Raw genomic sequence first — 72,089 nt, forward strand, 5'->3', positions numbered from 1 at the left:
CCGAACAATTCAGGGACGCTCCTGGATGATTTTGAGTACGTGCCAGTAAAATGAAAGAGCTATCGATATCACCTGGGGACTGCGAGTGGGCCTCGGGCATTAAGAAGATGTGCTATTCCAGCTCAGCTTGGCAAGAGCTCTTGCCAGGACACGGGCTTCTCTGCAGGATGTCCCAGCTTTAGAGAGCTGTAAGTCAGCCACCTAGATCCAGCATATCCCCTTCTCAGCCTGGTCTGTCATCTGCTGCCCATCAGGGAAGTACAGTCCTAGTGTCTGCATCGATAGACACTAAGTGACTGAAAATCACTGTTCCCAAGTGACAGTTGGTGTGAGCTCCACTTCCACTCACTTGGAAAGCAAACAGTACCTTGCCTTTACAGTCACTGAGGAGTGTGTTTACATGCTATACCTCTCCCATCCTTTCTTGTTTCTGTAAAATCCCCTTGTGTCATCGTTTGCCTTTTCCATCAGAAGACAAGAGCAGTTGCATCGATTGCCATCCTGCGCCTGCTGCTCTGGGGTCCCAGAAGGCAAGCAAGGCACGGGTCGGGGCAGCGCCATCAGAGACATCAGGCTCACGCCCATGGGGTCTGTGCGTATCAGAACGGAAAGCCCACTTTCAGGAACCACAAGTACCATAGGGTGAACAGCCTACCAAGAGGTGTGATATTTTGAATAAATGAAACAGTCCAGATTTGCCTTTCGCACTGGTTTTAGAACTGCTGGTAAGTTGATTTTTGTGGAGTTGCTCCTGATTTACAGTAACGGTCAGAATCATCTGGCCCAAGGTATTCTGCTGAATTTGGAAATGGATCCTAGGAGGATCACTAGCAATTTTAGTAGTGCTGAAATACTTGAGAGAAAAGAACAATATAGTGTCATGTTGTCATTTAAATCAACCAGCAATTCATAACTTGCCCTGTAAAGATCCAGTTTTGCAAAAGAGAATTTTGTTAAAGCTTCGAGCAACAAGGCAAGAAAAAATATTAACGAAAAACCAGATGTCTTGATATTCAATGACGTTTTTTTCCTTTTTAGCCCATACCGATAGCCTGAGGGAGAGCAGTTAACAAAGCAAAGGTATCAGTCTGGTGCTTTTTGTTCTTTTTCTGTATTCCCAGAAACAGTGACCCCTTCAACATAACATCCCAGCTTCATCAGAGAGTAGAAGTCATTTTAGTAGTTTCTGTGTGTTCTTCTGGAGCATTCCAGAAAGGCAGTGGTGCTCTCCCCACTGCTATAAGCAGACGGACACAGCTCCTTAGGTTGTTCTTTAGAGTGTTTAGATGAAAACAATTTTTATGAAAGTCTTGCCATAAGAACTAAGAAACCACATGTAACTTGACTGATGGAAAAAGAAAGCCTTAAAAACAGAAAAAGGAATCCTTTATGAATATTTGAATAATAAAAATTTGAGTAATTTGCAAGTTTTACCTTAAGCGATGCAAAGAGTTTCCAAGAATGTGTTTTGCAGTCTTTTGCATTCACTCTGTCTTGGTATTAATGCCAAAAAGAAGCCAAAATGAGTTTGATTCTCTTTTTGAGGATAGCATTTGAAGCAACAGGCACTTTTCACTGAAGCAAGCTATGCACTTTGTAATCTCTGTGATACCACACCTCTGTTGTGCTTACCTTCAAGTAAGAAAATGTTACATTTGTCAGTGTAAGCTTAGTCTTCCWAAAACTTGGCTTTCTTAGTTCAGCTCATGAATCAGATAATTACAATGCAGCATGTTCTGATGGTACGGTGCAAGGTTTGGACTCAAAGTTGTCAAGTCACAATTCCCCCCCCCCCTTTTTTTTTTTGATTACAAAACATTCTTTTGGCTCTGAATTGAAATGAGGGAGGACCTGCCCCTTTGGCTAGTATGGAGTGTCTCAGGACCTACGCATTTCTGATCGTGTAGAAGATGGTGCGCTACATCAGCCATTGACACTGCGTGTACTAATCCCATGAACAAAATTCTCTCATCTGTGATGAAATGCTAAAGTTTAAGGGGGACAATGTAATAAAACTGAGCAGAAATAGTAACTGCAATATTTGCAACTTGTATAATTTTATCAGTGGAGAGGTAATCAGCTAGAAATGACCGAGGAGACAAAGGGTCTGGGTTTTATTACTCGAGTATTGGACAGTTATGAAATGCCAGTATGGATGCCCCAGTCTTGCACACACTGGATATGTGTAGTTGATATAGCTGAAGGTCAGGAATTTGTTATTTCACAGCTATGCGAATTATGAATCCCAGGGACTGCCTGATCTTAGGATGTTACTCCTAGGCTGCATCATATTTAAGTAGGTGATACTGGATTCTTCAGCCTGACAAAATGGGTGCTAAAAGGGGTAGGACTGGTGTCTATAAATGCATCGGAGGAACAAAGATCAGGGAAAGAAAAGGAACATTTAAACTGAAAACCAGTTTTGGCCCAGGAGCAAATGAGTGCAAATTGTCTGTGAATATACTGAGGATGGATGTTTGAGAAAGTTCCTAACTATTAAAGTAATTGACTTTTTGAACAGTATTCCCATAGACAGAATGAAAGCAAAAAGCTGACCTGCCTCTAAGATGGAGTCTGTAGTGTATTATATGAAGTGGTGTCTGCAGTAGCAGAAAACTAAATTTAATGACTAAGATGCTCCCAGAAATCAAATGTTTCAAGGTGGATAAAGACCCCTGCCGTATATGGATTTTTTTTCCTGATCACAACTAAAATGGGTGTTGCATTATCACTACTACAAAGAAAAGTGTGCAGATCGCAGGTATTGTTTCTTACCCAAGATGAATTTAACATATGTTCACTAGCTTTTATAGTCTGTAATTCTATGCTTAGCAGAATATTACAATGTTTTTTCAGCTTGACTGTATAGCTGTACTCTATGGAAATATACTATATACTGAATAAAATTATCATCTGTATCCAAGGCAGGCTATATAATTTGCTCTTATATCATATATAAATGGCAGATCATCATGTCCTCCAAATTGTTGCTGAAAGAATTTCAAGAAGCAAGGTTCTAGAAACAGGAAATTTGAAAATATAAGTGAGGGGGGCCTGATTGTTACTAGGAACAATGGTAGGAATGTCCTAGATGATGAAAACAGGGAGAAGATACTCAGTTTACTGAAATTTGCTGGAATGCTTGCAGCAAAGTGTTCTCTTTAATTATTAGAACAGCTTGCTTCCTGTCAATGAGTAGGAGGACTAGATTATGGATATAGGTATTTAAACCATAACCTCAAGCAGTGAATTGTTTTCCAAAAATTCTTCGACACTGTGGATTACATTTTCTATGGCTAACGTCTATGCCTTGGTTTTTGGTTTTCTAAAACCTTTACTTTTACCAGTATCTAACGCCGCTGCATTTTATCTCTTGCAGTTCCTTCCATAGTTTAATCCTAATGGGAATGTAACTATTTAGGGACGAGGTCTGCTCCATAGGCCAGATGTTCTTCTGGTGCATAGTGTTAATTGGCTAAAATTATTGAAGTCTGCTGAAAGTCTGGTCAGTCCTCTGAATTTTTGTGCTCTATTCAGTGCAATAAATGTTGACTTTTGAAAGTCACAAATAGCTGTTGTAGGTTGGCTGGGGAATGGATTTAGCAAGCAAGGTTTAGTATGATTTTGCTAGGAGATCCTTATCAGGGGATACAAAAAGAAAGAAGAAATATGTGTTAYATTTTAGCAACACGAAGGCTCCTCAAGGTCTCCACTATTCAGAACCCAGCAGGAATTTTCCAGCTGAGAAGGAAAAGAGCAATGTTTACTAGAAGACAGATTGTGAACATCAAAGCTGCTTGTTCTTTAATTGATCTCTCACCCTGAGAACATTCGGGAGATCTATACACATGATTAGGTTGTTATATGGAGAGCCAATACAATACATTCTACTGAGAACTGCTTTATATCAAGCCTATGAGCAAGGCATCTTTTAAAACACAACAATTCTCTTGAATGTTCATTTCAAGGCAGATGCTGCTTTGTACTCTTAAAGTGATGATTTGTCTTTCAGACCTACTGTTTTTTTGTTTTTGTTTTTGTTTTTTTTCCTTCTGCTTGATTAAGAAGCATAAGACAGAACACAGAGGAGAAAAATGCAGATTAGGTAGGTTTTTTATTAAATGCAACATTCTAGCTCCTTCCTGAACAAGACAGGCAAAAAACAGGGAGAGACCCTGTACAAAAACCTAATCCAAACATCAGATTGTCCTTATCTTTTGCAGGATCCTGATCTTTTCCTGATCTTCCTTGCATGAGATGCATGCTACAAGGCTCCACTAACATCCGCGTTTCATTACTAGCCTGCAATTAGAGTCATGACCTAGCTTTCTAAAATAGGCCAGATCCAACACCTCTAAACTTGGAAGTTTGAAAGCTAAGTGCAAACCTTCATAAGCAGGAAAATTTTCAAATTTTGTCCATGGGACTGGACTTAGTCCAGTGAAACACAATGGGAAAGTCTAGAAATGGTGAAATAATGATTAAATGCAATAGCTGTTTATTGAACAATCATAATGCCATTTTTAGAGGAGGCACTTTTATACTCAATCATACTGACTTTTAGTTTCTTATCACTGTAGATTAGTCTCCTCTTTTGAGCTCTTTTCCAGGCCTCTTCAGTCAATATCTTCTCGATGAGATGATGACTAGTAATTACAAGATTAAGTTCTGCTAGGAAAAGTTTGATTCTTTATGAGTTACCTTTAGAATTGTTGCTGCTAGGAGATACAGTCACCAAAAACAGATTTAATGTTTACTGGTATGGTGCCTATCTTGATAACATGAAACTGCATCCAGATCTCCTGTGTTCCCATCCAGTATTTGTCCACAAACCTGCCTTCCTCTATGGCACTACGCAGCCTAGTGCTTTTCCCCTGTCCTTTTGGGTTGCTAGAAAAGCAGAGATGATGATGAACTCTGTGGTGCCTCATTCCTTTCTCCAGCATCTCTACTAACATGCTGCATACAGCCCGTTCCATAACTTTTGTAATTCTTGAATGCTCTGCAATAAAGCACCTCTCACAATCATTTCCCAACAGAGGTGTGATAGCTATAACCTATCTCAGTCTCTCTCATATTAAATTCCCTGGCACAAATGGATTATGGCCTTCAGTGTCTGCAATATTATTAAGAACAATACTGCTACACTGGAAACTCACTCAGCCCTCACCTTTTACATTAATTGTTAGGGTTTTTCCCTTGGCAGCCCAAAGAGAAACAAATATCCTGGATCCCTGAAAACATCTAAGCCATGTAAGACACCGAGTACTGATTGACAGTCCTTGCTTTCCCTTCACCCTCAAAGGGAAGCAGATAATCACAGAAGAAGATAAACAGAGACACTGGTGGAGAAGAAGGGGGTGTATGGTACCATGGGTCCTTCAGAAGGAACTTTGTCTGCTTGCATCTCTATACTGTCCTAGCAGCTCAGCTATTTCCAAAAGTGGAATGGGTGCTTTCATAGCAGGTTTGGATGCACCTCTTGGGGGACCTCAGGTTAAGGATAGCCCTGCTGTGTGTAGTGCTTCTGCTTCCCAGCACATTTTTGCTTGTTCTCACGCATGCATTGCAAACTCTGGTCCCCTCTTCTCCCTTTGAGCACAGCTGGCTGAAGGCAAGAGCCCCAGGGAACTCTAAAACTAATTCTAGCTCCTGTTTTGTGGTGAGAGCTAACTTTGAATATTAAAAAACAAAAAAAGAAATTCTAATTTAACTCAAAATGGAACTGACTTTTTTGTAGTAAAATTTCTCAGTTGAATAGTTAGAACTTCTACAGCTTCATGTATGCATCTATAAAGCAGTATTACCCTAAATGGTTAATGATGTAGATCTTTCTCAGTTCTGCTGAATGTAGGAAGAAATCAATTTTAAATTAATATCCCATCAAACAGCTTGAAAAGCTGCTGTTGCTACTACTATTGCTTATTTGCAGCTGGAGAGGTCTGCCGGATTTCAGGCTTCATCCTGAAAAATGCCAAGAACTCGGTCCCTTGTCCAGCAAACCTCGCTAGCCTGGGGGTTAACTTCAAAACCTGCAAATGGTGCCTGGCGAAAGCTGCGGCGTAGCTCACCATGAACAGCTTCAGCCTCACACAGGTGCCCTCCAGGACCCGGTGGGCAGTGTTGGATGCCCCAAAGATGCATGCGTCCCGTCGGCCCCGGCTGCCCACGGCGTCCAGCGACGAGTGCCCGAGCTTGGCCGCGTTGAAAGGTGCGCTCCAGCCCCTTCCCTGCGTCTTTTCCCAAGTTATTCTGTTTGCAGCTCAGTGTGCCGAGACTGGAGAAAGAAAGTGGCCACTGAGTTTGAGAGGAAAGGAGCTCCAGGCGCGTCCGTCACACGTGGCTCAGTGTTTGTACTGCGACTGGAGCAGCAGCAAACCCGCGTGGTGGGGAGCRCGGTCCCTGGGGTTGGGCTGGGGAAGGTGCCCCCGAGCGGACCGGCCTGCGATTCGCTGTTAATTATCAGGCATTAATTACATGTTGGAAGTCGGCCGGTGAAATAATTCCTGTGTCCTGGACAGCGATTCGGCCCTGGCATCTTGCTGCTCTCACTGAGGCGTTTTCTACCTGATGCAGCCATCTGTGTTCAAATAAGATCGCTCTTGACTTACATCAGGAGCAAAATTTGAGCCTTTTAAATAGAAATGCTTCAATCCTTAATTGTTATAGGATTTTAGTAACTTTGCCTTTTTCCTGTCTTGCCCATGCAATGCTTTCTTTTATTTATATGCCTGTTTGGGAAGAAAGCTGAGTACGTCATGGCCTGTAGGCATCAATGCCTCTGCAGAAAGGGAGAGTCTGAAGGCAGGTGCACAGGAGATAAATGAACAGTATGTCATTGTGTTGACAGGAACTGTTACTGGGGTGGAAAAAGTATTCTGCTTCATTCTGTGTCACTGTAAAACATAAAGCCAATAACTTTTTGGATAGTGACGCACATATAAAACACACTCATCCAATCTTTAGTAACATAAAAAAGACTCTGACTCAGATAGGTTGAAGGGAGGTCAAGCCTGAACCATCTTCCTTTGCAGCAAATGAAGCTGTAAGTGACAGTGCATGGGTAGGTGGATAGCGTAGTTCAGTCTAGCGAACACAGCAGTGTACACAGACTGTCATCTGGCTGTAAGTACRTAAAGTACAATAAGAGACTCGAGTTTGGAGCCCAGCTTGCGCAGCTGAAAGCTGTAAGGTTCAGGAACTCCGAACGTGGCTCRCCAGGAATATGCTGTAATAGTCTAAAATACATTTTTTTTAGTGACAGTCTGCTGCCACTTTTAACAGCCTTCCAGAGATGCACTTTCAGGTAAAACTGAGTACCATTTAGCAAGTGTGCAATATGAAGCAAGTGCTCTCTGACGGAGCAGGCTGCTTCTGCAGTTTCAGCTTCTGCATCAGTCTTGGTTTAAACAAATGGGAAGGAAATAGCTAATGATTAAGCGTAATGGGTAATGCTGTTCACAGCCACTGAACACATTAAAATTGGTTTTCTGGGTGCAACCTTTTTACGCCCCCAAGAATTCTGCTTGTGTACAGAAACAACAGTCATTTTGCTCTCAGCTACAGGTAGTAACACGCGAGTCATGTATTTGTCCAAACTCTTGCTTTGAAATCTTACTTCTGCTCTTTCTAGGCATTGCTTGTTCCAAGCCAAAGTCATTCACACTGAAAAGATGTAGTTATCATCTTGTGTGTATGGAAAGCATAAAAACCACAGGTCAAATTCTGTCAGTTTTACTTGTAAATTAAAAAAATGTTAGGGGAAAATTGGCAGTAAAAGTTAATTTTCTGCATGAATATACATGCCCAGACAGTGCYATGCTGCTTTTGCCATTTGCCCTTGGGTGGCCACTTCAGCCCCTGACATCAGAAATACCACCTTAGGTTCAAATATTTTTAACATGGGGTTTTTAGTTATGCATGCTGTGAAGTACTTGTGAACTGTCAGATCAAGAGAAAAAGTGCAGAACATGCCTTCATATGAATAGTCTCAGAGAGAATGTTTTGAGACATACAGAGCAGAAGGCTTGTTCTTTTAAGGTGTTTGATACCCTCTTGTGAGATGCTGAGCATCCTTGCACTCGTTATCATTAGCAGGAGGAACTCGATGGGACATAGGATGGGGCATAGGGCTGTGTGTGTAGTTTGCAGTTTACTTCCCCTCCTGTCTTTTAACGTGAATAAGAAAAGTGAATCCCCTAACTCACCTTTATTCTGAAAATAACTGTGGTGTCCATCTGAATCATTATTACGGATACGGAGGCTGATTGTTTGCTTTCCTGACCCCTGCCTTGACAGTTTCTTTCCAAATCTATGGAAAACATTATTACTGCAATTTGATCAGGCAAAAAATTGCTCCCAATAGAGAAGAATAAGGAAATCTTTTGGTTAAATTCTATTGGTCTTTGCCTTTATATGGCAATCTCAGTTCCTGAATTTTAATCTGTAATGACATGCAAACTAAAGAGTCACAGTTAAGGAATCATGCCCCAAATACATCTCTAAACTGAGGTTTTAACAAATACAAATTACTGTGTTTTAATCAGTGCATTATATATTTTTATTACTATCATTTATGAATGAGCTCTAGAGCCATTATTAATGCAGAATCAAGTGAGATTTTATGTGGGGAACCTTAAAGGGCTTCCTGTCAGTCAATTAACTAAAAGCAACTCCACCAAAATCAGTGAAATTATATAACTAAGCAGGATCAGAACTTTCTCCTTCATTGTTAGCTAGCTCATTTGACTTCCTGGACAGCACTTAGACAATCTAGCAGTAAAAACGAGACCGTAAAGGCCTGTTGAGTGTCTGCCTGTTGCACTCAGTCCTAAAATACAGTCAGATTTTTATGCTTCATAGAAAGACAAAGACTTTTCAGTACCTGAGAACACAACACGGAAGGGAAGCAATATCCCCTCCCGTCAGGTTAGTATAACAAGGAAATGTTAAAGCTCCCTTGCCAAAAGCTCTATTCTGTCAGACTGTTTTAATTAATAGAGCCATTGACTTTTAAGGCCAGAAGGGACAGTTAGATCATCTAGTCAAAGTTTGTAACACCAACCTTAGAATTTTATCCCATTGTTTTTCTGGGGAGCTCAAGAAATTGTGTCTAACTAAAGTATGTCTTTTGGAAAGACATCTAGTCTTGATTTAAATACTGCAATGCAATGATTAATCATGGTCATAGTTTTAAAATGTGCATCTGGTTTTTAATTTGGATTTGTCTGGCTTTAGTTTCCAGACATTAGTTCTTGTTTAATGGTCATTATTTGTTCCTTGAGAAACTGTTTATAATCCAGTCACTTCTTGTTTTCCTCTTTCAATGCGACAGTAGTCCTCAGCCAACCTGAGCCATGTGAGCTAAATCTCACACTACGGTGGTCTCATATTTGCAGAGTGGAGCTCTTCCCAAGTTTAGTCTTGATCTATGTATAAGAAAAAAAGAGAGGAAAAAGGATGCATAGGCATATGTGTCAGAAGGAAGAAATTCATAGTGCTGGCTGATGTCCCGTGCTTAATGCTTACCATGCTATATATATGGTAGGGCTAAGAGACAGACCTGACTTTGCACCTTGAACTTAGGCAGAGATTTCAAAATGACACAGAGAGGCGTCCAGGGCTTACAGAGAAGGTGCCTAGTGTGGAACAGCTTTAGAAAAACCTTATGGGGACACTGTTTTCATGTCCAAAATAATTTCTATGGTTTTTCCCCTCCTCCTCTTCAAGAAAGGAAGTGAAAGATGAATACCAGTATTACAGTATCCATTTCGCCAATGATTTACACACTGCTTAAAAACCAGTGGCATGTACAAAAATGTATTCTGACTGTGTCAAATACTTGAAATAAAAAATGGGAGATATAAGTCACACTGAAACCACAGAAAAGGCCCATTTTATAAATACGAAGAAAGTGGAGAAAGAAAGAAAGAGAGAAAGTGATTTTGTACCTTGCTGTCCAATATATAAATTGCTAYATGTAAGGTACTCAAACTTCAAGAAGTAATAAAAGACTCGCTGAAAAATGAGAGAGAAAGCCAGCAGACAACCTAAGGAAACAGACTGACAAAGTGGTCTCAAACTACATGGTGACCTGCAACAACTCAGAAATGAAAAGGAAAATTGGTGTTAAAGAAACAGCATCTGTGGGAACATAGGCTGACATCAGCATTATTTCTTCATGTTTTCAATGAAATTCATTGTGCTAATCTTTTGGGTTTGTCTAGAGAGAGGTGAGCATCAGAGTATTTTGCCAATTCCGAACATGGGGATAGGGGGAAAGGAGAGCTGTTCAAAGGAAAAGCCTCTGAAATTTTCAAATGGAAATAAAGTTTTTTCCCCCCATTCTCTCATTCATGGAAATGCTTGAAGCAATGGAAAAAGGAGTGTCTTAGGACAGTTTTTGCAGGTTCCCATGGGTGGTTTTCTGCTCAGTGCGGTGGACTTTGTGACTGCCACCTTAGATCCAGCTCTTTCCCCACAATGCAAAACCGAGATGCTGTTGTGTTCAGGGCGGCAGCTCCAACAGAGACAGCTCTGGGGAGTCCGGCTCCAAACCAGTGCTTGGAAGTCAGCTCAGCACAGCTGCTCCCTTGGCACAGGGCCGAGGAGGCAGGGCTTACTGCTTTTGCCTTGATTTTGAATCAAGGTGGCTACGTTGCCTCTGGGCCTGAGCCTGTACCACTTTGTGTTGCTGCACTGCGCAGAGTAGATGCAGCAGGTGGGGCTGGGGCTTGGTGGGGCACCTCTGCGATACGATCCACCGTGGAGGGAGGCATGCCACTTGTCCTCCACCCTGAGGAGCTACTCCTGCCTCGTTGCTGGAAGATGGTGAAGATGGACTTGGCATGCTTCCCTGCAGAGTCAGGGAAACGTCTCAAGCAGTGGGACAGACCAGAAGGTCTCTGATAGCGCCTTATCAATCCTGCAGCTGGAGCAAAACTCATTCTAGTCAAAACTCAGTCTACACAAGACTGTGTTTCCTTGTGGTTCTTTCTTTTCTGTCTGTGACTGATCTGATTTTCCATGCAACTGTATAGGTTTTGCCCATTGTCTTTTTCTGAGCTGGCATGAAATACTGAATTGGAGCATATGGGCAAAAGTAGTTTAAACATCAGTTATACTATTAAGCTAGCCAGAAATCAGCCAGCAAGCAGCAAAGTAGGGCAGGGAAAAAGGAGAGAGAAGGGTTCAAAAACTTTTTTTCAAGATTAAAAAATAATTTGAAAATTGAACTTGGAATCAGTTTATTTCAGCTCCACCTCCTTTCTCCTCTCCTCCCCTTCTTCCTTCTGTCCTGTCTTCCCTGCAGGAAAAAAAAAAAGCCAAGCATCTCAAGGGGCCTGTCCTGCAGAAGGAGTTAGGAATTAATCTTCTTGCTGAAATGAAGAATGGAAAAGTTCTTCAAAAATTTGTCATTTATTTATAAAATAAAAGACTTATGATTGATTTGTTTCCCCTTTCTTATTAATCTCTGCCATCTTCAGACATTCAAGAAATGTAAGTCAACCCCTCCCCTTTTCCCCCTCCCCCAATTCATTATAGGAATAAAAAGGTTTCTTTCCCTTACCTGCTTTTTCTGAGCATTGTGCAGTCACATTTTAGTAATGTTTCTCTGCAACACAGAAAAATTGAGATGTAGTTAAAAAAACAAGACAGGGCCTTAGAGGAATATAAGCTCTCACTAAATTTGTGATAAAAATGTATGATTTAGCTTCGAGGTATACATTAAATAAAGATACTTGTGTCTCCTTTTCTCCTTACGCTATGTCCCTCAAGGGTAGGGAGCCACTGGTAATACTTGCTTTGGACAAGCTCAAGGAAGTTGTCTTCTTGGCCTGCCAGCAAACTCTTGTGTAATGGACAGAGCAGGACACACGGTCTCATAGCATTGCAGTGACACCCATATATCCCCAGGCCTCTCTGGGGTTTCTTCAAGTACTCTTTACTCTTCGCTCCAAAGTTACTGACTGCGGGCCTCTCCCAACCTCTCTTGGTGAACAGGCAGACAGACAAAAAGAAAGACGGAAAGACTACATAGTAGGGAAAAGCAGGCTGGTTGCCATTAGGTTATGGTGAAAACTTAATCATACGATTTACTGCAGCACAATTTAAGATGAAAAATCTTATTTCTGCTCAAGAAGCCTATAGCTAAGACATCAGGAGCTAGGATTAAAATGCACTGAAAGAGTCCGGTGCCTAACGGGGAATTGCAAGTCAGCAGGGGTCCTGTCTGGGGGAAGCTTCGCAGGCTCCCAGCAGCATACTGGCATTGTGGAGCGCTAGGTACAAATTTTTTCCTTCCCTTGAGCATCAACTGAAAAAACAATTTCTATGGCTGTACTAAATGGCTAGCACAATGGGGCCTAACAGTGAAAGATGGTGCTATATATTTATATATTACAAATAATATTAATGTAGATGTGTCACAATAAATTTCTAGTACATTCTCCTTTCATTCTCTAGCATTCTTTCCCCTCAATTCCACTTTAGCATATTTTTGAGGCAGGGATTAGAATTTCAGGCATTTTTAACTATTGGGCAGCGCTGATGAATCAAAAAGTTTAGAGAGGAAAAAGGCTCATTTGGTCACTCAGGTCAATCTTGCATCAGGGCACCTTACCATTAACTGGTGCTTCTTGGCAAGTTTTCTCTCAGGAGGACTGAGAACTGAAGTTCTCTAATTTTGGGGAACCCTCCCAGGGACACTTCATCAAGTGACTGATCTTCATGAAAGCTCTCTCTTCAACTGGTCAATAGAAATGCAAGCTTATTCCAAATTCCCTTTCTCAGTTATTCCAGTAGCTTTYGCAGAGAAAACAGTCAATTCTCTGAGAAAACCTGAATTTTTTTAAAACTTCTCCAAGCACCACTCTTCACTCCTGGCTCCTATATTCTCCAGGTGTTCAGTTTTGCTAAACATCTTAATGCCCTGCACTGGCTGCAGAAGAATACTGAGAATTAATTTGATTTTTTTTCAGTGTGATTAGGCTGTGTGGCTCTGTCTTGGCCAGCATTTCTGGAGACGGCATGGTCTGCTACAGGAGGTGAAGCTTCCAGCAGAAGTGTTTCATAGAGACAGGCAAGTGGCTGATTGGCAGTGGTAGGAGGCTACAGGGGCTATTTGGGGCAGGAAGAAGGTAAGGAAATGAAGAAGAGGTGTTACCTGCAAAATTAGAATGGGAATGAGGGAGAAAAGATACTGCTTTAAAAAATCAGATGACTGTTAAAGGACATTATTTTGCTGTCAAGCGAATTATAGAGGAGAAAGGGAGATTATTCATTGAATGCATCATAGRGACAGGACATAAAGGATTAGAAACGCTGTTTGCACCATAAAGCTTTCACTAAGCAGTGAAAGAGTAATGGTCTTGTTTTTATYGTGCTGTCTTCAGGCTGACAAAGTTCTGATTTTGTTTCCAAAAATAATGTTATGATCCAAATATAACGGGCTCTTAAATCATGTGTTTGTTTCTACCGTGGTGTTGACTGCATAACACAGTTTGATGTCTGTCTGTTGGTGATTTAGAGAAACCTCACGCTTTATGGAAGCCCAAACTATCCTCAAAATGAATGCAGGTAGAATTTCTTGCTCGACTTTAGTCTCCTAGGTGTTTTAATTTGCTGCCACAGCATTCTGCCTTTGCGAAGTATGAATACATAGTGACCCACAGAAACGGCAATCTTGCCATAGTGTTTCGTGGGAGGAGGACTAGGTTTATCAGTCAGGAGGGGGTCAGCCACCACGTGCTGGATGTCCTATCAAGTTTTGCTCTGCTCTCTTCAGTTTGTGTCCGAACTGAGCGCGGTTCCGCTCCGTAAAAAGAGTGGAGTCTCATCATAAAACGGCACACATCTGGTGGGCGTCCACTTCTCACCCCCACTCTTCTGAGTCATGCATTTACAAAATTATTCTGCTCCTTTTAGTGCGTCTATCAGCTGCACTTTGTGGGAATGTGCTGCCTATCACCTCTTGCGGCTGCTACTGGTCCAGCATCACTGAAGGCATCCAGCTGGAAGAATTCAGCTTATCTTTCAAAGAAACTGTTAAACCAAGGGAAAACAGATGAAATACCTGTATCAAGCTGCCAAACTGTAAGATCTGCCATAGGAATCCTATGCACTTCAATTCTATTTCTTCATATTTATTGTGACTTTGACAGCCCACTTGATTGTGGAGGCAGCTTTAAAAATAAATTCTYGTGTATTTTAGTTATTAGAACACCAAGTACTGCTGTTTTACAACATTCAGAATGAGGTGGCTGGTGAGAAATGTAATAAATAGACTCAAATCACTTCTATAAGCAAAAATCAGAACTCAGAGGAGCACTTTACCTTCAAAGCTCACAGCAACCAAAACCATTTTACATTCAGATCCCATAGGAAGGCAACATTACAATGCTCTGCCCTGCCACACTTTTGAGCCAGACTCTTGAATTATGTGATTCACATACACTGAGTGAYAGTGGAAACCTGGTCTTCTAGCTGTGCTCTTTTCTTTTCTTCTTTCCCTTTTCCCCATTTTTCTTAATTGTCTCCCTTCAGATGTTTAACAGTATATTTATCTCAATTTTAAGTTCACAAAGGGAAGAATGTGTTAAATAATGGTATAAAGGTTGTGTCACGTGAGTAAAGCAGCAAAAAGATAATGAATGTTATTCTGACATATAAGCCTTGGGGAATCACATTTTCATTCATTCTAAGCAATTTGAAGGCAGGAAATGTACTTTAAAAAAACCCACTTCACATGAGTAGCTTATGTTTGCTCATTGATCTTTTAATAATGTCCATATCTTTCTCTTTTTCATGGCTTCCAGTGGATGATAACCTCACTTAAAGCAGAAATCTTGTTAGCAGTTCCTAAGTGTATAACCTTCCTCTTTGGTCTATGCTGTACRCTTAAGCTAACCTCTTTGACCATATTTCTCAAAAGTATCCATTTCTTCCTGTAGCATATTCTGATTCTTGTCGAGCACTGAAGCAAATGCTGCTTCAACAGCATAATTTCTATTTTTTTTGAGCCACAGTCATTCATGAATATGAAATATGAAATGAATATTCCCAAGCTTGAGATGTAAGGAACTTCAGCAGATCCTTTCTCTAGCCTGAAAGTTCATTTTAAGCACAACCTGTTAACATTTACTCTTTAGGTAATTCCTTTCTCTAACACATATTCTCATGCTAAACTTCCTCTTGTCTAGCTTAACTAGTATATTTTCATGAATCTTTTCATCAAAAACTTAAAGATGCATTCTTATGCATTGTGCTTAAAAAAAAAAAAAAAACAATCTCTTCTCTAGGAAAGAAACCGGGTTTGTCTTTAGTAAGTTTATTCTGTATTTTATCCCCCTTTCCATTGCGTCTAGGTTTGTAACTTTTCTGGTATTCCAGCTTTGTTCTACTTCTTTCCATATTGTTGAAGTTCAATTAGTTAATTGTTTTTCTCAGTCACCTCTTTTCCCTATCCTAAATTTGCATAATATAGGAAAAGGTCATTAACTGTGTAGAGGGCTTCAACTATTATTTTGAACCAGCATGAAGCCAGCTCTAAAACAAAGCCCAGATCAAATCAAACCAGATCAGACCTGAAACTGCTAAGCTGAAAAGCAGGCTTATTTTGCTGTACTTACTAACAGAACTACAAAACTGCTTAATTTAGCCCCCAAAACAAAACTGAAAGCATTATTGGCAAGAACTTGGAGAAAGAAGACTTGATAATAATGATCATACTTGGCACTTTTCTTCTCCAGAAAACGCTTTACAAACATTAACTAATTAACCAAAATACAGTGTATTTCACACCCTGTGGATCCCCTCTAGTACAGTTTTTAAGCTTTGCTGTTTCTGTGATAGCCAGCCAAAGAATCATCATCATTAATGCTCTGTGTTTAGAAGTATAGTAGCGCTTGCTTTGGTGGCAAAATGGGCCTGGTTTAGGCTAAATTTACTCTGCGACAAACAGTGGCAGCGTGCTACTGTACGGCGCTTAGTCAAACAGTAGTCAACACTTCTTAATATAGATGCATTTATTCCTGTTTAATTGCGCATGACACAGGGAGAAAACATCGGATTCTAAAGTTTTATTCTTRTTTTTCCACATGAGGCAAATACAACCATTAAAAACTACTGAGTAGGCCATGAACAGTGTTGCCCTTCTCTGCTTGAGGCAAAGGACACATACAGGAATCATAATAAAAAAGAAAAGAAGCAAGGACGACTTGGGACATCCTGACTGGTAATACTGCTTATACTAAGTGGAGCTGAGTAGCTGTACGGCTAAGGATGCGCTTTTGCAAAATGAAAGGCCTCATCCACTGTTGCAAATCATAATACAAGACCTGCAAGGGATGTCACTGTCTCTGTAGTCTCCACTCTGTCTTTAAGTGAGTCTCTGCAGTGGTGACCTTGTGACTGGCCTACAGAAAAGTTATATTTAACCCTGTTTATTAATAATAAATATTAATAATGACATGACCATTACCTATGCCTACTGCATGTATATCTAAAAGCAGAGTAAATCTGTTTTAGTTTCCACTTCCATCTCTCATACTCACTGCGTAGCACAGAAATACAGCAACCGTTAATATGAGAAATGGTGGCCAGTCCTTTGTTGTGATGGAGAAAACATGTAGCCTCACGGTATTCAAAATACCTTGTGGCACATGGGATCTCCTTATCATGCTGTCATGCATCATGGACTGCTACATTTTCTCATTTTGATTACTTCAGTCTATCTTTTCATCTCCAGCTTTTCCCTCTTTGTCATTCCCAGAGATGTAAAATGAACAGAAAGACATATTTATAAGTGACAATATCCATTTCCTTTGCACTGGTAAGTAAAATCAAGTTTTCTTTTTAGCAAGAAGAAAATTACTCTGCCATTTGTCTGCTATTGGCCTGTCTCTTACAAAATATTATGCCATTCAAAGCTCAAGCAGTCTGCTACAAATACAGTTATGCTGCAGTACATTTTACAAATAGCACATCATAACAGAAATAAACTCAGCCCTAGCATTAGAGAAGAAAATAATTTGGCACTGATTTGCCATTTACATCTGTGCAAACTGCCTACAAAGTGCTGTGGAGCAGGTAGCGAGCTAGCCCTCCTGACCCTACGTGCTGCATATCAACATCTCCATATGCAGCTTAGAGCAGCAAGGTGCAAGCTGCTTGCAAGGAGCTGAGGGGAGGACGGTCTCCAAAACCTGAAGGGAGGCGTCTTAACTGGTGCCAGCCTTCTGTAGGGTTATTACAGCTAATTGCTGCCTGGCATGTGGCACTCGGACAGGAGCTGAAGGAAAGTTGCAGATTATGCTTGGGTAGAGCAGTCTGCCTACCGGTTACAGTCCCTGTGAGTGCATTTGTTTTCCAGACTCTAATAAACATCGGCAGTGAGCAGTGAGCGAAAGGGAAGTCACTGCACGACTCCCAGCTGTCCTGACGCTCAATTGACAGTGATTTGGTGTATCACAAACCTAACTATGATTTTTCGCAGAGCGGGAACCTAAAGGAACTGCAGATCAGATCTCCTTTCTCTGCTCATGTGAAGGCAGTGTGAGAATCCAAGCAGAGAATAGACGAAGTCCCTGAATGCCTAGGTTGTCACAATCCATTGATTTTCAGGCACTTTTCTCTGGAGTGTAGTTTATTAGAAGCAGAAATTCGTTAGTTCTACAAGTTGTTAGTCAGTTTTAAATGTTCTTTTGAAGAGAAAGTCTGCTTCCTTTTGCACGATTTTCCACGTTCCACTATGTCTTAAAATACTGGCAACAGTATAATAATAAAGCTGGAAAAGGTACAGAGAAGGGCAGCAGAGTGATCAAAGCTCTGGAATGCCTTTCAAGCCAGGAGAGATTAAACAGACTAGGACTATTCAGCATCAGGAGGAGATAACTGGCACAGAATGAGATACAGGTCAGAAAAATAGGGAAAGTTTCTTCATTAGTCCTCATACAGCAATGTTATGGGGTACCCTGTGAAATTACTGGGTAGCAGGTTTAAAATGAAAATAACAAGGTATTTCTTCATATGATTCATAACTCAATTGCAGAACTCATTGCCATGAGCACCAGAGACCCATCATTTAAATGGCTTCAAGAAGAAATTAGCTCATTCAGGGAAGAAAGGTCTGCCAGGACCTATTAACACACAGAGGTATTTAAACACAAAAATGTCCGTGAGCCACAGGGCTGCTGTTTTGGGGAAAATATTGCTGTATGTGTGTCTGGTTCTTATGCTCTCCCCTAAATCACTTGCCATCAACCACTGCCAGAGACTGTACCTAACTACAGGGATCTTTGGTCTGGCCCAGTACAGCTATTGTTGTGTAAAAAGTCCTCAGCTGAAGTCAGAGAGGTAACATTAAGCATTCTACATGTCCCTGTAGAAATAACCAGTCTATATTAAGTGCACAGAACAGGGGCATGTGTTCCAAGAGTATGGAAACTGAGGTAAAGCGGTTAATGAACTTGCCAAAAGCTACATATCAGCAAAAGTGAGAATTAGACCTAAGGATTTCCCTCTTCTCTCTTTTGTGATTCAAATGATGTCAATGACTCTTTAAATAGCAAAGAAGGATATAGCTTTTTATCAAAGATGGAAGCTAAAGCTATGTGCTATTTTCAAATTGAGATTTAGATGCCTTAGAAAACCTAAGGGCCAATGCAGTCTGTCCCTCTGAAGTTCTGATTGTATTCCTTAGATAGGATATATCACAAAATGTGATGAATGACCAGTTGCTTTCAGATGAGAAGAGATGATTTCCCATGTGGCCTCATTGCTTTAGACATGACATGGGACACTTTGGTAACAAACAACAATTTTTGTAGACTTAAGACCTACCACAAACACRTGTTGAAAGTAAATGTGAAGAACAAAGTCGTTAGAGAGGTTGCAGAACCTCTGTGACCCCATTGCAGTGTCCAGTGCAAGACCCTCACGTCAGAAAAGCAGGCTGGCTCCGTGGGAGTTTCCTGAGTAAAGCCTATCGATCACATATTTCCTGTGTGGATGAGGCAGTCACATCATTATGACACTATTGACATCATTATGACACATCATTATTAAAGACAGGGCTGTGGATTTTCTTCCAAGGAATATCTATGTGGAGAGTGAGATAACAGTTTGGGACCCTGATTTTGCTATTCTTACGCATTGCGTAGTGTTGTCACTCACAGTTAGAGTTAGTGCAAAGTACCTATGAGATGGTAGAACAGGAAAAGTAATTTTATAAAAATCACAAGTCGCAGAGAAAAATGTAGCTACTTAATTGCAAGTTGTGCCTTTTAATGAAGAAAAATAGAAATATATCCAGTATTTCTAGTGATTCTCTTAATCTGAACAGGATATGAGTTGTAAATTTTGGAAGGGAGGAAGTGCTCAGACACACTTCCAAAGCAGCTGTAGACAATGCTGTTTTGTCAATGATTATCCATTTGTAATTCAGAGCACTGAATTCTGCCTTCCCTTCTAGTTTTGCACAGTCCATTTGTTTCTAAATTACCTGGGGTTTCCAACAGTATATCAAGTGGTGGAAACTATGCCAAAATGTAATCTCTCTGTAATTCTATCTAGGTGTGTTTTGGGCTCCATCTCTATTTGGTAGCATCAGTGTCTACCCCCAGGTAACAGAGTAATGGTTAGAGCTCTTGCCCAAGAACAGTGAAAGCAGGGTTCAGCTTGCTCCTCAGCTTGCTGGTGAGGGACAATTCACTTTGGTTGCTCATGTCTTTCTTGTGTGCAGGAAAAGCAATCCTCATTTACTATGCTGTAGGAGTGTCTGTGTCGCCCCGTGGTTTTGAGGATTATGTTTGGGTGGCCCTGAGAGTACTGTAGTCTTTGGGTTTAAAAAAAAACAAATGGTGGCCCCACTGCATTTTTGTGAGGAGGCAAAGCTCAGGGTTGTGTGCTAGACCTGCCTAGAGAACATGTCAATCAAGCCTCGTGGGGCACCTGGGCCAAGAGGCGTGCGGTCGCTGGAGCCTGACGRGGCTTAAGCGTCAGCGGGGCACGGCGCTGCTCAGCCCGAGTGGCGCTGCCAGGCAGGACACGAGGTGCAATTCCAAGTGCAGGGGGAACTTCCAGGTGAAAAGGTGCGAGAATCACAGGAGTATCTTAAAACAGCTGAGCAGGGCTTCTCGGGGTTGTGATATGGCCTTGCGGGGCTTAGAGTGCATCTAAATCTAAGAATCTGAGGAACTAGTCACGATCCCCCTGGAGCCAAAGGCAGAAATTTCTGGTGTTTCAAATCAGTCAGAAGGTGAAGGAGATGGGAAATGAGATCAAAAACAGTGAGAGATTAGAGCAATGTTGGTATTGAAGCATCTGACTCCTGTTGGCTTCAGTATATCCGGACCTAGAGTAGTACTAAAATACTTAGTTATTTACAACCTTAATTATGTACTAAAATAGGGGATAGTGTTTGAAATGTGGCTGCAGTCAGCAGGGTAACATGGCTATGCTCTGGCTTTTAGTTTGGTATTTCCTGGGTTCTAACTTTTGCATTATCAACTTCACAACAGCTGGGTTGGATCCTGGTTAGGGAGACAGATCCCAGATACAGAGTGAGCTACTGTAGCTCTTCTCCATGTCCTGGTGTAGCTGGAGATTAGACCAATGCCAGACATAGGACAACCTGCAGCTGCTTCTTACTTCACCTGTGCAGAAAAAAAAGCTTTCTAGAGACACCTAGATACTGCTGACTCAGCACCTGATTTTTACACAGTTTTTCAGGCAAATACATAATAGTGTTTTTCTAACTAGTTGGCCTCATCCTCCATCATAGCCTTGAAAATCTATGAATCTGAAACACAGAAGCTAGAGGAGGAGTTCTGCTTGTGTCAGGAAGAAATACGTTTATTTTGCAATATTAATATTCATAATTTAGATGTGCCACATTGCAAGCTAGGGGGTTTAAAAAGCATGTGGAACTGCAGTTAACGAACCCTCCTTCCATGTAGTTGGGCACAGTTGAAATTCAGGGTTAACAAACAGCTATTTATAGCAATGTATTTGTAGATAGAGGAAGAACCATAAATATTCCTTACTTCAGTAGGAACAAATTCAAGCGATATGAAAAAGAGCCAGGAGATGAACTGAGAATCTGCACAGGATTTGCATTGCACTGGTTATGCTGCTTCTGTTAAGATCTATCTATTTTAACCTTTTGAGACCAGTGCAGTCTCATCCTGATTTAAAGATAGCAGYGCCCCACAAAAGTCGTTATTTAAGCTTTATATCCTTAACAAAAGGGTGTTGAATAAATGTTCTGTGAAAACAGCTAAATTTCATGTCTTTATGCTCCTGAGAGACCCTGCAAAGTAGATGGAAGAGGTCAGCACCTAAAAATCACTGACACGAAAATTTGTAATGTTATTATTAGCCCTCTGGGAGACATCATGATCAGCTGAGTTACCACACCTTTAACGATCCATCTGTAATGACAAGACAGGCTGTAATTGTTCAGTGCGTTCATTTAAAGAATCTTTCAACATGTAATTGATGAAATTACATTGCAGTAATATGTAATTTTAAAGTATTAAACACAATTATCAGAATCCAGCAGAATAACTGCTTTTTATGKTTTTTTAGCTTAACATATCTAAGGAGGCACTTCGTATATGGCTTATTGACAGTGGTTATTATGGCTCCAAAGGGAATGTTAAAATCTATCTTGCTCTTCCCTGTTTAGAGTTTTAAAATCCATTTATTTATATAGTGCATATATTCTTGGTGTTTCTATTACATATAGCTTTGACGGAAATAAATATTTTTCACTCCAGCCAACTGAAATCCAACCAGCATTTTAAATTAGAACGCTGCTAATTTTTAAATAGTTACTCATCCTTTTTATTAGGGTTGCTGCTTTCCTAAAAACTCTCATGTTAATATAAGTTCAGTAAGATGAAATCAAAGAGCTGTATGATTCAAACTGCCAGAACTGGGGCTGATAAGGGAAGGGAGAAGTCGGGTAGCTGCGGCTCCTTGACCCGAAACGTCGACACTTATCCCCGACACAACTCTTAGGTCATGCGTGCTCCACGGACCAGGAGGCGTCTAGGGGAGCTTCAGAGACATACGCAGTCTTTGAATGCAGCTGTGGCTTTTCTCATTGCCTGTAAATATTTCTTCTTTCAACACTACTGAGTTCTTGACTGCAGCAATATCTTGTGCCAGTATGTTTTATGGGTAAACATGAGAAATTTGAATGCACCCTTAAATAAAAGTGGCCTGGTTGTCAGAGGTTTACTAAAACAACCGTTCCCTGAAACAACTAGGAGGTGCAAGAGCCCAGCCTCTCAGAGAAGTGTGTTATATTTGGGCAGAAGAGTAGACTTGGGTCTGTAAGTACAAACAATCYGGTGTTAGAAATGTTGGCTCTTTCCTTTGTGCTGTGTCTTCTAGCTTTAGAGTAAGTATGGTGGTATTTAGACTACAAAATCACATTTAAAAAGTTTGAAGGATTATTTATTTGTATCAGTTTGAAAGAAGATTCTCCTCTGGTATACATTGGCTGTATTGCTCTTTGTGGATTTTCACCTTGATCTATATTGACTGCAAAGTGCTTTGAGATCCCAAGTAGAGTCCACATATATAAACCGTTTGATTTTCCAAAGCCATGTAATCAAGCCCTTTTATACCTGTGCAAAATTAACTCTTTAGTAACTCTTAGCTAATCAGCAGCAGGTCAGAATGGGAAGCCTCTGCAAGTCTAAAWAAGATCCAAGGCAGCTGAATGAAACTTTTTATTCCATATAATTATAATAATTATTATATTAAAAACACTGTTGTGAAATATCAGTTATGAACTAAATGAACTCTCCTCTGCCATGAACTGCTCCTCTTCAAATCTCCTGAAATTGCAAGGGAACAAACACATCTTACCAAGTCTGAGAGCTTTCTGCTGTTAATCTGTATATATTTGGTTTTCTCACTGAATCTGCCAACTTCCATTAGAGTCACCATTAACAGGTAATGGTGGGATTTGAACTAATTGTTACAATTTTGCAAGCACAAAAACTTTTAGGGGCAGAGGAATGGGGAATGCATACTCAAGGGAAAAAGGAGCTTTCCTAGCAGCCTTGCTGGCAGTGAAGGAGGGAGATGATTTGAAAGAGGAGTATCGGTCAAACTGAAGGCCTGATTAGTAAGAAAGGAACATTTTGGACTGCAATAAATGAAGCAGCAGCCTGAGGTGTTTTGTACCTTCTCAATAAGCAGGAGAGGCAGAGGAAGACAGAAGGGAAGACAGTCAGTCCAGACCTCAGCACAAAACCTAGAATTGCTTTAATTAATAAGAGGTCAAGGGAACTGGAAATACAGTTCCCTGGTGCAAATTCAAAGCATGTCAAATTTACGCTTCTCTTGGTTTCCCTCTCCAATGATGTATTACGCTGACTTAGGCTTTGAACATTCCCACTGGTGACTGAGAGCTCACATATTTGCGTGACCKCTTGATTTTGACTCTGGGCTATGCCTGCAGGACTGAAAAAAACCCAGAAAACATATCAAGAAAACTAGTGACCGGAAGAAGAAATATCCTCAACTAAAGTAAATTGTGTGCAGATTTTAATTAGTTAATTTTTTAATTAGTTAATTAATTTTTAATAAAATTTGAAGCACTCTGCAGTCATTACAGAATACTTTCATGCTTTTACTACCAAAATAGTGTGTGGGCAGAGACCAAGGAAATTTCTCCGCTGCTGTGGGGTAAATGGGCGAGAGGACAAGCCGTGCAGTGGAGCATAGCACATGGCACAGCGCGATGGTGGATGGAAAGACTGTGAAGTTATTCAAGATGTGTAATGTTAAAAAAATGGTTTGAAATGGACATTAAAGACTTTGAAGGGACACGGTCCCATGATTCTTGAACAAAGCTGAGTCTGTTGATTGAGGAGGGTTAATTCTCTTCGTTGGGAAGAATTAGCAGAGAGGCAACACCAWCCCAGAACTTCTGTTCTAGTCCTTTGAATTTTAATAGCTGTATTCAAATTCCAGCCTAGGATTCAAAAATACACCAGTTGTCCAGCTCTYTTTCCATTTTGAATCACAATCCAGGATCTAATTGTGGCCAGGTCTGACTTCAGCTTTTTCATCTCATTTCTAGGTATGTGAAGCACAAGCAAATATATCCATGAGGTTTGGGTTGAGCCAGATTGATCTCATATTGGAAGCAAATCGGAATGTCACTGGGTACCTGTTTTGGGAACCTGCTGAAAATAGAAGAAGTTGCAAAATAATGCGTGCAGCTTACGTGACCTATTTTGCAATCTTGTCTTGCTTAGAAGATTTGGACAGAAAACCTCAAAAGCTGAGTTGAAGTAAAATGAAGTGTAGAGAATATAAAAACATTGAGAATAAGTGGATTGCCAGGTTATATATTACTGAACAGCACATGCTCTGAAGAAGTGAAGTGCTTAGTTGTCTTGGAAGCATTGAGCTGGTACAATGGCTACAAGAGAAATATTTGTGCCAGAATTAGAAAATTTCAAGGAGCTTTTTATCATTTGCTCTTTACCCTGGAGCAAAACTAGATCTTTCAAGGAATTATAGCTCAAGGGGTTACCTATGAGTCACAGATTTTCCTAGAGTTGTTCTTAGTGCAGTTCAGTATGTACTGGAAAGAAAAAATCTCCATCTAGCACATAATGGGCTCAGCTAACAAAATGCTTAAATACCAGTGCTAATCACATGAGCCAGTTTTGCAGTTAGATATACTTTTTAACTTGACGGCATAATAGCTCCATTTCTGTTTACCAGATACCACTGTACAGCATAGAGCAGCATGATGGCATTTTCAGTGTTCAAGCCTTTACTCAAGAGAGTTTGAAAGCTTTTGACGTCTTTCAAGACAGGATCTGGACATGTATGAGTGGCTGTACAGAAGAGAGTCACACAGGCAGTGCTGAGTCCAGAGGGCCAAGGTCTCACTGTCCGTCACTGTGCACTTAAAACTGGGTTTGAATTGCARTATGATGTCGAGGGTGGCCTCATTTTAAGAAGGAAACATCACCTAGCCTGTTCTAGCAATGCCAAGATCTTGTCAGCTTTTATTCTGCTTCTCCTAAAGATGCTATAAAATGCATGGCTGTGCACTGAAAGCAAGAATGCACTGCAGACGGTCTTTTAAAAGACCTTTGGAATGCATTGCTCCTTCTATACAGATCAGCCAAAAGACTGACAATAAACRAATGCCATTTGAGTCCTACAGTAAGCTGGGACAAAAACATACAGCTGCACAAGGGATCTGCATTACAGTTCAGGTTCCAGCCAGTAAACRGTGCTGTCAATGCCAAGGGGACAGGAAAAGGAAGGACTTTTTTGAATCCTTAGCCCATGTCTCTACTGGCAGAGATGGCTTTGAGGTGACCCTCAGGCCTTTGCATCCTGGCAGTCTATCCTGGAAACCTCTCAGCCTGCCCTTGGAGAGGTCTGCAGGGGTCTCTGATCATTTGAAAACCATCTATCTCTCTCTCTGGCTTCCTAGTTTCAACCTGACAACTCCCTGGTCCTGACTGATGGCCCTTCTGCATCCCACCGTGTTGCCAGCAGATAATGACGGACTCAGAGGAGAGAGGAGACTGATACCCTGAATAGGCTGCACTTGATTAGAAAATGCCCGTGTGGAGGGTCTCTGGCACCATGTCCAGGGCAGGGATGGAGTGCCTTGGAGAGAGCCAGCTGCTTTCTACAGCTTTTGCACCATGTGCACTGCATGCTGTTCTGAAACCTGTGACRCATCTGGGGCTGTGCAAATGTCCCAGGTGCCTGGCACAGGGAAAAGGCAGCTTATGTTAACTGCGTCAAATGAGTGTCAGGCTCAAATACCACTTTGGGTGATAAAATGCAGGTGACAACCTAAGGAGGCAGTGTCCGGAGAGCTGGCTGTGGAGGGAAGAGCAGGCAGCCTTGAGCTGACAGCAGAAGACAGAGAAGTAGGCAAGCAGGTTGACAAGAGTCATTAATAACGAGTGATTTGTCTAACAAAGGCAGGGYGAAGTTTTTATGCCTACTGCTTAGGATGAAAGTGGAGGGAGAAGAAGAGAGAGATAATGTGAAATTTCTCCTACTTTTAAAATAATTCAGAGAAGGGCCTCAAAGCCTTCCCCACATATCACATGCAAGAGGGAGACACAGACCCAATGTCACTAAGAGTGGGCTTTCATGGGAGCAAGCCTGGGCCTTGTGTTTGTGCATTGCTCTTTCTGTGGGAACAGAAGGAGAAAATTAGCAATCCAAGCGTTATTCACCTGATATAGTTTCTTATTTGAAGTTGCCCAGCCTTGATATTAGCTCAGAAGGCATGTCTGTCTGAAATGGAGGAACTCCAGAGTGAAAGTGAAAAAGTGAGAGAGAAAAGGAGGTAGGAAGATTATTAATTTCACACTCTGTTTGAAAAGGGAGAGAGTGTGAGAACAGTGTTTTATATCAGCATTAGGACTAGTTCATGTAGAGAGTGAACGAAGTGCACAAGAGCTGCTGAAGAGCACGCTTGCTCCTGAAGTCATTTTGCAACGCATGTGCTGAAATCGGTGGCAGTGGAAAGCTTTCCGCCTGGCTGAGGGCTGAAAATCTGGCGGCAGGGACCGCTAGGGCAGTGACATGGCATAGAGCCTCCTTCCAGTAATGCAGGATTGTGTGGAAAGGAACATGGTAGCCCTCTGACTGTAATTCCGAGGGAATTCATTCTGCCTGTAATACTACAGTCAGATCCTGTGCCAGGCAGGAGAAAAGATCCCATATTTGTCAGGGTGGCAGCACAGCTGAGTAGRCTGTTCTTCAGATGAATTTCCAGCCACCTACTTTGCCTGGGTGCACTAGGGCCGGTCCTGCAATCTTCGTCCACGTTAATAATCCTCACCTGTCTGTGGAGGACGAGGCTGCAGCTGGAGCCTAAACTGATGCCACGCAGTGAGCTTTGCCCGGCTGGAAAGCAGGGCCTCAGGCACTGAGGGAAGAGTGGGTGCTGTGTCCCGAATACTCCGCAGACAAATAACGGCTCAACAGGTAGTGGTGCTGCCTCTCTAAACATCGTTGGTGAGCACAGCTGGAGCCTCTCAGGGCTATGGCAATTCGCTTCACTCCTATAGCAACAGTGCAAAACCAGGGACATGTCTTGTAAACACAGTCGTACTGAGGATTTGCTTTGCTTCTCTGCTTCAAGTCATTYGAGAACTAAAACACTGATTTTCCAGAAAGAGCACAAGCTGATTCACTGGTTCTGTATCAAAAAAGTAAGGGGTCGAAGGGGGTTCTTTTTTAGCATAATTTGAGACCATTCATCTGAGGTGCCAAGAGAAAGAGAAATAATCAGTGAAAGGTAAATAAGAGATGGGTTTTTTTTTTAGAAAGTGGTTAAATATGAGGCACAGAAGTATGCTTTATTAAAAGATATAAAAAAGTTCCTTGAGCACCTACGAATCAACGTGAACTTATCTACAAATGCATGTTTGGCGCGTATCCTATGAGACAAGGAAAGTTCTCTTTTTCATAATGTCTTTGTTTGCCAAGACTTAGATCTGTACAAACAAATCCATTTCTCTTCACCTCGCCAAGATTTACATTTGCTGTCAGTCTCTCAGAGGAATAGCCATCAAAGTCTTTGGCAGGTGTGCAGTGGCCCAGAACAAATACGGCATCAAATCCACAGAGAAGAGGTGGCATAATATTTCCCATGGGATTCCTTGTAAGAATGACATGGCTAGGACAGAAACATTTGCAGATTGCATTGTGAAAGCTGCAGAAGACATAGTGGCCAAAGCAAGAAAAAATCTTGGAAATTACAGACCCTCATTGCAGGTTAATACTTGCAGAGATATGGGTCCAGTGGTACATTATTAGCCAATCTGTAATCAATGTGCTTTTTGTGAGCTTATGTGCCAAAGACCAGCCCATCAGTGTGGCACTTAAAATTGTAGGTATACAGTGTCCTGAGCAATGATGAACCTGAAGAAACCCTGAAGTTGTGGATACCTGATGAAAGAGCTGATCCGTGACACTTAGCTGTGGATCACATTTGCAAGCCAGTTCAGCCTGTCCACTTCACCTGGCAGGCCTTCAGTCCTGAAGCTCAAAATTATCTCAGAAAGCAGGAGAAGGAAAAATTGTACCATTTTAAAATCCTGTTCATGGATGGACTCTGACTTTCAGAAGCCAAGTCTTAAGTTCACCAAAACAAAACGGATGGAACAAACAAAAGCTATTCATCTGGCAGGGCTGAATATATATGTTTTCCGATTTCCTAAAGTGCCACTAGCAGTTGCCGTAGGCGCAGATTTTTTGAACTATGTGCCTAAATTGCATGTGCAAAATGGATAGTTTAGTCCACGTGTTGCACAAATAGAAATTTTCTCTATTAAAGTGTCCAGTTGATTGAATGGATTCCAGTGAAAGTGGCTGAGAAACACGGGCTCAGCTGGGCTGGCGGATGGCATGGACAGTTCTCTCTGCACTGTTTGCTGTAGGTGGCACTAGTGATGCAGCTGACACTGAATTCAAGCAGCGTTTGCCCTCTCTTGATTAGGAGTGATGATGGCTTTTCGTTTGAGGTAGAAGAGATTACAATTATCCAGAGGAAGCAATTATTGTCAAATATTAAGTTTTCTGGTTTTGTTCATTTTAACCCCATGAATACTATACCGCTACAGAATGACCTCAAAAAGCCCTTCCATAAGCTATCAATAAGCTGTGACTGAGGCATCTCTTATGTCCACGCAAAATACAAAAGTCTTCTTCCTAAAGTACATTTGTACACCAAAAGAGTGACATTACTAAAGAGACCTTGAAGTCGTATCGTACAGACTTTGCGTGTGCTTGGGACTGAACATACCTCTAATCAGCGTGACTGTGCTGCAGTAGAGCAGCAGTCCTGCCATGTTCCAGTGCGTTGTAAAGGGAATGCAGGAAAATTGGCTATATCGAATCTGTCCTTTGGATTTTTCCTGTGGGGGAAAAAATGTCTGCAGTGTATTTGAGTATGTGAACTGTCATTTGCACATTAGATGTCAAGAAAATAGAGTCAAACTATTTGCTGTAGTTGTACAAATATCTCATAAAAATCATTAGGTTCAATGTGAAAAAAGAGTTTAAGATTATTTTGTAATCTGCTGCTAGTATCAGTCAGTAGTACTGCGATTAAAAAGATTTGCTGAGATAAATAACTTTTTCAATTTACTATTGAAAGATTACCTGACTCAGATGCTGTAAATCAACATAACATTAGTGATGCTGTTGGAAGTATATGAATTAATGCCAGCTGAAGATCAGGCCCACTATCAGACTGTAAAACTCTCTTTCAGAAAGTACTCTACTGGCCAGCCTGGCCAAATCTGTATATGAGTTGCTTAATTAAAACAAATGGCAGGAGGCCCTAAGTTTTAGCAATGTGTAATGCATGCAGGTAACAAGGATTCACTTCTCTGCATTGTTTGCAATGCATCACAGGGACCTCAAAGGGAGCTGAAAGAGTTGTCGTAACCTATAAAACCAACAGTATGGACTCACTGTTTCACAACCGTAATATTCAGTATGTGGATATTTCACATGCCTGTGTCTGAGCTCCTACCTGTATGCCGCTCCAGCACTGCGTTCAGTGCTGGTGGCAGGGTGGTAATAACAGCTGCAGAGTACATTAAATGACTAAGTAGATCAAGGCTGCCTGTTTAACAGAAAGAGAGAGGAAACTGGCTGTGAAATCCAGAGGAAGGGGGCATGAGCTGCTACAGGTAGATTGAACAAGTTTATGTCTTAACTCCCTTTATTTCCGAGTTCCTTTGCTGACTGAAGATTGCCCAAGTTTGTAAATGTTTAATCTCCCTTGGCATGTTCAGCTGTATTTCTCAGTACTGCAGGCACAAATGATCGGTTCTCAGAAGGACTCTCTTTGCATATTGTAATCAGTTTGCTAGATAAAATATTAATACTCCTGAATATACCCAAGGCACACATGTAGGAGGTAGGATTTTTTCTCTTTAAATTTTAATATGTTTAATTTTCAGTACTCAGGAGCCATAACAGACTAATGGGCTGGGAGGATCTGATCTTATTTCAATCTACAGAACAGGAGCGGCATGGGAGGTGACAAGCTGAGCTTTTTCCTGCCACCAGAGTAGCATGAATCTTCCCTGACACAAGGGTCCCCAGGGAAGAGAGCTATTTCTCCCAGCCGTGTCACTCTTCCTGCTGCCTGCTGCGACCGCCACAAAGGTCCCAGCTAATGTCAGCTGTGTAATGGTTTTAGCGTCGGGTATACTAGTGTGAGGAATGAACTGAGATTACTCCACAAATTACACAAAGGCTAACGGAAAAGCATGAGGTGATAACAATGTTCTGACCATGCCAGACGACCCCTGAAAAGTTATATGTTCATATTCTGTCCCCTGAGCCATGGAGAGACATTGTTCCATAAGACCGTGTGACATACCTCTTTGTTTTATCCTTTTTTAAGTGATAAATTTGGCAAGTGCTTATGTGAACTACTGAATTCGGGATGGTAAGTAACGGTAGTTAAGTGTTTGATTTTGACATATATAAATTACTTTTAGAGTTTTTCTAGGTTTTTTTTTTTTTTGCTACTGTATATTCATCTTTTTCTTCTGCTGAAAAGCAATTTCTCTTTCCCAGTTTATTTTTGTGGTGTTAGCCTGCTCTCCTTATTAATACTACACAGAGATTTTCTTATACCTCCCTTGACAGAATAAGGAAGGGACAAACGGCTCTGCAATGCTGAACATGATCTCAGGTTCTCTAGGACCATGTGCTGTCACCATGTGATGCCCTCCAGCAAAACCATGCATTTTTTATACTGGCATGCATCGGGATCCCTCCTTTTGTACCTAGACAGAAGTTCAGACTAAGCCTGTATGCATTCCAGCAGCCTTTGTCTAGTATTACTGAAAGCAGAATCCAAATCTGCATTTCTCCAGTCAAACTGGAGCCAACAACAAGGAAAAATTAGAAGTTTATTTCCTTGCTCAGTATGATGCAACCAGTTCAGCGAATTCCTTGTTAAAATAAGGTGTGTTCTGTTATATGTGAAAACATGTAGTCAGCTTTGTCTGATAGTTCATAAAGAAAGAAATTGTATGTATTTTGGATGAAACATATTACCTTAATTCCTTTAAGGAATTCAGACAGTATGTCATGATTTGCTTCTTCCAATTTCCTTCCTCACATTACTTCTGTTCATGTTTTGCTGCCTAATCAGTTAACTTTTTACTAGCCAGCTTTGAAAAAATCATGTTAGAAGTGGTGCTCCGATTGCCCTTTCCGTCAGAGGTGAAAACATGCCTTGGCTTCACACAGCTTCCCTTGGAAAGCTGGCTGTGGGGAAGGAAAAAGCAAAGACTTGCCTCTGTGAAAAGGTTCTCTTCTGAGAAGGCCGTAGATGAATTTCCGTACTAGCGCCAAGCGCAGTCCTTAACGTGATTGTCAGAGAGGAAGGTGTCCGCACGCGGCTTCTGGAACAGGCGTCGGAAGGGGCAGCGCCGGCGGTTCGCTCATCATGGTGGCCGACCTAGGCTGAATGTTTCCTTGAACCGTCTCATCTGTTGCCTCTACCTGTTGCCTGCAGTTTTATACTGAGATTTGAAACTCTCCAAGCTGGTGGTCACTTGCTTATTAGGTGCTTGTGCTGCGCCGGGCCTCAGGAGACCATGATCTCTGGGAGTTGCAACAATATTGAGCCAGAATTAGCACTGGTTAATTAGTGAGCGAGTTTACCCAAGTCTTTGGAATAACTTCAGTTTCTGCCTGCTGGATTAAATTCTGTTCTCAGTAAAACCAGTAATAAGTGATTGAACAAAACAGCCCACACTGTTTTTATAAAGGCAAGAGAGATGTTCCCTTGTTGAAATGCTACAGTTACAGAAAACAAAGATGTTTTAGATGTTTCCTTAATGAAAAGATCCTTCATATGGATAATTAAATATAATATATGCTATTATAGCTACATAGATTATATAAGGAGAGAAGAACATTTTGTGTATGTTATTTACTGATATGTCATAAGCACAAAAATGATGAAAATAACCTTAACAGCAATTCAAAGTACAGCAATCTATTAGTCCTAGTAAAAATAGCAGTGAAACAGTGTGGGCAGAGTGAAGAAGGATATTTAGCTCCTTTTTTCTGTTCCAATGCCATAGTGATTTTCAGTGGCACTGAATATTATCATAACTATGGCCGTATTTAGTTATGGTTTCTTACTCATGCTATGAAGGCACTTTGATAGGTATAGTGCATTGTGCTTAATTCAAATGTTGCCTGTCACGGAGAGATTCATGTTGGCTTGCTTTCTCTTGGAGCCAGACAAAAGTATGTCTTGCACTACAACACCTAGGGCTCTGCAGACACACGCAACTGTTGTGTGTAAATAAGGTAAGAGAAAATTCATCTTCACCCAGACAGCAAATTGTATCTTAATCTTTCAATCAAACGTCAAAGTTGTACTACAAGCCAAATTCAGTATGTCTCAGAATTCCTTTATAAGTAAAAATTTGGCTCAAGTTCTGCTATAATCTTCCCACCCTGACAAAATTTAGCGTTTAACAGTGTCTTTCTTGTGCTTACAAGTAGGTACTGGTGTCTGTCTTAATTAATTAGAAAAAAAAAAAAGAGATATGCAAATAGTTTCTGAAAAAGTGTGACTTGGAGCAGAAGCTGTTTTGGGACCTCAGTTGCACACCCATTCCAACCTCTCACTTTTCAGGAGGAAACCAGGCCAAAACAGCATGCTGACATTAACACAGCAGCAGGTAGGAACACATTGTCGGTTCTCCTTTTCACTCACAGCAAAAGCCCAGAAGCTTTTATTCTTGCAGGCCTGCTGTCTGTTGGTTTGACACTGCAATAAACTTTCTGTGTATTTTATAAGGAATCACATCTTGAATAAAATCCTTATGGCTCTGAAAGGAATGCTTCATACTTTGAAAAATATTTTTATTGTTTTTTACACCTTTATTCTACTAATAATTCTTGAGCATTTCTAAGCCCTCATATTTGGTTTGCATCCTTTATTGCTGAAAGCTACATTCAGCTGAAAAAAATATCTTGTCATTTATGTAATAAATCCAAACTAAGGAACACAGCTCAGATTCTGAATACTGAAGTTCACAGAATAACTCTGTCACCAACAACAAACTCACACAAATCGATAAATGTATACAACAGAGCAGTTCAGGAAGGCCGACATCTGAATGTGGGCATGATATTAACAAAAATAAGGAAAAAATAGCCAACAAAATCTGTTCTTTTCCATGAATTATTTGCTTGCCTCTATTTATGTAAAATGTTATTCTGATGTGACAAATTTCATGCCAACAACCTAGAGGTATTATTCAGTTACATTGCTACTTTGGGATAGTGAAAATATAAGAACCTGGAAATAAGAGAGGGACTTAACTGTAGCATATGCTTCTGTTGCTTGAGTATTTTACTAAAGCAGCATTATCAGAAAGCAGGTCCAACATACATCAAGCTTCTCTGTGCTAAGCAAACCCAGCAAAACTGCGTATGTGTGATGGACAAATAATTTCAACTAGTCAGTGCGATTTATTCTCCCGTTCCAATGCAACTTAAATGGACAATGGTAATCTGGGAGGGTTTAGCCATTTGTTATCTCTGTTTGCTAGCTAGCGATGATGGATTAGTCAACCTGTTTGCAAAAGTGACACTTCTGTGATATTCAGATCTGTCTTGTAATATTTATATGCCAAAGAGCTAGAGTGTTTGTGAAGTGCTGATATGATCCTATAAATATGGAGGATTTCTCGTTTCAGACTGTGAGGCTCCATAGCCTTTTGCAGGTAGACACAACCCACAGGAGGTTTAGCTAAAACTCAGCGCCTTTCCATAAGCCTGGCTGAGAGGCGGGGGATACCAGTTTAGGCTTGGTATTGCACTAATATGGCTGCACACTTTCTGATCTGTTCAGAGTGCAGGAAAAATATGCTCATCCTTGCTTGCACACAGCTGTGCAGATATACCCTCTCTGAATTTCTTTGCATAATAGGATAGATATTCTCATACCCATTTTAACACTTTTGGAAACCTATTCACAAAGTCTTCATTTGGCGTAGTTTGTGAAATCCCTTTAATATGCACACAAGGCTGATGAGTTACACCGGAACAGGCTCAGAGAAGATCTGCTAAGATGATTAAGGGAAGTGCAAATGGATCATGCAGGAAAAGACAAAGAGTGAGGCTGGCTTCGTCTAACAGAACAGGGCCGAGAGGAGTCGTGATTGCTATCTATAAACAAACCAGATAAATAAAAACCATGGAGAGAGTGGAGCTCTTATGTTTAAAGCAAGTCCCGGCAGTGTCAAGAGCAGAACTTGTGTCTGCAGCTGTGTTTCAGCCCTTACTTGTCACACAACCCACCTTTCCACTGTCACATTTTTGCAGTCACTGGCGTTCCAGCCCAGCAAAGGCAATGAAAGATTGGTTCCAGAAAATGTGAAGTGCAAGTTTAATGTAGAATCCAAATAAATCTCTGAGAATTTTTCTGGACATTTGTATTATTCACAGTCATTCTCCACCTGAAATATGTTTGTACCTTTACAAAATATGAAAGGATGTTAATTTTAAATTCAGATCATCATTCAGAAGAAAGTAATTCCAACAGTGTATTGTAAAGACATCATCAGTCAGTACAGATGGAGAGAAATGAGAGGTCCTAAACCCCTTCCAGTAAGTGTGCTTTTTTTCATCTGCTTGCTGAAGAGCAGATGGAAAAAAAAGAAGCTTTCTAATCAGTTGGACAAGCCCCAGGACTTTTTTACTCTTGGTTGCAAATTTTATCTCTTGGTGTATTATATCACTAGGAGTTTGATTGCCACTAAGATAAGTGGGACTTTAAATACAGCAAGTAACTAAACACGTGCCATTTCCTTTTATGGGGACAAGTCCTGTAGCAGCTCTTCCAGACTGCACTATTCCATCAGGATTTTCTGGATTCCTGCCATGTTTCTGATTAGAAGTATTTCTCATGTGGAATCCACAAAACCTGGCATAGAGTGAAGTCCCAGACCCTTCCTGGAGTGAAGTGTGACCCATGGACACCATACTGCTCTGCATCTTTCTGAAAGAGAGGGCCTGGGAGGGATGAGGAAGTTCCCAATCCTTGTGCTTGTCCTAAATATGTGCAATTAGGTAAAGGTAGCTAAGTGTGGGAAGGGTTGTAGCTAGGAAATCCTCTAGGCAAGACATGCTGTCCAGTCTGGAAGCTTCTGGGTGGGCAGAATAGGGAGCGGACCATGAGCTCGCACTACTGAAATTTCTGTGCTGGAATAGCTAACATTGATTTGCTGCGTTGCCTGTCCACAATCTTGATATGTTTGTGTGAAGGGGAAATAAGATTCCCCAGTGAAATTACTGTTTTTGTTGCCTTTGATACGGACAGGGGTGCACCCCACACTGAAAGACTTACCCGAAGAATTTTACTGGCAGTTCAGTTAGTATGAACTTCTGCAATACAGTGTGCTGCACGCAGACTGCTGAATAAATCCTTACTGAAGACATGCAAGGCAATTTCCAGGTGAGAGTAAGTGTGAATTACGATGGAAGAGGAATGGTGTAATTTATTCTTCACTACCATTAGCAAACTCAAAATATTCACTGAAGTCAAGCCTTTCCCTAAGAGTTTTGCAGTTATGTCTTGCTCAGAAGATTTTTAGGGGATGTTTTCGGGTGTTTAAAAATTAGTTCTATGGTAATAAAAGTGCCAATCAAAGAAATCCTGAATGGTTCCTTGAGAGGCAGAAAAACTGCAACAGGAATAAAGCTTAAGGTTCCTCAGAAAAATTGTATGATCTTGCAACATCAAGCAAAAATATTATGCTTTCCACCCTTCCAAAATAAAATTAAGTTAACTTAAGATCTTGGTCTTTGTTCATGGTAGGTAACCAGGAAAGAAAGGGTAAAAGTATGAACTGAATCACTTCTGTGGAATAAGATGGTGCTACTTATCATATACAAGGTTTCTGGGATATTCTTGAATTAAGGACTATAGTACTGAAACCGTATTCTGGCTGATTCAACATAGAAGTCTTGAGAATTATCTCCCCTTCTTCCTTCTTACCACCTCCCAAAGCCTCCCAAAGCAAATGAGGCAGTAGTACAAATGCTAAATAACCTCTGACAGTAGTATCACAAAAATAATAATGCATTGTTAATGCCCAGTATTAATACATATTCTTCTGTGTCAATTTGATAGGAATGCTTTGGCTAACTCTTTTAATCTGCTAAGGATGACTGGCAAACTCATGACTCAAACTGAGTTATGCAGGAAAAAAATAATGTGTGATTTCTAGTTCTGATAAAATGGCAATGCTGCTTGGTTGGTAGTAACTATAGATTTCAAATTTGCTATGGTACTTCTTCGGTTTTGCAAGGCAGATACAGCATTTTGCTCACATGCTTAGTTTTCTGAAGCTGCTAAGGTGACCTATAATGTCACACTGTCATTTAGTCACTAATCTACTAGAAAATTTTAGCATGTTACTTAGGAGTAAGTGATGCTTGGACTGAATTTGTAGTTACAGAATCTACGGTGCTGAACCTTCTAGGGTCACACAGCATGAAAGAAATCTCACACAGAGCTGGGGGAGTGGGGAGAATACGGACCTCGTCTAAAAATGGTTCAAGTTAATTTTGAACCAAATTACTGCAATTTAAATGTTGACAACTTTTTAGAGTGCTATGCTTCACAGGCTGTCCAAAGAGTGAAGTATGTAATTATAAAGCAAAAAGGAAAATTAAACCACAACTTTCTAAGAACTAGAAAAATTGCTGGGGCGCTGTAGCTGTGTTTCATGAAAGAGTCAAGCCCACAGGGTGGACATTTCTTACCTCAGATCCTATGAAGCCTTAGCCCACTACCCTTTAAAAATCCAGAGCACAGTGCATTCACTTCACATTTTTGTCTCCCCACAAGGTATATCTAGGTAAATGAATTTTGCAGTATAACCTAAATTAACTTTTAATTCAGAGTAAGAGCAAAAGACATTCCAATTCTATGAGGCCTTATGCAAGTATTCTTTTCTGCACCAAGGAAATTGCAGCAGGAGATATTAACAATATGGCTGTTTCTCTAAGGCATTGTTATCACTGGCAGTTGTGTTACTCTAACAAATAAACCACTTCCTCCACAGTTAATAAAACTTAGAGGGTAGTTATTTCTTTCATTGCTCTAAGACTCCAGGAATGAAATGGGTCAGCAAATGTGGTATGACATTAGCTGTTGCCCTTTATTCTTTATATGGAAATTGATTGATTAATGTATCTTTCCGGAAAAATTAATGTGCATGGGCATGTGAATGCAAATATTAAACTTGTCCTAAGATGTGGGCAGTTGGTGGGTATTAATTATTTAGAAGCTCTGGGCAGATATTACAGATGTTCTGGAAATATTAGCCATTTAGAACCTCTTTTAATGCTTACTAATCTGTTGAATTTATAGTTCTTGGACTTAACTGTTTTCTACAGAGAAGGAAACTCTTCAGCTTCTTTCCTTGGTGCTTTTCACCTCTTCATACAAGCCTGGCGTGCTGTTCCCACAGCCCGAGCCTGCTGACAGATCAGTTCCTTTGTGTTATATTGCCTCATCATTAACTGATTTCTTTTCACCCAATTTTGACATTACACCCTTGTGGCTATAACTCTGTATCTCTTTTAGCATCACACTTCTGCTGACAGCAGACACCAGATGGATATGTTTCATTTCATTCTGTAATTTTTCTGCCCTTGATAATCTCTATCTATGGAGGGAATTGGACCTCTATTTCTTTGGTTTTGTGGGAAACAAGGAGAAAAATAGTTTCAGCAAATGACCTTAACACCTTGTTATTTTATCCCTCCTACATGATCTCGGTTCTTAGATAACTTCATAGAGGGCACATTTCAAACCAGTGCAGTCCCTTTCACGTTCCCAACAGGGGCACTTTCCCCCGGCCGTGCTGTGGCCGAGGCGCAGCTCCTTGGTGGGCTTCAGCTCCTCGAAGGCTGCGCTGGTCCTGCAGGGAAAGGCTCCCTCTGGCTCATCCTCCCCTCGGGCGCTGTTGGGGGCAGAGGCGGAAGGGCTTACTGGGCTGCCTGAAAAATGACCACCACAGAAATGTCTTTTCATCTGACAGAAGAGCAGATCTAACTTTCCCCTGGTCACAAAAAAAAGCAGGTGGGGAAGAGGGCAGGCGCCTGGGAAGGAAAGACGGCCACCCCGGACACAGAGACATGGCAGAACGGTCCTTTTCAGAAGCAGGCTGCAGCGGCACTTAAATTAGTGTTGAGACCACAAAATTAGAGCCAAGATACTATTAAAAGCACCAAAGTTAAATGAATCTTCCTTTTTGCTTTCTGCCTTTTCTCAAAATGTTTGAAATTACAGGACATTGCATAAATTACTTGTATTTTTTTATCCTTTTTTTTTCTACTGACATTTTCAAAATGTCTTTTGCATGTGCCCACGAAGATGTGAGTATGCTTATAGATATTTGATAACACAGTAAGATATTGACCTTTGTGCCTCTGTCTTCGCACTGGCATGACTTTACTATTGTAAGTTGACCTCAACGAGGGACAACTGCAGGTACAGGCACAAATAACAAAAGAGAGATGAGAAATGGTAAGACATGCTGTAAAATAGATGAATATGCCTGATGGTGACACCAGCGATTACTTGAGCTTCTCAGCCTTGGCACGTAAAAAGCTTCCATTCAAAACACTCAGGATATTTATAGCCTTGTAAGTCACTGGTATCTTTATTGGATGCGAGTTTTTTAGATGTAAAAATGTGGACTGATCAAGATCAGCATATTTTTCCCTATAYGGCTTTCTAAATTCCTGGCTGGCAAAACTATTTGTCACGATTTGGAAATGCCTGGTCTCATTGTTTTTGGAACCTGCCTGCACAAGTTACAATCAGAAGGGTTTCCTGTCGCCATTAAACTTATGTCGCTTCTCATCATCGATTCAGTAGGGCCCTCTTACCTCTGTTAAATTCTGTACTACACTTCTAAAGGAGCAATGCCCACATTTTGTCCTCTCTACCTAGATTTAACTTTCAAGTCAGCATCATGTAGCCAAAAGCAGAACTGGATCTTCGATCTGATATTTGCATTAAACATGGACTCAGATTTAGTATGTATTAAGGTTCCATTTCATCAAAGCATATACTTTTCTATGAAGAAAGTATTCAATTTACATTTCATGAGGAAAAGTCTTTCAAAGGATCAGTTGATAAGCTCTTAATTAAAGTCTAAGCCAGCAAACATAGCCACCAAATAAACCTTGAGAAAGTGATGATTTAAGCTAGGAAACAGAAATAGTGTATGGTTCAGAGGAAGATGGATTAGCAAACCTCATCAGAAAAGCCACAGGAACTTGCACCAAAGAATCAGTGGGAAGAAATAAATTCTTGCCCTTATTTTCGATTAGTAGTGTAAATCTTGGAGGAAATCCTATTCTAGCTCCCCTTGAGTTGGAGTTTATTCATAAAAGATTTTTCAAAGAATGACTAAGAAAGAAAAGAAAGTCTCAAATGAAACCATCCAACTGATTAGGATCGTGTTTCATACGTTGTGAGCCAGGACATGCTAAACATGTCTATATTGCTCAATTAGATAATTACAAAATAAACAATCACTTTAATTATCTTGGGTGACAGAATATGAGGAATGAATAAAAGAGCTTGGTAAATGGTCAGTCTGAATAAGGAAGGTTGTTTTCCTGTTCAAGGGTACTGTCTCCCAGACAAAAAGTACATGCTCTTGTAAGAGTTACCTTCCATGTTTAGAAATCTTCTGGTTAATGGAGGGTTTTGCAATTTGTGAGTAAAGCATTTTAAGTAACTTCATCAAAAATGAGTAAAACTCCTTTTGCAATGACTTGAAAATGCCTGGACTACCAGTGCTTTTTAATGGGAAAATTGGGTGAACAGAGCCTAGACTTCTTTCTTCTCCTGCCAGGAGCTCTTAGTAAGCGCCATTAGTAGAAATAAGAGCACCAGTCCCTGAAATACTAGGCATACTGAAGCAGTGATGGTATCTTGTGGAGTATCACTGCTATTGTAGACATGAAAGTCAATGGAGATGAATGACTTATTTTCCACTAATATCTTTCATTAGAACAAATGATTCAAACCAGAAAACATTGTTAAACAATGCTTTGATGCGACATTCATAACAAATCACTGACGTACGGCAGCACGCTAATACCGCCAGTGCTGCCATGAAGAATTTGGTGGCAGTGCCAAGGTGCACTCAAACTCTGTGGTATCTCCCTGGCAGCTGTTAAATTCTTCCCACCTTCCTGCTTGCCTTTCCGTTTCCCAAATCCTCCACTCACTTCACAAAAGAAGGGGCATACTGTGCTCCCTGTTGCTGCCATTGCCTGCAACCCAAATTTTCTACCCCTGCGCAGGAAGGCAGAGTGCATGTGGCAGCTCTTTGGAGTATGCGCAGAAGCTGCGAGAAGGAAATGCCTCTTTCATTCTTCCTGCTATTTGGGAGAGCAAGGTCACTTAAAAAATATCAGCAGAAAGCACACAAGCCCGTATATATATGCAAATTCCTCTAGTGTTTCTTTAAAAGTATAACAGAAAACTAAATGAAATATGCGAAGATACTGAAGAGCTGCAAAGAGACAGGGAGAGAGAAGCAGTGGGAATCTTTTCCTCATTGTAGCAAATTTCCTGGTAAAAAGAAAGTACTTATAAGCAGTGACTCTGATTTTCTATCAGCAGCGGAATACAGGCTGAAAGGACTAGCTGAAATAAAATGCTTTGAACAAAAACGATGCCAATGCTATGTTGCATATCACATAACAGTTCTTCCTGGTCTCTATAGTAATGTCAAAACATCCCCAAAGAGCTATAATGTGTTATTGCCAAAATATCCTGCTCTAAATAAAGCAAAATGTTTTATCCTCCGTCACTTAAAATGTCTTCTTGAATGCAGGAAATCTTTAGGGTGAGACAGATTCAATTCTGCCTGCTGGTCAGCTAACTGCCCATGGTCATTCCTTTGGTTCAGCTCATGCATATGAAAAAAATATCAGGTAGGATAGTTGCCCCACATTTGCAAATCAGACCTGCGTACTTTTGTTTAGTAAAAGATCAGTTGTGGTCTCTCCAGACTGAAAATGCCAAAGTTCAATCACAGGGAAAATCTTCCCTTCTTCCTTTAAGCAAACAACAGTGAAAAAACTGGTGGCGACTGAATATCAAATTATTTGTTCTCAAGCAATTTGACAAAGCAACCAAAAGCTGCTGTACAGCTCACTTGGAGAATTGCGCTGCCGGCACTCTCTCCAGTCTGGGTACAGGCGAGGGCAGAGGCTGTCCTCTGTGGCTAGCACGCGACTAGGAGGAAGGCAGCTGCCCGCCTTCTCCTGTCCTCTCTTCAGAGCTGCTCCCCTTCGCAACGCGGCAGGAGATGTCCCTCAGCAGCAAGTTATTCCTAAAAAGGAGCTCGCAAAGGAACAGTCACCTGAAAAGGGACCTCTACAGGCAGGTCTGTCACCTGCAGAATCCAGCCAGAATCAGCTCTTTTTCAGAACTTGCCCAATATTTACATGCACCCCCTGGAAGACTTTGAGTTCACCCTAAACCTGTGAAGGTGGCAGGCAGCCAGAATGGTCATGCACAATACGTTATTCCAATGTCTCCTGCCGTTCTTCTTGCCACTTCACCAAAATCAGCTTGCCAGTGGTGAGTAGCAGACTGAAGGAGGAAAGAGTAGTACTTTAGCTAACAGAAGTGCAGTCACCTTTGGTGGAGGATACTCAGCTAAATTTGTCAAATCTGTTCTGCAGTTTATAAATATGGGATTCCTTATTTATACTAAGCAGCCAGGTAGTGATGTCTGCAGCAGCATTTTCTAGCACCTCTTGTGGGGCAGAAGATTGAATCCCATGCTGATAGAGAGTGACTTTGTCTGTCACTCATAATAAATAACAAAACTAGTATTCCCTTGTGCTTCTGGTAACAGACCTGTTAACAGATGAAGACATTTGGAAAAAAATTATATTCAGCCCTGGYAGTCAGTGCCTTTTAAATAATCTAGTCTGCTTCCATTCCCTTAAATAAACTTGAATTATTCATAGATATTACACCAATCCCATGATTTCAGTGCTATCATAGACTAGAATTAAATCATAATAATTCAGTTTTGCTGGCTTGTGGTTTAGTCAAGACTTGAAAGGACTTAGTAATCCTTGCCTTTATCACCTCCCCGTTGTATAGCAGCACTAAAATACATCTGGGCATGGAGCCACCAGAGTTAAGAAAATAGCAGCTAGTACAGAATTATGCTGTGTAAGCTACTATGAGCTCCTTACACCTTATTAAGCTGTCTCCCACAGAATTTTTAAGATTATTGTCCATGTCTTCAAAGCGTTCAGTGAGCCAGCTCTAAACACCTAAAATATCACCTGAAGTACTATCATCATGCTCGACCACTCCTTTCCTTGGGCTCAGTGGATCGCTTTTCAGCATGTATAAAGCTCATTTGTACAAAATCCAGCACTTTCTTATGGACTGATCCATACCCTCTTAACAGATTTCTGCAAAAACTAAGCACCATCTAAAATTCAGTATGCTCTGTTCACAAGGCAAGGGGTTCTTCAAGGTGTTTTTGCTAATAAAAACATATGTCACAACAGACTTTGAAAAACATACATGCCATGTACCTCCAACGAAAACCCTGTGTGTGCATTTTTAAAGTGTCCTGGAAGGAAATAGCTGTAAGCGACAGTGCAGTACTGAAGGGCTTAAGTATTGCCAGTTATTAGCGGTAATATAAAACCCCAGAACAAACAGAAGGGGTGACACCCAAACACAAGCTCGACTGCATAGCAAGCTCTGTCAGCAACATGCTTTGCAATCACTCTTTCAGTTGGGAACTATATGAACTGTCTCACCCCATCTGAGCACCCATTTTCCACCTCCCGTTTTAAGAATCTGAGAAGCCAGCTCTCACTGCTGCAATGCAGGTAGCTGTCTCATCAGTTACTCCTCTGATCCTAGGGATGTACAATTTTGAAATAATGCAGCCTGGCTACAAAATGGGTTTTTATTTAGCTTATGTTTCTTATAGTATAGTCCACACCACAGTAAAACTAGTCTCTGAAAAACTAAAAACTTGGCCTTTTCATGCCTGTTTCTCTTCTACTTCTCAGGACACCGCTATTGTGTAGATGTAGAAGAGGGTCATCACTTCTTTCTCTTCTTTACTGAACAAATTAGATATACTTCACTGTATTTAGTACATAAATGATTCATCTTTAATTCTTGTTTTAATCAGCCGAGCTACAGGTGCTGTGGATGTTCAGCATACAGCCGGAGGAATGAGACTCAGAGCAAACAACCGTGTGCTCCAGGAGAGACTCTTGGACTGTTGGGCTGCTACACAAAGCCTAGCTCATACAGAACATTTTTTTTCTACCCAACACTTAGTTTATGGTAGTACTGACATTAATGGAAGAGTATGTAGTTATTTGGGGAAGAATGAGAGAATATTCTTTCTATCTTACAGGCCTTCCTAATGATAATTTTGAGACAGCTTTTACTGCTTTATTGGAATAGGGAATGTACTGCAGTAGTTTTACAGCGATATTCAACGTACTTCTTATTACACTGTTGTTATTGCAATATATTACATAATCTTTCTATAGCATTTTAAGATAAGGGACAATTTTCTTCTGAATTCATGATTGCTTTCTATAGAGAAGGACCTAAGCATTATTTAATTTCTCAGCTTTTAAGACTGTTTCTCCCAGAGCTGTAGTGCACTTCTCTTATATTAAGAATAAAAAATGGAAAGAGAAGAGAAGCAGCTGGAGTAACGCACTCTGGCATTAATAGTCAAAGATGTGTGACACTTCTCTTCAGAAATGGAGAGTTACCATGTTTTGGAAGACATGATAGGTGAGATTGGGATGGGGCTCACAACTTTCAATTTCTGTTTTTTGTAGATCAGACTGATATGTATTCAACCTATGTGACAAGTCAAAACTTTTGAGAAACTGAAACCTAAAGTGAATCATGTAATTTAGCTGAATTCACTGTTTTTTTTAAAAGATGTGATATCTATCAATGTTAAATGTTGAATCAAATGCTCCCCTGTATGAAGGCGGTTTTTAGTTCTCGGGAATCCTCTGAAATAAATGGATATAACAGTGGAGAATCAAGCCCACCATATTATTCATTGACTGCTTCATGTTTAATGTCAGTCTCTCGCTTTATTTTAAACAGTTTTTCTCAGTTAGTCAAATACTAGACTTTCCCACACTTTATTTAATTTTCCTTACTTCATTTTATTCATGTATTTATGAAGCAAGGTTTCATGAAAGCTGAATACCCTAATGCTCATTTTGACAAGTCTATGTATAAGTGAATGCAAACCTCTCACATCTTTGTACTCCCATGCATTTTCACACTGGGAGACCCACAGTCATTCACTACTCTATTTTCTTTCTTTGTGGATTTATTCTGTGTGAAGGTGGTGATTTATGCATTAATATGGAAAGCTACAATAGGTAATTTACTTGGTCCAATAATTGATTCTGTGTATCAGCTCTGCAAGCTGTAATTTGAAGGGCCTCAAGCTTTCATTACCCATTTTGAATGAATGATAGTTCCTTTTTTTGAATTGTTGCTATAAAAATGAGGGGTGCAGAATGATGGCAGAATACTCTTATGATATAGCACTATCACCTCAGGCCACTTTCAAACTCATGAGTAGATAGATCAGCCTGCTACTGTCTTTTCACACTGACTTTAATGAAAAAGAAGGAAATAGCAAGGTGGAGAGAAAGTTTCCTACTCTTTTCACAAGGATACCCTTGTAAAGAGAGYAGGAAATATACCCAACAGATTCAAGTTCAGGTTTAGCAGATATTTCAGGCTTTAGCAAGTCAAAAGAAAGACAAACTTGACAATAGCTAAGCACTGGTGAAAAAAACAGCTCCAAAGACAGTATTAGAAGTGAAGTTATTCCAAGTATTCTAAACAAGCCTCTCCATCTATCACTATTTTATAATTAGCTCTTTCAGAAATATTAAGTAGAAGAAGTTATTTTAAAATTCCTGCAGTCATTAGAATAAGGAAAATGGAAAAGCATGTTAAAGATATTGAACAGATATTCCAAAAAAAGACTCTGGGGTTTTTGACAGATCTGTTTATGCAAGTAAGAGGGAACTTAAGGCAGAACAGAAAGCCTTATATGGGATTTTTAAAAGACAGACGAAGCCAGCGTGGCCATTGGACAGAGAAGGGTCTCCATTATTTCAGTGGAAATATTGATGAAAAAACAGAACTTGCATGTGACTTCTCAGTAGGTCAGCAAATAAGGGTTGGTTTGCTTTTGAAAATCACACGGTCATCTGCTTTTCAGTGAATTTATGCTCCAAAGTATCAGGTTGTGCAATGACCCTTATTTACAGGAGAACTAAAACACGTTGTACAAATCTCCACAAAGCTGTTTAAAATAACACTCTATGAATGGCACAATCGCAACACTAAATAAAGCAGAAAGATGTGTAGAGATGGGCTTTATAGCCAAATTCCTCGCATTCTGAAAGAAAAGAAGATCATGACTTGCTTTGCTTCTTGGATGTATACCATGTACCAAAGCATTTTAAGACTGCACGAATAGGGAGAGCTGGTGAGGTTTTTAAAAATGGCTAAGGATCATCTTAATTACTGCAATTACATTGAGATAAATGGGAGCTAGAGGTTTAATATCTTTGGCTCAAAGTCATTGGGGAAAACAAATGGTAAAGAAATTATCCTTGCATCCTCCCATGGCCTGTAGCAATGGTACTTTTTCTTCAAGAGCCACAGTACAGGCACATGCCTTGTTGTGCTATTATACAGAGAAACGCTTTCGTGCTTTCTGCTGCTGAACTGCTGCAGCCTTCTTGCTCCATTTAGTGTTTCCCTTCAGCGCTGGCTGGACGCAGCACGGCAGGAGCACAGCCAGTCCTCCCTTCTCTCTGGATCTGGGCAGACACTGTTTTTTTCCTCTGATGCCRGTAGACCTTTCTTTAGCATATCTTGCTTGTTTCTTTGTGTGGGCAAAGAGAAAGCACGTTGTCGGTGTTCGGCGCCCTTACTGTAAACGAGCAAAGGCTGAAATGCGAAAGGACGAAAGCCTGTGAAGGAAGGCAGGGAGGTCAGATGTGACTTCTGGGAGACTACAGGGAAAAGGGCACATAGCTGTTTCTTGTTTCCCCAGAAGGCCGATCATGTCTAAGAGGCGATGCCCAGGAATATTCAGCTGATTGTCACAGGCTGAACGCACCAGAAACTGCTGCCCCGTTTGACCCGTTAATGTTCATCAGACGTTCACGGTTTGACTGCGTACACGCATGCACACACACCCACGCACCCTGGGGTGGTTATCCATAGGGGACAGCAGCCAGCCCTCTCCACTCCCTTCCCGCTCATCTTTATTATGGGAGCGGGGACTGAGGGCGCCGCAGTCCCGGCTTTGCTGCCGGCAGCCGGCAGCGATTGCCGAGAGCTGGCCGGTACTTTGCAGCTCTCAGCCCGAAGTTGATGCACTTCCCCGAACAGCTCGCTGATCTCTTCGCATCTCTCCCTTGACTTCCAGCGTCAAATTCTCCCTCCTTGTYGTTGGGATTACTTCACACCTCCGCTTTCCACAGGGAACCCGGAGAGGGATCCTTTGGTTGGGAAACTGAGGGAAACTAAATCAAGGAAAAACTCTTCTATCTTGCTCTTGTTTGACAAGCAGGGACCTTCTTGTCTCTCACAGCTGAATAAACCTTAAGAATTTTAATTGGAGGATTTGGGAAATCAGAAGGCTCTTACTTGCGCTGTGACAGGTGGCCATTGCTCAGAAATGTGAGAACGAAAGTATCCAAAAGTAGTTACTTGTCGTTAACAGACCCACAAAAATCACAAGGGAAGCAGAAGAACGTTGTGACACAGGAGCAAGCGCGGCTCTGTCCCCTTAGGTAAGCAAGAAGAGCAATGGACCTGTTCCTTGTGTTAGCAGAGCTAGGTATTTTAGTGATGTTGTTTTCCTTCCTTTCCCCTCCCACTTGCAGTCACTGTTTACTGTGCCCATACTATAAATAAAACGGGAAGTGAAAGCTGTTTTCTATCCAAGATACATATCCAGAAAAGCTCATCAAATTCAGATACATTTCGCGAGCTGAATGATCTTCCCTCCATAAAGCAAACATTTAGAAATGATTCTCATCTTTCGAGCGGGCGGCAAAATGGGCAGAGTTGCAAATATATTAATCTTGCTTCTGATTTCACTGGCAAGGCCTGGATCGCGTGCTGCAGTGGGTCCTGTTGCTGCAGCCTCCCTGTCCTGCTCTTCGAAGGGCAGCGCCTGGTTTTCATTGAGCAGTCAAAGCCCATGATTTCCAGGTCTCGGTGCTTTCCAGAAGGGGGAAACAACCCGTCCGCCTAGACCTGAGGGGGGATTATGCAGACACAGAGCACAACTGCAGGGCTTTGACATGTCTCCATTTTAAAATGCTGCCTCTAAAACAACCCCCCAAAACAACCCGCCCCCTCTGCTGATTTCTGCTGCGCTAGAGATGTACGCAAGGAAGCAAACAAGAAAGCCTACTTATTGCAACCTCCCTGCCTAGCTGCATAAATACATTCAAGGTTAAGATCTGGATATTTTTGAAGGTCTGTTTTATTGCAGGGATCTGCATGGCTTCCCTTCAGCAYGTGTTTGGTGGTGGTGGCAGGGATGAGTCACAAACTGATTTTAGAAATCTAACACCTTAGAGACTTTATACATATTTGCTGGCCACAGGTTCTTCGGAATTAGCGAAATTAGAGCGGTCATTTTGGGTAGAGGTCTTGAGGTTAATTGTCCTGGACATGTTATTCTCCTGAGAATAAAGTAGTTTAAAGTTAGGTCTGGCTTGTCCAAAACTTTGGGGGTTGCCCTAATGTTTTGTTCTGCAGGAGCCACAGAGTTAGGAAGAGTGTTGCTTTCTCCTGTGGCCCTAAGTTTTCTCTTTCTTTTTGCATGTGGATGGTAATGTCTTGCAGTTAGTTTTGTGGAGAGGGGAAATCAGGTCATATATAYATAAATAAACTCAGCAGCTCCGTACATATTGCATATCCATAACTTGCCGAGAACGGGGAAAACTGCTCATGTCAGTTTGGGCAGTGCCTGCTGACGGTGCTCACCTGTGCAGAATTCGGCTTAAGGTTACTGATAGGGACTGGATATTCAGAATTTCAATCTAATTTTTAATAATGCCTCATTTTTAAAGTACATGCATTAATAATGCATTTCAGTAATGTCCACTTTCAAGACCTTGTTTCAAAAATCAGTGTCTTCTGTTCGGAAAACATTGAGAGAGGGAATAATTCTGATACAGGAATTTGTACGTCGTCCCCACTAAACAGTGACCTCCAGAAATGCACTGATGGCCAGGCTAATATTTAAGGATATATCAGAGAAGGCTTTGTCTGCACTATATTGCAGGTGCTTAGGTGCAGGGAGACATAGCAGAGGTTTCCAATGAGAGGGACAGGAAGGGAAATAGCACCATTGCAGATTGCCAGGGGGACAGGAAAGTGTCCATCCTGGAAGCAATGGATCAGGAGAGGGGASACCACCCGGCCAAGCAGCCAGAAGCGGGAAGCGATGCTTCTGCATCATTTGTTCTGATCTCTTCTGCTGTTTTGAACTCTTTAGCTGTCTGTCTGCTTCCTCCTGCGGAGAGGAACAGAACGTGCCGTGGTGAGTGATGAAAGGCGGAAAACATCTCCCTCGGGAGCAAGGAAATTCAGAAGGAGCTCTTTCCTTTGCACTGCTGATCTTGGCAGTATATACAGCACTTGAATATCCAATCCGTTTTAATAAACCTGTGTAGTACTTGTAACTGCCTTTTTCAGGTGTGTTATCTAAGTTGCCTTTTAGTCTGTATAACCACATCTGAGTGTTCAGGGACCAAAAGCCTTGTGTCTTTTATGATATGACRTGTTTTTGTAGAAGAGAAAGAAAGACCCTTCCTAGAATTACTATAATTAGAATGATATGCGCATTTTTTTCTGAATGGTTTATTTTTAATTAAAGGGGATGGTCAGGCTACTCTCCAAGCATTATAAGTATAAAAACCAAACAAATGTTTTCATGAAGACACAGATAAATTTGAACCACCCTAAATTTATATGAATAAATTGTATAGTTTATTAGTAATGTTTTTATCATCAGTATTTAGGATTTTCCTGCAGCATATACACTTTTTCATAAATGTCTTATAAAATATGGAATTCTCCTGGTCCAATTAAAAGAAATTGCTTTTATTTTCAGGATGTTTTTAGAGAGACTGCTCCACTATGAGTTGCAGTGGCACAGACAGTTATAAGCCCTTGTGCCCTTTATTTTCTTCACTTTCTTCTAGATTTTTGGAGAGAAATGTATAGCCAGAACCCCCATTCTTAACCCTTATGAAATACAATTTTTTGATGCAGTCTTAGCTGTTGCTTTGCTGCTGTTTTGCTACAATGCAAACCAAACAACATTTACTAAAGCCAAGGTATTTACAATGTAAGTACTTAAGATAGAAAAAAATGTGAAAGAGGAAAGACACATGCAAAGAGAGGGAAATAACTTTCTTCAGGTCACAAGACAGGTGTGGTGGTAGAGCTGGACCTAGAATACTGGAGGGCCACATCCTAAAATCCAGTGACTTATTTTGTTGTAATACACCGTACAGTCTTCAGAACTTTTGCTTTTTTTTGTTTTCTATTGCCATTTTATTCTGTTACCCTCTATAGTAAGTAAACAGTATTTGGGTTTTCTCAGCATGCCTTATTTTCAATCAGTGTTCAAGTGCAGCATACAGCTTGCTATTAAGCAACATAGATTTTGTATATAAGCTTCAACCCAGCACAGCATTTTTCCCATATTGCAGGCAATTGCTTAGTAATAAGATGGTTTTTGCAACATAATAGGGGGTAGTAAAAATAAATATTCATATAGCGTGACATCCTGCGTCTCAAGAGACATAGTTAGTTTTTAAATTCACTGTTCACATGGACACATGGTGTTGATGCTTTTGACTCTCTGCGCTGCGTCCTGTGGAGATGATGGTAGGAGGTGACAGCCTGGCCGTGCTTCCTCCCTTTCGTGGCTCTGCGTGCTGCCACCGGACTGGCTCGGTACTGAGGTGGGCTGGAGAGCAGCCGCCCTCCGAACGCCCGGCGACGCCTGGGGCGAGGAGCTGAACCTGCCGAGGTGCAGACCAGCACCCGTTAGCAGCGACGCCCGGAAACCGCGGCTCTGCGCCAGCCCCCCAGACCTGGGCATCGCTGCGCTGGGCATAGTCAGCTCGCTGGGTCTTCTCGTGCACAACCGAGCGAGCGCAGAGAGATGAGATGGGAGGCACCCGACCTGCTGCATCCCAGCAGGCGGCAGCTGAGAAGGAAGGAGAAAAGCTACCGTTATCTCCCAGAAAAGCTAATATTGCACTCATGACAGCGGGAACACAGCAACTGCAGCAGATCGGAAGTACACGATACCACAGCGATTGTGGACAATACATCAAGAATGACTTAGCTGGAAAAACTAATATATTTTCCGTGATAAAATATGTCCTAAATTATGTTCCAAGATGATACAAAGACTCAGAATAATCTGTGACCCACACTAATGTTTACTGCTAATCCTCTTCCCGTTCAGAAAACTAAAGCAAACTTGCCTGGAAAAGGGGAGACCGGATGTGTTGAAAACTTACCCTGTGCATTGGATTTCTTCCAGCATTAGTCATACACGTAGATACTGTACTTCAAAAGCAGGAGCTACAGGAAGAGGACTAGCAGTCCTGTATACTGAACACCACGTTGGATGTCATGAGGTGTGTGTGCTGCTCCTGGCTTGCCTTCCCTGTCTGCTCACTGGAAATGCTGTACAGCGTAACTGAGTAATACCTGCGAAGGGCAATGTAAGTGCAAAGTGCCAAGACCAGGAGCCTCTCAGAAGCTGAGGACTAGAGTTGGAAACTTCCTTGCTAACTGACATGTGTCGTGTCCATTCAGTCTGCCTCGGCTGCCTCAGCTGCCAATGCGCTCAAAAAGGTTGCAGCTTTGTTCACATTTCTGCAAAAAACAGGGAAATTTCATTTAAGTAAGCTTTTTATACCAAACGATAATTTTGTGGCAATTTCATTCAGCGCTGTGCAGCAGATAATTGGTATGCACTTCCACAGGCAAAAGGGAAAAAAATAACGATGTAAATTATAGCTATCACTCAACATGGAGACTGTGTTTTCCCTATGGTATAGTGTAGCAAAATGAAGTCCTGATCGTGCTAAGAGCTGAGAGCACAAACGCCTTGCACAAATAACACAAATCCTGTGAGAGACTGAACTCATCCGTAGTGTCACTCACTGTAGCTACGAAGCTCTTCAGAGATGAACTTGGCTATGTCAATTATATATAACCGGTATCAAAATCTTTGCAAAGCGGTGATCTGAAACCGACGTGTACTGACATGAAGTTCCTGAATTGTCTCACCCTAATGATTTCCTGGCTGTGTTTGCTTTGCTTACAAGTTAACAGGGGAATTTTCAAATGCCCAGAGTCTGGGGTCAGTCTGTGTTTCTTTTGCCCCTCAAATTCTGCAGTTGATAATTTTGCTGAGAGCACTTTGCAGCAGAATAGAATAAATTAATATGCCAGTGCAGGTCTAGACTTTATAGTGCTAAAACCCCCATAATCAACAGCATATAGTCCTCTGACTTCCAAGTTAGAGCTGAAATGAGTTCTACGAAAACTCATTCTTGCCATTAAAATGAGTGGTAACAGGTGACAACTGGTGTGTAGGGTACTGCCAGAAAAAGCCTATAAAAGATTCCCGGTTCTGATGTGCAGCTAGGTTTTTAGAATAGTAAATATAAAGCTAATTCATCACTAAAGAGAGGAGCTGGTTGATGCCGAAGCGCTGTATGGGCTGGAGAGCTTTCCTGAAAAGGCGTGCAGACTCTTAATGGGGAAGCAACTTCCTTAAACATTATGCAATTTGCCCAGTAAGCCAATGATCTGCCACACTAACTTTGTTCATTTATTACAGATGGCTCAGGCCTTTCAAGATAATCCCTCCTATTTGAGATTTAATATTTCATCCGTTTCAAATGGGATAAGGTTAAGACTTGATTCATGAAATCCCAGCTTGGAAAGAATGCAATTCAAAATGTTTTCTGTCACTTAACTCTGTGTTTCTTACCTACATATTTGTAGAAATTCTTTCTTATTGGACTTGAACCTCTTTTTTTCCCCCTAACATCTGAAGCAAATATAGTTTAATTTAAAATTTTTGAAAAATTGCATAGAATAGTAAATTTTTCTTTTCACAAGGAACATTGATTTGAATCTAAGCAATACTGGGCACATAATACAGGAAAAGATGCTTTCCTAGTGTTCATTTATGTATATATTTATATAAACATTTATATGAATATATGGATGTGCAAACACACACAAATATATAGTCAACCCCTCAGAGTGCCGTAGGTGCAGTCAAGGCACACAATTTAAAAAGGGAAAATTGACTGTCAGGGTTATAAAAGAAAATTATAAAGCATTGATTAACTTGTCTACAGTCTCAAATAAGAAAGCCAACCACGTGGCACTGTGGGTAACTGATAAAACATGATTTAGCTGAGTGCAATATGCTGGYTTTTAGCTTTCCAGTGAAAGATGCTTTTCTAGACTATGAATATCCTTGTCTTTCCCTCATATGAGCCCGCTGCAGATAAGGACATGGGTGACATACGTGCCCCAGGTTGCTGTGGCGCAGAGTGCTTCGTTTTCACCTGTCACCAGACATCTGTGTATGTGATCTGCAGAAACGCCCGTCTCAGCGGCAGGAGGGTCTTCGTGACAGTGACGTTTCCCCACCTGGCGTAGATGTTCGGTCCACCTGGGCTGCCCAGGCACCGCTTTCCCTGGCTGGCGGGACTTGCGGTGCCCACCAAGGATGCAGGTGAAACTACGTGCGTTGTCCTTTGAGGGCAGGGATGTAGGGGAGCTGGAAAGGGCTCGAAGGACTTCACGGTGTTGAAGCGGAGGCGGAAAGGACAGGGGCCTGGGAGGAATCGGTGAGCTTTCAGGCGCTGGCGAAAGGCTTCAGGAGTCCGTGGGACAAGGATTTCTATCTTGCTCTCTCTTGCCCCCCACACCTTCTCCCGCCTCCTCCTCTCCCACCCACCTGGTGCACGGGACGTCACTCCCAGCCCTCTCCCCGTGGAGCATCACCTCCCATGTCTCCCCCTCGTGACTTCCCTCTCTGTACACAGCAGTTTCCTTCTCGCCCTTACGTGTGCCGCCTCCCGTGCCCGCTACTTCAGTGGCTCCCACAGGCTGGCAGAAGAAGGGTCATGAGCCCAGCGAGTCGGGGAGGGTCCCCCCGGCCCCGTTTCTTTTCTGCAGAGCGAGCAGCTGCCCTGCGCAAGGGTGCATCCTCCTGCCCCGAGCAGCCCCTCCGCCAAGGTCCGGTCCCGCTGCAGGCACCTGCCTGACTGCTTTTTTTTGTTTGCTTTTTCTTGCCCACAGGGGAATGAGCAAGTGGTCCCTCGTGTTGGCCATTTGTTTTCACATCTCTACACATTTTGCGCAAACTTCCTCTGCCCACACTTCCCGTAAGGCGCCGTGACTCATGATCTTCCCTTGTCAAAGATTTTGAGCATCTGGGTTGTGTGATGCTATTTTGCTTTTGACTTACCAAAAATCTGTGCTGTGCTGCAAGTCATGGATAATTATGACAAATATATCAGAAAGTGAATGCAAATTTTAATTATGTTAAAAAATACCTCAGTACTGGGTTTCAGAATGAAACCAGATATTAGCTTTGGCTGTGCAAAAAAAGACATCTTAGAAAGTACTAGCTTCAATGTTTTTGCTATCCAACTGGAAAACAATCATATTTCCCTTTATATTTTTAAATATTCTCACTCTGGAGTTTTTTATGCTTTGCTTCATACCCATGGGGGATATTTAGAGCTGTTATGGAAGGATTAAGGAAAACAAAACATAACTTTGACTGTAAGAATCCAAATACCTTAGCCTTCAAAAATTTTCATGCATTATCAGAAATTGCTAACTCAGTGTCATCTGAAACACTTGTTTGCTAATTCAGCAAGTAGGGAGTTGTACCTATTAAGAGAAGAATGCCTATACATGGAGATTTGTCTGTCAAAAACCTCAGGAGGGCATGAGAAAAATGAGGAAGGATGTTGCAAATAATTGAAATGAACTGCCACACTGCAAATTTATTCCCGGGCCTGAGGGAGGCTGGAGGAATGGACTTAAAAGTTTTATGCAGTCCGGAGATGAGTTTGTTTCAGTAGTTTGTTCTTCTGTAATGACGGCAATCATCACGTCTGTGCTCTTCCAGCAAGTAGCATCATTGAGTGGAGTGTCAGTCACTCTGACCCAAACATGTAGTTTTTAGAGGTTCAAGCCAGCAAGTTTTCGGGTTCCTCCCGAAAAGTGAGTGGAAGCCAATGAAGCTTGTTCAGCGACAGCGCTGTGCTGCCTGCTGTGCTTCAGGATCCTGGACTGTGCCCAGCACGAATGACTGCAGGGGCATAGGCCCCTACCATGTACAACACACGGTGGTCAAGTCTTACACTGAGCATAGATGTACTAAGTTTAATATACTCAGAGCCAGAGTTGCATGATAAATAATAAATAAGTTATATATAAAGTTAACAAAGGAGGGCTGCTGCACGATCGGGGCTTTCTTAGCTTGTTTGTTTCATAGTTTTTAATGAAAAGTCAACATCGGGGAAGTACGAACCAAAGGCTCTCTTTAATCTGCTCATCTTGGTCTGCCCCAGAATCATTAGAGAACAACAACCCAGATATTAAATGCCAGCTTTTGTATTGACAGATGAGTCGGCACACATTGTGTCCTGGCTGGTGCCAAGTAAAAGTGGGTCACGGAGAAGCTGGAGCCAGGCTCTCCTTGGAGGTGCACCACGAAAGGACAAGAGGCAAGGTGCACAGGCTGCACTGAGGGACATGCGTACGTGTTTCTTGTCTGGCGCCTCAGCCTCTTTTCATCTCTTCTCCCTCCCTAAATGGTGTGTCAGGAGCCAACGCTGCCTTCGTCCCAGCGGTGAGGTGCTGGAGCTGCTCTGGCTGTGATTTAAAGCTGCGGCTCGTCCCTTCAGAGGCTGCTGCTCTGCTTATGCCTCCGACGTACGGTTTCCGGCAGCACTTGCTCTTCCATGGCAGCTTTTCGTGTTCGTCTGGAGGCAGCACTGGGAGGGATAGCTGATAACGGCTTCAGCCTCCCAACGCAGTTTAACATTGCTTTAAGTTCAGCGGAGATCCGGCGCATCAGTTCAGGCTGACTGCAGAAGCCGACGCTGTAGCCACAGCTCCCTTGGTGTGGATGTGCAACCTGAATTAAAACCTTGGTCAAATCACAGACCTGCCTGTACTTTTCAGATCAAGTATTACAATATTGTCTATTCCCTGTGCTTCTGCTACTGTGCCTTATGGTATTGCAGTTTTCTCATTAAATCCAGACCTAATAACCCCATTATTTCACGTTTTAACACATTAAAGGTCTGCTAGTGTCCTCTTAGGCAACTGGTTTGACAAGTCTCTTTCACTGTACTTGTCTTTTTAATTATAAAATCCAATTTACCCTAGTATCTTAGAGCTCATTATTCATTTCATTTTAATGAAAAGAAACTGATTGGCAGTTTAAGGCTTGTATATATTTTTACCTCCTAGAACCAGACTGTATCATGGTTTGACTGGCTTGGTCATTAATAAATATAGGTTGGATTTTCTACTGTTCTTCCCCTTCTATGACAAGATCAGAGTGAGTGATTTTTAAATTCAAAAGTGGCCTGAAGGCTACAAACAGAGTGTGTTTTTCTGCAGTTCAAGATGGCAAGGTGCATTATAGAAGTGGAAAAATCCTTTCCCTGCACCAGTTTGTGTTCTCTCGTGAGACCTGCTTGCAACCCTGTGTAGGCCTTTGGTCTGGCCTTGAATCAGGATGGGAAAGTTCTTCTCCTCTGGAAAGTTACCTCAAAACAGAGTATTGCCCTGAGTAGGCATGTTAAATTTGTATGTGGGCTGGGTGGGATCAGGCTGTGTTCACCATTACCTCCCGGACACCGTGGCTCCCCCCCCTTGCAGGTTTTACCTGGGGTCATTGGACGGACTGTGAAATGCCTGACTGTAAGTGATCGACTGGATTATGAAGCACAGCCCCGTGTGCATGCCTTTTTCTGTGCGATCCAAACTCTAGAGTCAGGGTTAACAGGATCCTTTCATGGTTCGTACTCCAATTCAATTAATTGTCTAGTGAAGATGAAAAACTGATGAAAGTCCTTCCAAAACAAAATGTGTACTCTTAGGGTCGCTTACCTGGCTGTGGAAGCTGCAGCATGTTTTTAAGAAAATACTTGTCATATCAGTGCAAAATCCAGGAATTCTGACTCAAAACCGGATGTTTGTTGTGTTCCCTGACCTAGAATATGGGTAAAAGCCTGTAGGCACTGATTTTCTGGAAATCCTGAGAACTTACAGCTCCTGTTGGACTAAACGGTTGCTGAAGTTCCTCGGCACGGAATTACCCCTGTTGTTTGTTTTCTCTGAATTCCCTTGCAAATAATGTTTTTACATTCTTTTATTGCCAGATGCTCTAGTGACCATAAATAGCACCTCGAGGTAGGGTGGCACCTTCATGCAGATACTGAGACAGGGACAATCTACTAAGCTGATTTGCTCCTACGAATGGGAAGAAACAGAGATGGAAGTTACTACCGTCGTTTCACTGAAGCGGCACTTTGACTGTAGTGGCAGTAATCATCCGCAGCACGAGGAAGATCTTTGCTGATGACATTTCCTGGCGGTGTTGCAGGAGAGGGGCTAACCCAGGAGGTGGCTCGGTCTGATGCGAGGTGATGACCCCCTGCCCCAGTGCAGCGCAGCTTCCTTCAGTCTGCGCCTGAAATTGCTGAGAGCTTTTGCTTCACACTGTCTCTTTTTTTTCCCCCTCTCTTTTTTGAAGTAAGTCTTTTGACCTTTGCTGATGTCTGAATTCAGTGGATTGCAGCTAATTAATTATGAATGAGCTAATTTATTATAGATGAACTAGTACACATACCAGCTGAAGTTTAGCTGTGGCGAAGTCGTAACTTCGAGCTTCCCGCAGCTGTGCCTGGACTGCTGCCACGCTCCCGGCGTGCTCTCGCCTGCGCTTGGCTCAGGGCTGGCCACCCTTCACTGCAGTCTGTGCGGTGGATACGCCGTTTAGTAGAAATGTCCTATTTCAGACAAGAGAGAAAGCTGAAAAAAAGCAAGTTCCAAATAAAAGCTTATTAAAGACCATACACAGTTATATTCTTTGTGCCTAATCAGTCTAGTGCAGAGTGCGCGAGGTGGGTTTTAGTTAGTGCTCAGTATTAACCTAACACCATCCCTCCTGAATCAGTGATGATTGGCTCAAAGGCAATGTTTTYGGTCAGTGTCGAGTATGTTTGGAAATCCCCCCAAAGTGGCCAGAGTCCCTAGAAATAGGAAGGGGCACTGAACAGAGATCAAAGGCACGGGCTGCGTGGGAAAAACGGCATTGCAGTTCTCACACATCCTGAGACTGAGTGCAGAAATAAGCTGTTCACTGTGAGGAAAAGGCGCTGCAGTAAAAATTTAAATCAGGTCTGAGCATTTTTCTGTGAAAGATCTTTGCTGGAAAAAACAGTGCTGATTGTTATATTATCACTTTTTCCATATACATATAAATGCTGAGCACAAATCCCCTGGAGTACATTATTCAGATTAACACTTCTAACTGCAAAGGGACACAATGTTAATTCAGTCTCTGTTTGGTCTTTATAATGAATTGCTAACCCCATCATCAGACAAAAACAGCTTTGTCTTGGAAAATGACAGTTTAGAGCAGTCGTCTCACATAACTTTAAAGGCTATTTTTAAAATGCATTTAATTATTTAAATGCTGCTTATTATGAAAGCAATTGTACTGCTTAAATATTTTTTGTGAACCAGAAATATTTGCTTTAATTTTATTCAGGACATGTGGATGTGCTTAGCGCAACATAATGAAGAAGAGTGTCAGACCTAAAAGAAGTCATGTTTCTTCATCCCCTTAGGAGCCTTCATGGCTCTTGAAAATATATAATAGTTTCTGAAGAGTGGTCTTTTCTGAGGAAAGTAATGCACAGTTTTGGTTAGAACTAACCGAATGCTATYAAAAATGCATTTGGTTGTGTTTCTTTATTCTCGGTTCTCGGTTCATGATGTGTTTGGTGTTCGTATGTGCAAAAGGGGCTGTTTCCCCTGCTGTTTGGGGCATGGCTGATCTTCATAGGGAAAGCTGTATCCACGCGTAACGAGGGTGTTCGTGGCAACGCCAGGGCTTGTTATTTGCCGTTCTCTGCTCRCTGGTCACGTGTTTCCCAATTTCGGTCCGAGCCGTGGGACGGTGCCGGGCCGGGGGCTGCGGCCGGAGCCCAGGCGCGCGGCCGGGCGCCCGGAGCAGCGCGGGAAACGCGCCCCAGCCCAGCCTGCGCTTTGCTGAGCCAAATGGTTTGAGCCGCCTGGCGGTGCTTCAGCCCAGCGGTGAGGTTTAATCACTTAAAAGCGTATTCAAGGAGACGTAGCCTACCTTTAGCTTGTCCTCTGCTAGCGAGCGGCTCTAACATTTGAACAGCTCTGTTTGCAGTTAGGACTCGTGCCGCCTCTCGGGTTCTCGTGGCCACGCGTCTGAATTAAAGAGATTAAATAATTCATAGATGGTGGGCTAGAAGTTTTCCAAGGTGGTTATTTTCCCAGCTAGCACATCATCTTATATGAACTTTCAAACGGGAAGGTTTAACATCCGAAACGTTGCTGCTGAGCTACGAAAACCCTGATGCTAGAAACCAGGGCCCTCTGCTGAAGAGGCTAAAGGCAGCTCTGCTAGCGCCCGAATGTCCTGGGAAATCCTGGGAGCCGTTGGGGAGCCTGGTGCACCTGCGCGGAGGAGCGGGCTTCCGCAGAGCTGCCCACGCCGGCCTCGGGGCAAGCCCTGCTAACCAGGCGTCGCACGGCCGGCCGCCCGCTTGCTCGTCAGGACGTCGGCCCCTTCTTCCCTGCTTCCCTGCTTCGTGCCCCCGCGCTGGCTTTGGCCCCGTGAGGGCTGCGCGCTGCCGACTTAAGAGGAAGCCCAAACGCCGCGTCTGCAAGCTGCAGGAGGCAAATAAAGAGCTTTGGTCCCGCAGCCAGGCAGGCAAACCCTGCCTCTCCTTGGGAGAGGTTTGCAGGGTTAGCGTCAACGTTTGCTCTCTGGCTCATGCCGCTTCTCATGAAAGCCAGTTTCCTAGCGTTTGCTCGGCTTCTTTTCGTTAGCACCTTCTTTTTTTGGCACTTTTGCAGTGTATTTTTCCAACAAGTAAGCTATTTCCCAAACATTTAGAATTATTATCGATTTATAAATCTGTTAAAAAAACAGCATAAGCATTCTATGGACATGAACAGTATTTGTTATTTTAAACACTTTAAGAGGTGTTACAGATGACTATAAATCCCAATTAGAAGTCATCTGCTTTATTCCTTAACATTATGCAATGATTCTACCATTTATTAAAATATTTATTAGCTATCTTTACCTTTGCAGGCTGTTGTAAATGGGTGTGTAATATAAAGTAATCAAAATCTGAAATTAAAGTTATCTGAATTTACAGAAATCCCCTTCCCAAAACATGCAGGCAGCATACAAACACAAAACCACTACCATTTTGGTGTTTGGCATTGTGAGGACAAAGCCGTTTATTTCTTTTTTATACTTGATAATATTTGGTAGGTAACCAGATGGAAGAAAACTCTTTCTAGCCTGGTTTCTGAGAAAGGGTCCAGATGTGACTCCAGAAGGTCACTTCCAAATTAGAAACAGTCTTTATACCTAATATTCTACAACTAATTTTAAAGCAATGCATGCTAATGTAAATAAATAGTATTTAAATCAGAATGAGTTTTCCAGACTAGATGGAAGTGAATTGATGTTCTAGTAAATTGTCTTTCTGGAAAGAATGATGTTAGAAACAGCAATTTTTTAAAATCATGTATGCAAAATGCTTTTTAAACTAATAAAAAAATATCATCTCAGTAATTTTACTGCATCCTGATACATCTGTCCTCTGCGAATATTCTTTGCTGTAGTTTATCCTCATTACTTATTATATCCATCAGGGATGGCTATAGGGAACAGATTTTTTTCCTCTACTCTTTGCAGTTACCTTCTATATATTTCAGGATTGTTAATATGTTTGTCTTCTACCTCCTCCTTTTTTAGTCTAGTTTCCATTTTTTCAGTCTTTATAAGCATATTTTCTAAATCACAGTCATGCTCTTTGTTCTCGTCCAGCTTCTCTTTGGTTTGGCTGTGCTTAATGGACCTAAAAGTGGGCGCAGGAAACTAAAGGAGGCCTCACCAGTGCCGGGTGAAACGGCAGGACGGCTTTGCACCGCGTGCAAGCTCTTTTGCTGTTTATTGACCCCAGGGCGACGTTTGCCTGTTTTGTAGCACTGCGACGTGGTTAATTCACGTTTCTGTGCCACGGTACCCGGGAAAGCCCTTTTCTGCAGAACTTCCCGCCCTCCGAAACCGCTGGGGCGGGTGACTGCTGCCCACGCGGACGGCACCTTGCACGCGTTCCCATCGCCTCGTGCCGCCTTCTGATGCTGCTTTCGCCTTGTGAGGATCGTGYGGAGGTCTCGCGCTCCTTGTACTCGCTCGCAGTCCCTCCCAGCGTGGTGCYGCCTGAAAGCGTGGCCCGCCAATTCTCTTTCTGTCACTCAGATCATTAGCGAAAATATTAAATGATGCCAGTCACTATACATGAAAGAAGAAAGCCCACACTGGAAAACAGTGATGCTTTTATTTTCTGTGGTATTACATGCCATCATTTGATATAAGATGCTTTTCCTCAACAGTCCTGAATATCTGCAAGAACCTAAAGATCTCAGTTTCTTCTTGTCTGAGGCAGGGGAAGAGAAAACAGCTTATAAATACAATTCATTCCCCTGCCGTCTTGGATGCCACTCCCACTGAAATTTGATCAAATTAGGAATTATGGGTCCTGAATGATTTGGAATCATTTGTGATTTATTGATAGCTTAGTAAGTGTATTTTTTACATATGTGTACACATATATATGGCATACACATACAAATATGTTAATATTTTTTTCTTTTTCACGAGTTTCCAATTCCCTTCTTTCCTGCATTTCTTGTCTGCAGTTTGTTCCGTACACTTCACATGATGAATTATGCCATTTTTAGAGTGCAATTCATGAAATAAAAACCGTTCAGCAAAGCAGTAAAATAATTTTTCTCTCCAAACATTTGCTGACAGCATTTTAAAAAAAAATCCTTTGGGTTCTACCCTGCTGAGAGGCCTAATATCCTGTCACATTTTTTCTTATATTTAAAAATTAATGAATGGTATTTGCAGTCAGACTTGCACTGGAACATTTTTGCTGCAATTAATTCCATGTAGTCTCTCTCAGTGATGCTCCTTGCCCTTATTTCTGATGGTGATCCAATTCTCAGACTCCACTGAGACTTCAAATAATAGAGAACGAGGAGGTTCTTTCATATTTTCACAAACTGATTTGTTCGCTCCTACTAAGCATTTGTTCTAGCTGGTATCTCCCTTTCTCTGTCTTTATAAATATATATATGTGTGTGTGTGTGTGTGTGTGTGTGTGTGTGTGTGTGTATATACATATATTTATCTATCTATCTATCTGTCTATCTATATGCCTTTAATTTAATGTTCCAATATAGGATGACCTTCACAACAAGCTGTTTGACTACTGGGACTCATTACATTAGACTGAAATGAATCCGGAACAAGGAAAAAGGTGCGTGCTTCACTTTGGATAGTGTTATTTTGGCAGCCTTTCTGGAAAGTCTGTGTTTGTTGTTCTTGCCAGTGCTGGCTTCAGAGTAGCAGAGGGAAAGGACGTACCAGTAAGTCAAGAAAATGAAAGTCATTTGGTCATCACTGTAAAGACATCGCTGCTGGGGCAAAGTAAATATTGTGTTTTGTCTCAGTGAAGCCTGTGTAAATTATAATCTCCCAACTCCCTTAATTTATTTCCAATCTTAGCCCACTCAGCTAGCTTCCCCGCTGCCTTTTCTGGTGCGGCAGACGTAGACGCTGCCTTTCGAACTCGGCAGCATCCTGCTCTGCCTTTACTGCAATAACTGCACAAGCTGCAAAGCTACTGACCCAGACCGATTTTTCAGACACGCTTTATACCACTGGGTAACACCACTCCAGAGGGTATCCCAGCCTGCGCCTAACTTAAGTAACACAAATCATTCATATAGTAAAAGTCTAAGTTTAACTACCTTCATTAATAGGTTCCTTAGTAAACGGGCAGTTAGAGGTTTTGTAGTAAAGCAAGAACAAGGGTGTTGAGAGGCTGCTTGCAAATAACAGATAAGCCTTGTACCTCATGCCTAGTAATACTGAGCGGATAAGCAAAGATTCCTACATACAGCATGAGTAGAAGCAGTGTTTAACAACTGCAGGATTTCAGATGGCAATTAGCAAACATTAACTTTAAAAAGGAAATCTCCAGGCAATATGCTACCTAGAGTCAAAAATCACATGCTGAATGAAAGGCCTTAAAGACGTTACCTTGAAAAGCCCTTGGCCAAGAATAGCAGCATGAATAAGAGAAGATACTTGTCTTCACCTTCTTTAGCCAGGGCTAAGCAAACTAGTGGGGAATAAAATAAACCCAGTTCCCCCAAATCAAACGTCAGGTTGTCTGCATTTCTTTCAATTATGAATTAGATTCCCAGATGCAATCGAGTGCGATGCYGGTGAGACCAGCGGTGCCATGAATCGGCTCTCCCATGTGTATGCATGTGTGCAAGTTCAGCCCGTCAGAAATTTTCCAAGGAATATCCTTCAAACAGAAGGTAAAAACCCAACAAAATGTTCCCCAGAAAAATGAGGACATCAGCCAAACACACAAACTATACCATGCCTCAGTTCCCCCCAATTTCACCTAGACTTCAGAAGCTCGCTGGGCAGGTTGCATCAGGGCTGTAAGTGCTGAGGACCAGGTCTCCTCAGCTGCATGAGCTCCCTCTTGTAAGCTCACCGGCTCTCGAGCAGCCCTGGTGACGCACGTGCTTGGGAGACGAGGTACCCCGGATTACCCGGCTGCCAGCCTGCTCCTCTGCTCAGCGTCTCAGGCTCGATCCCCCCTAGCTCCTCCGGTCCACGTAAAAGCTTGACCTCTCATCGTCACCCTTGGGTTTCTTGTTTTACTTAGCAGTTATCTGCACTTGGAGAAGCTCATGCATTGCCAGCACTGATATTTCCAAAATTAATTTATTCTTTTTTGGCAGGAGATTCTCAGAGCTCATTCTGGTTTCCTTTGTGAAAATTTCATTTTTTCAGCTTTCTCTCTTATTCTATGAGCTTATTTATACTGTGTTTGGTCTGAAAATGAGTTGGAGTTCCTTGTGCCACTGAACTTAAGTCATTTTTATCCCCCCCCACATCTGCCTTCATATATCTGGGGTCTTTCCAATTACGCTCTTGCTATACCAGCGAAGAGGAACTGGGACTGATGAGAGACCCTACATGTCTTTGCCCTGCGGCTGATCATCCCTTCTCACGCTTGTGCTTCACCCGAGTCCTCTGCACTGCCCAGAGCCTGCTTTTGGGGTGGGATGCCGTGGGCAGAGCGGGGCGAGTAGGGGATGTGGGGTCAGGCAGACGCAGGCTGGGCCGCCAGGCTTGCTGAGACGATGTTGAGGGTCTAGGGACCAAGCCAGTGCCGCTTGTCACAGCTGCAATGCCTGCAGGGACAGGGTTCAAGATTAATCGGTATAGTTTTACCCCATCTTTCTGTCCAGCCAGCCAGCTGATAGACATGAAACGCACAACATGTACACTAACTCTATCTGTATTTTTAGCACGTGCTGAGGAAGTATGGGTACCAGGTCCAGGAACACTTAAACATAAGCGCACACAGTACAATAAATATAAAACTTTAGGAAAAGTGCCATGTTCATCCTTTTCTCCTGCTTTCAAGATCAAAATTTTAAAGGGCTAATTTGGCTAGTAAACATTTAAAGAACTTGGATATATTGGAAAACTAATTTGAAAAGGTTAAACTTTTAAGTATTATTTTTGGTTCTTTGAACRCTGGTGGGAACATGAAATAGGAGGAGTTAGTCACATCACCAGCATCTTCTAACTCATCATTTCCATGGCAATCTTTTGAGGTTTATCTCCAGGTTATAAAGTAATTTGTAAAATCCCTGTTACCTTCATGAGGGTGTTCACAGAATCCTCAAATTTACCTGACAACAAGCTTTTTAAAAATAAGTAAAAGCATTTTTCTAAAGCTAATTACCTTGATTTGCACTAAAAAGCCTAAAAAGTGACTGCAGCATATTCTGACAAGCAGTATGTTGCAGTCTGCATTTCGGTATAGGGCTGAGCATCGCAAGAACACTTGATGGAGAGAAAGAAAGGGATGCAATCGTTGATCGGTTTCAGAGTCATAGTCCTGGAGGTCTGGGAATACGCTGGACCTCTTATGAGCTGTTGATACCAGCAACATGTGCCTAAACTTTGCTGTCTTATGTGAGCCTGGGTGCTCCAAAAAGTAAAAGGCAAATGTTTGAATCCCTCCACCCTAAATGCTACGTTTTGAAACAAGTTTTCTGAAGGATATGGTATTTGCTGCTTAGCCCGGTCCTTTGAGATTAGTTCTGTCTTGGGGAACAGAGGCAGGGGCCAAATCTAATGGATTTGGAATTGCACGGGGAATTTTTCTTTCTTTTTTTTTTCTTTTTTCCTTTCTAGCCATATAACAAGATTGAAAACCATTATTAAACATTTCTTTAAAAAGTGCCATTATCAGAGAGCTTTTGGGCTGTACTTTTGTTTTATCTGAGTGATACGACATTGGCATGTATACAAAACACAACAAATATAAAAGCATAGTCGGTTCTGAATAGCAATGGTACGTGGTCTGAAAATTCACCTGCAATATATCTGCAAAAACAAAACCTGTATATAAAAAAAAAGCTGTATGTGACACCTTCTTGATACATTAAAATAGTTATTTTGATAGTTATATTGTTTAGTGAACACAGTCTTTTCCAGAAGAAAAAAAAATACATGTGCAGCTGTCTTCTGGCATTGACTACAAAGAAACTCTCTTGTCCTTGCTACTGTCGCCTGCCAGATATCCTCTCCTTCACGTGGAATTATTTTTTCATTCAGGCATAAGAAAAGAGCACATTTGTGGTTCTTTTGTTGTCTGATGTATTGGTAAGGCAGATTTCAAAGAGCTCCTGTTTTAGGGCTATTCCGTTTAAAAATCTTAGTTCTGATTTATGACAGGATGTACAACCTGGTGCTGAAACAGCTACAAAGGAGTGAGCAGAGGGCCCGATCGCTTCCTCGGCTGCAGGTAAGCACGTGATTAGCAACGGCTGGCCTGGACAGCCCCGTGCGGCCGTTTGGTAGCTGCTTCGGGGAGGTGCTCGATCAGGACAAGAAGGACCTGAAGCCCCAGGAGGGGATGGGGAGGCCGAGCAGGGAACCTCCAGCTTCCCTTGGTGCTGCAAAGGTTTCCCGCTGCCGGCGCCCTTCGTGCGCTGGGCTGGCGGGGCGATGCCAGGGCGTTCGGCCGTGGTCCGTACCGGGCCGTCAGGCGGAGCGCGATGCCCCCGGGAAGGGCTCCTCGCAGCCCGCAGCCCTCTGGCCAACAGGGCGGTTGGTGTCCAGCAGCGAGCGCGCCTGCGTGGGCTACGAACGCAGCCCGAAGCACAGCGTCTGGCTGGGCTGGGGCGCGGGAGGTGTGAGACGCTCCGACTAGTCGCTCGTCCTTGCGTGTGACCGAGAAATTTCTCTCTGGTGTGAACGGGCAGGGTCGGCGGGTGAGTGCAAAACACGTGGCGGGAGGAGATCGTAACGGGGTGAGAGTCTGGAGAAGGGCCCTGGAGCAGTTTGCGCTTAGCTCTGCCCAGATGTGCCCCTCTCTGCTGTGCTTGCCCTTCTCCTCCGGCACACCAGCAAGTTCATGCGCCTTCTGGGCATGGGCTAAGAGATGATGTGGTAAACGAGAAGGTCAGACTGTCGCGTAATGTTTAGGGGAGTATGCACCTGCAGCTGGATTTGATCCTAGCAGGATGATAGGTCAGCTCATTAGGACTTTTCCCACCTGTTTTACGTGCTAGAAAATACAGATGACCTTGTGGGTGCCTCTGAATAGGCTTACTACATCTTGAAGCTAACCTTTCGAAACATTCGGATATGGAAAAGCCAAGACTGAGACAGCTTCATTGTCAGTCTGTCTATATTTAATCGTAATGCCTCAGGAAAATGTCAAAGATGGCACTGTGGTAGGAAATTCTGCTTTTCTCAAGAACTATATGTGGCCTAGCCAGACATACTGTTTTTTTTCTGGAATGCCAGATGCTGTGGGAAATGTCATTTTAGTAGCTAGACCCTGCAGTCTGATAATACAGCTTTTATACAAATTCATAAGCCTGTAAAGTGGATTATTACTTTCACAAAAAACCATACCATCTTCTTGGCTTAATATAGTAGTAAAAATAGGCCTTCCAAGATTTCACTGGAGGAGCAGATTGGGGATCATGACAAAGAATGAGCATGTAATGCAATTTATAGCTTGCCTGAATTAGACTTCTCATGTCTGATCTGCAGTTAAAACTGGATATAGTAGGTTTTAGTTGGCTTCGTCAGCTAATGAAGAACTTGTACCAGGATAGTGGCTGTTCATTTAGCCTGGCTGTGTTCTGCGATCCAGTCTCTGCAGCTGTTTCCTGATCTTGTTGATGTGTTTAAAGAACACACATTTGGTATTCCACACTTCTGGAGGTGGCATGTCTTCACACTTCCTGCTAAGACTTAGCACTATACATTACAGAGTAGTAGAAACAAAAGCCCTTAACATAAACAATGAAAATTCTCCAAGGAGAGCAATCCGTTTCAAATCAGCGTCTCGAAGATCAGCCCCACCAAAGGCTTCATGGGCCGATCTGCAGGGGCTGAAAACTCAGATCCAAAGTACGCGTGCCAGATCCTGTTCTGAATTAAGCTGATTTGTCAGGATAAATATTCACATATTTTGAAATGTGAAATAGATATCAAAACTGTACTTCTGCTGTAGTAATAGAGGCAAAACACAACATGTTTCAGTTACCTGGAAGGTTTACGCATGGATGTGGAAGTTTGTGTAGGAGACCAAGGCACACCCACACACTTCTACAGTGAGCARTAAGAATAGGCGATTGGATATCTGTCTTCTTGAAGGATGAATTAACACCATAGATGTATCACCTGTTTGTTAAATGAATGCACACTATAGAAGAGGGACCATCTAACTGTCCATTAGAAATGCCGTCCTGCTTCTGCTCCATACCTAATCTGCCTTGATTTCCTGGGCTATTGAAAAAGCTAAAAATAATAATAAGGGAAGACAGAAATAATTTTTGAGGCAGAAGTTTTGTTCTCATTCAAAATGACTGCTATCTGTCCTTGCTGTCAATGGTATTGAAATCAAGAGCTGTCCTCACCCCCACGTTGCTGCCAGTCGGAGAGGAGGCACCCTCCGGGAGATGGGTTGGAGGCCACGGGAGATAAGTTGGAGGCCATCACCCTCGAATGCACCATGGCAGCGGGGTGGTTACCACAAACTGCAAGTCTTTGAGAGCCCTGGAGGGATACTCTGGTTTCCAGAAAGTACTGTGCCCCACGGCGCTCTGGCTGCAGGGTTATGGGTGCCTGAAGCAGCCCGAACCCGTCCCCGCAGGCTGCAGCTGCACCTCTGGATCCCAGTGCATTTAATGCCCGTGCTAAAGCACGACGGGCAGGCGGCGACACACGAGAGCGTCCGGAGAGCGTGCGGGCACCGATGGCAAGCAGAGAGGAGGCGCGGGGAGACGGGCACGGCCACGGAGCTGCAAGGGGCCGGGGGGCACGTGGCGAGGGCAGCTGCTTCTCCTGCCTAGGCAAAGCGAGGGGTGCGGGGAGGGAGCGCGGGGGCAGCGCCTTCCTGGGTGGGGGCTGCAGGGCAGCGCGGCCTCGGGCTTGTCCCGTTCAGCGATAGGGAGGCTGAATTTATGTGTTTGCCTCAGGTCAAAGGCTGGACTCTGAGACGCACTGGAAGTGACGGGTTTTCCCTGGAAGACAATTCAGACAGTAGAGGGGAAAAAACAATGCTGAATTTGCTACAAAGGAAAAAGGCAGTTCAGGAATCCTGAGCTGAAATGACCTAAACTCGGGGATGAGTGGAGCTGCACAGCAGGTGCTGAGGTCTTGGGACTGGAAAGAAAAACTCAGTTCTGAGTACAGACTGCCTTGAAATGGGTGTTGCAGCGCTGAACTGAGTAGGTTTTAACATCTGAAAGGAAATGTTGAAGGGATAAATAGTAGGGGAGAGTTTCATGTTTTAGATATGTGAGAGAAAAAAAAAATCCCTCTTTCTCTAAGCAAGGCTTAGATTGCTTCCACTTAACACTAAACTGCAGATTTCCGATGTTAAATCACTATTCAGAATACATCGGCATCCCTCTCATTCCTGAAAGCAGTTGTATAAGTGGTATTTTTAAGCTTTCCACTTGTAAAAATCATTTTCCATTCTATCAGTGCAGGGGGAGGATGTGTGTATAGAAGATAAATTGAAGGGTTCACTAGTTTGAGAAAGGTCATTTAAAAATTTTACCCTTCAAAGAGGTTTTTCAGAACTCTGTTACCATCATATTGCTTACCTTGCTGTATTGCTGACCCATACAGTGACAGGGGAAAGCTACCTTTCTCATTTCAGGCAAATGTTACGCCTCCTTCTTCTGCACTGGCAAATCCACAGCCTTCAGGTTCTCTAGAAATCCTTCGGGCTTCTAGATGCCCAGACGACCTGGGATTAAATATTTTCAATTTCCATCTGAAATTGATTTAACATAGTGTCACATAAATTTACCTCATGGATTAATACCATAATTTTAATCCGGAAACAAAGCCACATATGCTAACCTAACAAATGTCCTTGCGCGATAGCAGCATGTGCATCTGTTCACAAGTAGCTKTCCTGCTCTGTTTTTTGCTAGGATATTGTCCCGTAGGCACATCCGCACAGTCCAGAAAAAGAGACGCATTCATCCAGCATGAATTTCTTTTTCTATAGCGAGTGGGGAACACAAGAGTACTCAGTGTGTTGCATCTTTATCTTTGTGCTATACATACACTTAGCCATAGAGAGGGCACTTTGTGTTATAACAGTGGTGACCATTTCTTTCAATACCTTTTTTTTTTAAACATAATTATAACTTCCTTTAACAGAGCATACAGCAACGATCTCTACAACTGCGCATTGCAGACCGTGCCAGACCAATCGGGAGCAAAAAGCAATGAGCACAGAGATACAACGAAGGGCCATTTGTGCCTGTTCTCACTGGGCAACACCCGCACTGTAGCAAGGGGCATCGCTATAGCTGTCCCTCATACGCAGAGACTGGAACAACATTAGCCCTAATGGGAACAACAAACAGGAATCTGCGGTTTAGTGTTAAGTGGAAGCAATCTAAGCCTTGCTTAGAAAAAGAGTTTTTTCCCTTCGCATATCTAAAACACGAAACCCTCCCCTGCTATTTATGCTTTGGACGTTTCCGTTCAGATGCTGAGATCCTTGTTCCTAATTTTCTTGCCCTTTGAACGTGATAAACCCTGGAGGAAGCATGAAATCCATGCTCAGGGCAAAATTTCTTCATAACCACATTGCAGATACAGAGATTTACTTAGCATTTGCTGTTGTAATCTCTGAGCATCTGCCACTTGCCGACCAAAGATAAGAAAGAAGCGTGGAGCACAAAAAAGTTAATAATGCCTTGCAGTTGCCATACAGACATTGCCTATCTGATGCAAATATAACAGCTGATGGGCAGCTGGTGCCTTTCAGATGCCAGAAGGCTTGTAAGGGATAAAATCCCCCAAATCTGGCAAAATCTGGCATGAATCTGTAACTGTTGTGCACTATGACAACAAACCTATTAATCAGAGAGGTTTGTCCGGGCCTGAGAATTAGGCCACGAAAAGTGTYTGTCAGGTGAGGGAAATGGTTTCTGTCCGGTGTAAGGTGGGAAGAAATACAGAGAGGGAAAGCTTGTTCACCAGGATTCAGTTTGCTGCGGATCTAGTCAAAAATTCTTCCAGCACGACTGAAATCTGATGAAACAAGCCAGACATAAGATAAACTGCTATGATATCAGAGAAACAGTATCATCAGTGTTTGGGATTGCTGGACAGCTCATCATTGAAAGAAGGGCAAGACTAGACATCGTATTACAGCGCGGCTGTAGGAAGAAGCAAAAAGAAATTCTGCATAATTTTGATCCCAAAAGATTCTCAAAGTAATATTTGTCGTAGGCTGCATTGAAAATACGTATTCTGCCTGATGCAAGCTAAGTTGAGAGCTGTGGATCCTGTTCTCCCACAGCTTTAAGATCACTAGCATTACAAACTTAATTTTTCTGACCCACAGATCCTAGCTGTTGCCACCTCACCGAAGCCTTCCTTTTGCTGCTTTTGTGCAGAGCGTGGGAAATTGGTGCCGACCACTCCACGCGGCTGCTGCGCAGCCTGGAAACGTCACGCGGGCCAACATGCCAACATCTGCGAGGTAAACAAAAACTTTTCACTTGAGATTTTCTTTTAACCTGGTTTCTGAGCATATCTGGGTTTCCCRCTTCCTCTACACCAATGGAGGAAAGACAACGTGTTTTGCAAGGCTTTCAAAAAGCTCCATCTGGTACATAGTGTGGCAGACATTATTTAGCAGTGAGGGTCTCCAAGTCAGTACAAACAACAAGCACAGAAACTCCCTTTGAATAGAGGTGAAATCAGCATTTTTATTCATGTGCTGAACTTAGTCTTCTAGCTATCTAGAAGGTCATGTAATTTTATGGCCATGGATCCCTGGGAAAACTATCTTCTACTAAAATAATGAAACTTTCAACCCAGGGGAGGGAGCAAAAGTGCAGGGGACAGAACTATCCTGGGAAATCAATTTGGATTATGGCACTTATTTTACAATATATCAAAGTGACCGCAGCTCTCAGCATGCTCAAATACGCTTTGAATTAGCTTTTCCTTAAAAAAGCATCCTGACATACAACCTTATACACAGACATAACTCTTTATAAAGTGCTCGAGTGGTTTCTTCCCCGCAGGCTGGGGAAAGAAGAGAGTCTCAGTGACTTGACTATCTTTAGCTACTGAAGTGGCCTAATATTATACCCATCTGAGGCCATACAGAAGCTCTTAATGGGTGCATGGCTTCACGTGTTCTTATTATACAAAGATAAATTGCTTTGCTTCTGTCCTGAATTGCCTGTTCTGCAGTGCCCTGCCTGTAAGTTAATAACAAATGTAAGAGAAGCGGTAGAATTGTATTTCTGCAAGAGAAATTGATCTGTTAACATTCAAATTCTTTGCCACAGGCTTTAGTAAATCTTTTAGTTGAAGGGAAGATTAACTTCTTCCCTAAAGCTCCAACATCTTGGTTTGTACTGTTTTTAAAGATGCATGAAGGATAGATACCCTTGCCTCTCAGCTTTTTGATCAGATCGCTTTCACTTGGCCAGATGCTACCAGGGCCATAAATTTCAAAGCTAAAAATAGGCTMCACTTTTTTTCCCTTGTCCCTTAATTATCTGAAATACATAATGATTCAGTGCTACCTCATGACCTTTCAGGTCTAGCTCACTGCATGTTAAGTGAACATACTGATTTGGAGTCCAGAAATCTTATAGCTTGGGGTTTTTGAAAAGAGGCTTTAGATTTTCCTATCTTTTATTTAAAGCAGTAGATAAGAGCAAGGTGACTTTATTCTTTTACTGCAGAACATGCATGTGCCAACTCTGCAGCCTAAAATCTTGCTTCTAATTTTTCATTTGAAATAAATATACCACAAAATCTTTACTTTTTACCAGACTACTTCATAACACCTAAAGGCATTTAAACATCAGATCCTGCTTTCACTTGTACTGCCATAAATCT

Source organism: Apteryx rowi, unplaced genomic scaffold (assembly GCF_003343035.1).
Source record: "Apteryx rowi isolate R43461 unplaced genomic scaffold, aptRow1 scaffold_64, whole genome shotgun sequence".
NCBI lineage: Eukaryota > Metazoa > Chordata > Aves > Apterygiformes > Apterygidae > Apteryx > Apteryx rowi.